Source organism: Haliaeetus leucocephalus, unplaced genomic scaffold (assembly GCF_000737465.1).
Source record: "Haliaeetus leucocephalus isolate CR32 unplaced genomic scaffold, Haliaeetus_leucocephalus-4.0 Scaffold173, whole genome shotgun sequence".
In the NCBI taxonomy this organism is placed as follows: domain Eukaryota; kingdom Metazoa; phylum Chordata; class Aves; order Accipitriformes; family Accipitridae; genus Haliaeetus; species Haliaeetus leucocephalus.
Window position 1 is genome coordinate 5,777,289 of NW_010972609.1, and position 72,089 is coordinate 5,849,377.

Below are 72,089 nucleotides of genomic sequence, written 5' to 3' on the forward strand. Positions count from 1 at the left end.
AAAAGGGAATAAATAAATGACTTCCTCCTACCACAGTATAATGATGCCAATACAAGTATATCAGAAGTGCCCTGACATGTTGAAAAAGGCGTGCATTTCACTGATACAAACAACACACTGTTTACATCTAGTTCCACAAAGCCCAAAATATTATTTACTATATTTTTTTATTTTATTCTGATGCGACAAACCGATCTGAGGAAAAACTGAAAATTTTACCAGAGACTAAAAAAAGCAAAACAAAATAAAAAAGAAAAATCTCACAGCCCTTCTTTAACAAAAGCATTTTCCTGATTTTACATAAGACCTTTTTTCCCTAAAGTGTGCACCAATTTATTATTTCAGAGACAGATTACAAGCTCAGTTGTGCCACGGTAAATCAGGATTGACACCATTAAAGTACGTGCAATTACTTTAGCTTTTACAGAGAGCAGAAGCGGGGCCTCTGCCTGCCTCAGCCTGGGCTGCAACCACTTCTTGCATCCAGGCACAGGCAGTGGAAGGGAAAAAAGAGCTGGGTTGTGTGAAAGGCCATGTGGGGAAACACCCCCACAGACTAACTGCAACTGCCGGTCTTCCTGAACAGGCTTCGTTCACTGGCAACGCATTCTGTTCTGAATTAGTTTTATTGTCTCAAAATATCACACATTCAATAAAAAATAAATTTTTTACGAAACACTTCCCTTCACTGAGCTTTGATTTGCTGAACTGACTTTGTAAACTGCTGTTTAAATACAAATATTGCTGCTGCTGAAACATTTCACACAGTATTAGTGTAAGTTCTCTGTCATTTCTGCAAGGGCACTGGGTTTTTTGTCTGCTTGGTTCCCTGCACTTCCCTCACAGCCCCGCAGAGGCCATGGACTTGCATAGCATCATTTCATTTCATATGAATGCACACCTGGAGAGAGGGGATTATAGCCGCAGTTTCACATTTCCTCACGCAGATAAGGCATAGGGCTGGTTGAAAGAAATGAATTTAAGCTTTTATTCAACATTTCAGTCGCTTCATAGTATCGGAAGAAGGCGAGCGTGTGGTAGGTCCTATAATTACTAAGGAGGCAGCAGATTATTTCCCCTCATGAGCAAGCACGGTAGAGGGAAAGACCTTTCTCCTGGGATCATGCCTGGAGGCAGGGCCTTCTGTCAGCTTGACCCACGGCTCATGGGGTCCTGCTCCTGCAATCACGTGGAGCCTCACGAAGCATCTCCTTTTGGCCAGTAAGCCCACATTAAGAACACAGAAGAAAGAAAATTGCACAGAAAAGCATAAAGGGAGAGACTCTACCATAAGCCTAATAGAGCTAAGGCTCAAATTCTGTGAGTCTTTGTAAATCCATACGGAGGCTTCCAGTTGCAGAGAGGAGGGCCACTACGACTTTAGTAGCAAAGGAACATCGAAGTGTCTGTAATTCATTCATTCGTGATTTTCAGTGTGAAATTACTGAAAAAGGCATTGCAGTTGGTGACAACCATCACAGTAGTTTCTGAAATTCAAGGCATTTGTCAACTAAGAGTTGAATGGAGCATGAACTTGGTTTACACACCTATCGAACAGCTGTCAGAGAATGACTACTTCAGTTGCTACCAGCTTCCAGCAGTTTCTAACCAGTGACACATTGCCTACCACCAACTAGTCAGGCCTTCCCCCTCCCAGTATTGATCAGTTGGTATTAGCAAATTTTTCCTGTGAACGCCTTCGGAAAAGGAAAATTTTACTTCTGACCAGTGTCTGTGAAGGAAATTACTGCTATTCCTAGTTTTCAAGAGTAATTTTTGAGCATAAAATGGCAAAAAACCAAGCATCAGATAATATTGTCTTTGGCTTTACAGTGCCATCTCCGACACTGCACTGTGGTAACAGACCCTCATCCACCTCACTTTAGATCCTTAGCCTTGTCAACGTAAACGTATCATATGCATATTCCTGGACCATTTTATAAAGGCCTTAGAGAATTCAAAAGGAACTTAAAAAATGTACTGATGGTTTATACAGAATTGAACAATATTACTGAGAGAACAAGTTGTCTTACAGAAGCTCATTTGCACTATCATTATCACATACTCTAGTATTCTCTATAAAGGCACATCAAAACCAGAAGATTGAGGTAGCTCCCTGTGCTATAGCTGTCAAAGCTGACTTCAGGATTCCATACATTTCTTGTGAAGTTGATACGATCCTAATTATGCAAATGCTTGGCTATTAGAAAATAAGCACAATGCCTTAAATTCATGTTTGTATTTTAAAACCTGCTCATTCATTGTTTGACTGTCCTCATATATAAATCTGTGTGTGAGAGAGAAAATATATTTCTGCATGTTTCTTTACACTTGCACATAATATACTTTAGCCTTGTGAAGGTTATTGAGCAGTAATTAGGAGAAATAGCATCAGGCGTTCTTACAGCAATATATTTGATTTTTGAGTCACAGGCAGGGCATGTGACTAGTTCTTATTTGTATAAAAGCAAATCTTAATCATCTAAGTAAACCCAATGTTTTGTTTATGATGCAAAAAGGGATAAAACTTGACAAAAGCAGAAACAGTGAATATCAAATTGACTACAAATAAATACTTCTTGAGCTTTTTTTGCAGTATTTGTTTATGTGTCATTAATACTAATAGTCTTTAAAACATAAAAACAGAAAGGTCAATAAAATACTAGATTCTACCAGCCACGAAGGGCTAGATTCTTTTAGACAATCCACAATCATCACATTACATACGTAAATTTCAAGGAGCCAATATCCAATTTTCTGTGGTTTCTTTCTTCCCACACATGTCACACTTCAAATTCGTTTTGACAACTAAACAATGTTTCCTTTATTTCATTATCATTCCCTTATCTAGAGTCAAAGCTTCATGACAATTTCATAGAAAGAAACATGAAAAGACTTTCTGGTAGATAGGTTCCTTATTTTAAAGATTTCTTACAAAGATATGTTGCTAAACAATCCAGCTGCATGTGTTTTTGCAGGCAATATCTAACTCCTACCCCACCTCACAAATCCCACTGTAGCTCCAATTCTCATGATTAATATTTGACCTCCTAAACCGCCCCCCCAGATTATTCTTCATACCTCATTTCTGTGTGGTTTTTTTTCTTGAGGCTGAAGCATCTGTACTAATACCTACCATCAGTATATACATTTTTAATTTACTAAATGCAATAAAAAACATCAGTTGTCATTTGTGTAAGATATATTCACTCATACTTTTTTCAGTTTATGTATAAACGTAATTTCATTCATTAAAGCATATATATTTCAGAACACGGATGCAGCCACTGCTTACTAATGCACAACACCACAATGAATTAATGCTTAGCCAGGTTCCTACCATGCAGAGACTGCAGAAAAACTGAAGGCTTACCAGAAGAAAACTGCGAAAAGAAATTGGCAACACAACAGCTTTTTGATTCTGGGACCAGTTTTCATGCCAGACTTCAGTCTGAGCGTGTCTCAGAAGGAGCCACAGAACTGGCTGGCTGTGGGTCCCAAACGGGATGTCCCACCTTGCACTGACCGGTGAAGTCAAGAGAGCTTTAGTCATTGCCCTCTGACTCCCACATCCAACCCTGCAGTGCCAGAGGTTTTTGGAGGGTTGTAGGATGCAACCCCACAACCTGAACAGAGTCAGGGAATTCTACCAGACCTACTCCTCAGCTGAGGAAGTCTGGCTTCTTCCTTGCCCTTCAGTGCTCTGTAAGGAAGGCTAGAATTGGCCAAATATTCTGACCTATATTGGCACAGCAAAATTGCAAGAGCCAGAAGGTAGGTATAAAAATGGCAAACTAGCGAGGTCAGAAGCAGTAAGAAAGAACTCAAGAAAACAGTCATAGGATCTTGAACAATCTCAACTGGTATATCCCCTCATTTTATGACACAGCTGAAAATGACACCGTTGGTGTTCCCTCAGTGCCATGCCATCACGTTCACCATGCACTCTGAGGCAGGTGGGAAGACCATTTAATGAATCCCAAACACAGGGCAGGAAGGAATGTCCTAAATCAAAATTAATTGCCTGCTATCACAAGCCACATCATCATACAATCTGGTTTATAAATTAATCATACTTCATCTTAACAGTACCTTGGCATCTCTCTCCCATTCCTACTGTCAGACAGCACTCGTGGCATCTCTCTACTCCAATCCTTAGAGATCTCCTCACTTCCAGCCCAAATGTATGCATCTAAGACCAGGTGATACACAATTTGTTCTTGTGCCAATATTTTCCCTTCTCTAAGCAGCTGTTTTGTCTGGTGTTCGCTTCTTTAACATACTTGTAAAGAGCAAGCAAGCTCTTTAATAGCTTCACTTTGCTAGGCTAAACAAACCAAACAATTTGAGTCTCCTCTCAGCAGAGAGGTTCTCCATCCCATCGATAATCTTTGCAGCCTTTTCCTACACCTCTTTCAATTGGAACTGTATTACTGAAACAGGGGCAAGAGCAGCATGCAATAATTTGAATGACATGTAGCACTATCACATATATGACCGTAGCAGTTTGCTGCCCCCTTTGTGAATACTTCTCCAAGGGCATCAAACTATTGCTTTTTTCAACAACCCACATCACAGTGGTAGCTCACCCTCATCCTGTAATCTGCTAATGTATTCAAGTTCTTCTTTTTGTTGTCATTTCCAATTGATTAGCTCAGATCTTGCAAAAGAAATCCTTATGACTAGTTTTTAAAAGCATAGCATCATCCTTTGTAGTATTAAATGCCTTCCCATTTCCATTATCCTCAGTCACCAAATTCTTCCTTTATGAAGTTTATTTCTTAATAACAATGGCTTCTTTATTTGGGGGGTTGCAATAATTTAATTATGCTGTACCTGCTTTTTATTCCAGTGTTGTTATATAACGATGATTCAAAGGTGGCCTTTAAAAAACCCCTCCATTCAATTTACTTCCAGTCAAAATTTTCTACTTTTAGAACAGACTTTTGTAGAATTCTTCAGCTACCTTATGGTTTTTCTCTTATTTCCCTCTACCCCATCCTTCATGGTTTTTCCCACGACCCACACAGAATGGTTTATGAAGTCAGGATTAAACAAAAAAATCCTTTACACAAAGAATTCAATTTATCAGAGAGATGTGGTATAATTTATCTTTCCTAAATTCACTGTGTGTTATCCCATTTTAAATCAATCTCCAGAACTTTTTGTTTGTTTATTCTTAGCATTTTCTTTTAGCTTCTTCTCTAAAGTTCTGAATACTATTAAAGCTAGAACATCAGACAGTTACCTAGGACCATCCTCACTACCATGTATAGTAGTTTTTTGACACCATGTACAATTTTACTGATCTTTTAAAAATAAAAAGGAACTACAGGAACCATAGTTTCACATACCATTTTTTTTAAGAGTTATTCAGTTTTGTTTTTTCTCTCCTACTTCCTCCCTGCCAAATTTGTATATTATGCTTTCCAAGTTTTCATTTTATTTTGGCTTTACTAAGATCATATTTTCATACTCTCTATTCTCATTAAGAATTGTGTTTCTTCCTTGACAACCCCCCCCTTCCCCAACTCCAACTGGTTTGGCCAAAACTAGATTATTCTCACTCTATATCTCATTTACATTAAATGCAAGTCCCACTTTCTCTCACCACCTTCTTTTCTTTAAAAATATAGATAAGGAACTATTTACCATTGATTTACATTCAATTTCTTTCCCAAGTCTCAGACATCTTGACCTTGGCACTTGTCATGTCATACTTACCAGACAGTTTTCCTACCCATGACAGATCTGTTCCTCTGTTCATTGGCTTCTTTCCTCATTTCTAATGGGATTTTTACTCTTAATAAACTTTTAGATGGTTACCCAGCTTAACATCACAAAACTGGACCTCAAAACCTTCCTTACAAGTTTATTCCCTCTTGGTTAAGATGCAAATTTCAAACATTTTTTAAACCAAAAGTAGAGAGCAATTCCAGGTCCTGAGTTCCACAGTCCAAGTGACTCTACTGAATAGCTCTTTACTTTGATTTCTTTAAGTCATTTCTTCAAAAACAGCTCGAGATATATTTCTATTTAATTTGAAATTAATCAAAGGATCAACCAAGCCACGGCTTTTCTCTGTGAACAGTTTCTTGTTATGTCCTCATTGCTTACCACAGCGTAGTATCACTTTTAATTTCTTCAGTAACATCTTGATAAAGAAACTCATCATTCTCACACTGAATCAAAATTGGGTCCTACCACCAATTTCTTAATTTTTCACCCATTTTTATGTGGAACATTAAACCTTTTCACCACAACACAATTCTCACAGTGCTCTGTCAAACCATGTAACAAGGTTCTTTGCTCACAACCAAAACTTAGCCTGGTAGTATATAGCTCACTGCTGATACTTTTCCATTAGGTCATTGTTCAATCAGCACTGAAGCATTTTAGTTCCAAACCCCTTGTTTTAGCCATTCTAGTGTTTTGTATTGCTTTACAGATTCATTAGCACAGAAAATCACCGATCACTTTAATTTCTATCTTTCCTAAATGAAGCAAACCCTTTGACAGTCATGTTTCAGACACCATCGCTTACCCACCTTGCTTTTAGACTCTCTATTGTGTCTTGTGTCCAGTCCGTGCTAAATATGTCTATTCATCTTACTGTTGAGGTCCTTGGCACTGCTTAGCCCATAAACATTTCAGGTGTTCCTCATGGCACCTGCCAGTTTTCTAATCAGATTAGACAGTTCTCTCAATTCCCTTGCCACATACCTGACTATTATCACCACTATTATGCCTCTCCTGATTAATGTTCATAACAAGTGCCACAAGGCTACAGTGAGCTAGGGGAATTGTCATAAATTTTTCTGGAGTTTCATTTTCTTTTAATGATAGATTAGTATACTTTTCATCTCCTTAGCTTCTATTTAAAGGGTAAAATTATTTTACACAATTATCAATAGTTCTTTATATCGATATTAATGCACTCGGGTAAGCTGCCATAGTTGTCATAGAGATTTTCTTTATATCATTTCCCTTTTTATAAAAGAACTTCTACAATTGTCACACTCATGCTTGAAAAGCAAGCAGGCAATATGGCTGATAATGACTAGGTCAGAGTCTGAGCATTGAGAGAAAAGCAGCCAATCCCCATTCATGGCAATGGGATCAAGATTTCATTCCTACCGGTGGTACAGTTAAGCATGACACCTACTGCAAGGCTTAATGATTGAGATCAAACACATTATTATTAGTTTAGTTGGCATCTGGTGGATCCTAATAATTGTACTGTAAGTCCACCTTTGCAAATTCTGTTGGTATTATGGGTATTACTTAAACAGAAGTCCCAAGCTGTATCTCATAAAATTGATTTGGGAAGAAGAGACTGGACCAAAGAATAGGGAACAGAAAAAAAAATTCAGTCATTTTTGTTATGGACCTTATAGTAATCATCTTTCCCAATGCAGACTTTAAAAAAGAACAGAATTGACGAGCAATTTTATATCTGTTCCTTATTCGACACTAGTTCATTAGTATATGATGGAAATATTTCATTTTGAAACACAGTGTTTCTTCCTGGGAAGTAAAAGAAGTATAGTTATAGCAAAGGTTAAGGTCTGGGATTTTTGATGAAGTCTCCTTTTTCTGTGATGTTTCATGACCCTTTTACCTTGAAGGACCCCGTCAAATGACTCAGGCTGTCGAAAGTATGTTAGAAAGTTTGATTCTTCCACAAAAAAATAAAAGTAAAGAAAAAAGTTAATTGCAAGCTGCATGCCTTTCAGGAAGCTGGATTAAAAAAAGTCTGCTACTTTGGGACTAGTGTTTCTGGAGATGAGCAAAGGTGTTAAAAGGAAGTCTCATTAGAAAGACATAGTCCTCTTATCATTGAATTTCTCAAACAAAATAATATATTTGAAACCATCCAGGTTTAAGAAAGAAAATTCTGCAATATTTACAGTTGTGGCATGTAACAGGTGTTCATGCTCGTGTACAAAACCTACACACAAGAAAAGGATGGGAAGAGACATAGCCAGCTTCCTGCTTTGTTCTGTTCTGACACCTCTGTATTTCTGCCTGACCCAAACCTATATCAAAAAGGCAATCTGACAAAAATTAAGGTAACATTTGACAAGTAATTAAAATAAGAGAATTAAATTAAGAGTAATTAAAAATTCTGCAGTATTTCAAAGGTTGATTTTAAATACTAACTTCTGTTTTTATAAAAAGCCTTCTGTCTCTATTGATTACTATATACACTTTCAAAAGCATACAAGTACCATTTCACCCATTGCTCATATTTACTGCAGCTTAGAAGAAGAATTGTTTTATAAAAAACTCTTTGAAACTGCAGAGAGAAATGAAAAAGAATTTACTTGCCCAAAAATGAAATTAAGTAATACAGAAAGAATATAGCTCTGGATTTAAAGCTCTGGTTAGCTTTAAGCCTTATTCATAAGGCAATACCCTGAGTGTAAAACCATTCCTTTTGCACTACAATATAAAATACACTCAATCCCGACCATCAATAGAGGCTGCCTGTTAGGTCATACAGGAACGCAGTACATGTAAATGCAATTAGGGAGCAGAAACCACCTGGCAATAGGGAAAAAAAAAAATCAACACACCAAAGGATCTGAAATGCTAGCCAAAGCCCTGGTAATAACTGACTTGGTGTGATTATACATGGAGACACTTTCCATCTGCAAGCAGTTGCAAGTCTTCCTACCTATTTTGCATTTAATGTCATGTCTCTCATTAGCTGTATAGCACCAAGATGCCATAGAGTGAAACTGCCACTGCAAGTCTGTAGTAAATACAATATGCTGAAGAAATAAGGTTGCTGCCTCCCCAAAATATTCTGTTAAAATGCTTTGCTGCCCCCTCCCTTCCCAGGCAGTGTAAGGGATTAGTTTTCCATCAGGAAGAGTCAGGTTCCAGAATGCATTCCTAAAATTTATTGTATTGTGCTAAATGGCCGGAAGATTGTTTACACTACCATGTTTAGCACATATTGCTGGGTTTGTTATATCTCAGAAAAGTTTTGCTTTAGTCTGATCGTCAGTGCCTACCACTGTCATTTTCAGGGTACTGACAGATTTTCTGACAATGTTATTCCAATGTAGCAGCATCGTACTGCGGATACCCAAGTTTGACTGGTAAAGCAGAGATGTCTTGCTTATAAGAGAAGGTCACAGATGTGAAGGAATTGGCTGTCTCAGACTTTCCTCTATGTGAATCCCCTTTGAGAATCCCAGACCTTTGAGAACAAACTGCATTCCAGAGAAATAACGTCACGTGTATCTTTCATTTCTATACTCTACGACCCTTTTACTTAAGGATATCAACCTTTTTTCCCTCTCAACAGAAAAACCACGAATTTCTGAGAAAATATTTAGTGTACGCATAAAATACACTAAAAACCACTGCTTGAAATAAAAGTGTTATCAAGTTATTTCAATAAAATAATACTAAAATATTTATTTCAAGTATAATATGCTCCCTCTCTAATGCCCGTATCTGCAGATATAAAAATTGAGCACAAAGAAATCCAAACTGACTGAGGACAGTCAACTTTTTTATTGAACATCCACTGATGTTGGCTTATTTTCTATTATTCTTCATCTGAGAATTGTCTGAAAGTTAAAGAAGCTTAACCCCAAGAGAGTTACTGCAATTTATACAAGGATAATATTGGTGTAGTTTTTCAGCAATAAATTTTTAAGGAAAATAGGAAGAAATTTTTATTTGTCTGTTGATAGTCATTTTCCAAAAGTTAACATCTTGTCAGAATGAGAGAGAAGCACTAAGAAGGTTTTTGCAACAATCTCCACTTCTACTTTTCATTTAGAAGAATACCTGTACTGGGCAAACAAATGCAATGCAAACATTCCACCCCTAGGGGCTGGTGGGCACCATCACAAAACCCGTGGGCAAAGAGGAAATTGTCTTCAAAACAGGCAAGAAAGCTCCCACAGTGTGTTCTCCAAATGAAATATTGCTTTAACTCTAGAATATTATATCAAGTGTCATTAGTTATGCTACTTCCTGCAAGTAACCAAAATATGAAAGAATTTGAGATGAAAATCTAAATCCAGATCATACTGAGGACTCAGGTTGTCACATATTCATACAGTCCAGAACAGCATTGCCATCCACCTGCACGTACTGATCTGAATAGGTGTAAACTGCTAACACAGCTTTGACCAAAAACTTTAGATAAGATGAAACGAGTATTTAATGAAAAGAATTCCACACAGTTTGTGTGATTTTAGGTGCTTTCTCTGGCAGTACAGTTTTGCTCTTGGTAAACTGCAGTTAAATATACACCATAAACAAAAGCATCAATTGGGAAGTTGCATTAGAATCCTGATTAGTACTGTTGCAGTGTTGTTGCAGCAAGTTGTTGAAACATGACATAAAATAAACCAAAGTTTCTTTTACATAGTTTTTTTCATACTCATGGTATTACAAAGCCATTAAATACTTGTAATAGCAGAAGTACCCATGTGGACGATAGCTCACACACAGCTTAGGCAATTAGAAGCTGTTTTATTTGGAAAGAATACATTAATATTGGCCAAGACAGCATAAGGATAAGTCATGGTGTTACTTGTGTGAGACTGACCGTGATAAGGAGATTATATGAGCTTGGCAACGTGATAAGCCTCTGTGGATTGAATAATTTCAGAAGCTTGGGAAGACTGAAAGCATTTATGCTGTACTGAGTAGCAAAGAATGCAAAGATCCCTGAGCCAGGGCTGAGCATGCTACCTGCAGAACTAGGAGCAGAATAGTCACATCTGTGTAATACTGTACCATGGTTAATTACCCATTTTTGCAGTTCACTGTAATCATTCGGGGGGGAGGGGGGAGTGGAATAACAAACATAATCAACCAGCAAGGCAAAATAAATAGTAGGAACCAAATGTGCTGAAAAAAACCCCAGAACACCCACCCTGATCATTCAGTAATAATTTATCTGAAAATTCCTCCTGCACACTTGTAACTTTACCTGATTTATTCAACTTTGTGAACAGAATAAAAGACTGGTAAGGCAGACACACCAGGATATTATTTTAGAAAGCCATGTACAAATGGCAGAATCAGCATCAGTGATTTGTGACTACTGCTGAAGAAATTAGAAATAATTGCAACCTTTCATTACAAAACCTGTCATTTGGTATCTGCAAGCAATTTGGTGTAAAACTAATCTTGACGACTGAGTCATTGCCAAACCTAATAATTTGCTGCATAAACTTTCAACCATATAATTGCTCAAGGTGAATGCAAAAATCTATAATGTTAACTGTTACTATATCAAGACCCAATCATACAGTTCTCGATTCAAAGAAATTGGGACTGCAGGATCAGGCTCTTAATTAGTTTTTCTCTTTGAACTTAATGTGGGTTAATATGAACCTAAATTTCATGGGGAAAAAAAAAGTGAAAGACATAACAACATTTCCATTTAGCAAGCTTATTTTGGATTACTCCCATGAACTGCTGAATTCACAAACTTTCTTGATGGGGTTTCAGGATTTTGCAAACTTACACATAAACTGCTTCAGTAAAAACAACAACAAACATAACTGCACAACGTGAAAAATTCATTATTATTTATCACAAATCAGATTAAATCAAACATTTTTTCAACGTGCAGACTGTGGATTAAGCATCCTCACCACACCACAGGCAATAGCTATGCCTGGATTCTACATCCTACTTCCATTTCTAAACAGTTGGTTAGCCCAACATTTCTCTTTGCTATACAAAACCCTACCTCTTATTTGATTATATTCTTCCCCTTGAAGAGTTCCTACTCAGTTTGCAATTTTAAAAAAAAACATTTTTTATCATTTTGTAAACATTATTTTATACCATTAAATATCATTGGTCTGCACGTGCACCATGTGAACCTTCACCAGTTTCTTGTAAACCTGATGTAAAGTCAGCATTCGCTATTAGTATCTGTCATGGAAATTATGTCAGAAAGCTCCATTTGCAGCCTATCTTGTTTTGCTACCTACCATTGTTATAAAATAATTACCACTACATGTATTTGTAGCATACCTATATGTACATGCTGTTTTTCTGTTAATTTTGTTTCAAGGATTTGGAGAGAAAGGTGGATTGGCAAGGGATTTCAGATGCTCCCACAACATGTGAAAATAAAGTTCAAGTCACAGCATGGTGCAAAGCATTATTGGAAGAGAAAAAGAAAGAACTCTGTCTTACAATGTGTTGAAAGCTTCCCAAATGGTGAGAGTTATTTCAGAAAGTTTATTTTAGGTAAAAGAAAGCTTTTTCAAGGAAGTGGTAACATAGGATTACACATTACAAAAGGTTGCTTTCCAAAGCAAAGTGGAATTACGTTACTTCTCTTTTCAACATATCCTACTTCTCTAGGAAACAGATCCTAGAAAATGTCACCTGGTTGACAGTACATATGTATGCATGTGTGTAGGTTTTATTTTTCAGCAAAACACAAAGCTAGAAACTTGTTCCTTTAAAAAATAAAATTATTAAATGAAAAAACCTCTCCTTCATGTTGAGTAAAAAATACACTAGGTTTGCATACAAGAAGTATAAAGATTCCTTAGAATACTATTTTTTCCACATTTCAAGGAGCCTTGAAAGATGAAATGTTAAAATCTCATTCTACCAATTCCACCCTAAATTAACTAGCTGCATCCTGAGGACCAAATATGTCCTGTGAACTTAAGCTTTAATCTTGCAAGATCTCAGAAGCTAATCAGAGTTCCTCCCCCTCCTCTGCTTGAGCAGAGCTCCAAATTACAAAACCAACATTCACCAGAGGCATGGCTGAAACCTGAGCATAGGCACGTATGTCTGTGGTGGAAAGAGAAGTTTTAGATGCAGCCTTCTCTTTGACATTTCTTAGCATGTGCCTTTTTAGCATCCCAAAGCTCAGTACAGTGTCTGCTATCAGTCCTGAATGAGACACCCAGCTCTCTGCCACAAGTTCAACAATGACCCAAGGTCTCCAGGCCATACAGTGCCATCTGCTTCCATGGCTGAGCCCCAGACCTTTGGCACTGCACTTTATAATGCACACATCTTTTTGCCTTTATGCAGTTCACTTCAAAAGAGACTGCCCTCTGAAAGGGTGCAAAGTAATCCATGCAAGTAAGGTGCATAATCAGTTCACTGTTTGCAGGGATGAAAGAAACCATTCCATAGTGAAAAGAAGTTAGAGTCGTTATGTCATTAAAGACATATGTGTATCATGAAGATTGTTTCCCCAGCATACCTAGCTTGCACACACTGCCACAGTGTTGTCTACATATACTTGAACCTACATCTGCTTGATAGGTAATCATCACTTCTGCTGCACCTTTCACTAGAGATGGGGAGAACAAGGGAAGAGAAGAAAGAGGAGACAGAAAGTAACCCTGTCTTTAACAGATGCCAATACAACTTGGAAGCTCACCAGCAGGTAAAGTCAGCTAACAAGGACAGTGAACTCCCCTGAGCGTAAGCATGAGATCTTTTACAATGAGCCTGCCCTATATTACTCTAGAAAATTTATACCTATGCAGCAATGAAGCCACCCATTAGTCCAAAGGATAAAATTTACAAAGTGTTTCTGAATGAATGAATTTGACTGTGATGTTGTGAAGTAAAACTTACAATACAAGTAGACTGATTTTTTGCAGTAAGCTTAAAAAAAAATTAAATCTAGAATTTTTTTTTTCATTATTACTCCTACAAACCTCACAGAGACTATAAATAACAGAGCTGTAGTAACTACAATTAAGAACTAAGTCCCTGGAGGGAAAAGGAGTAATTTTTTACACATTGAAGTTGTCCCTAGATTCAACCAAAGCAGGTAAAAGATTTGATTTCTCTCATGCATTTCCAGTGCAAGTGACCTCTGTATACAGCCGGGAACCTACATCAAGTGTAAAGTTAGCCCTGTTAATGCAAACAAGTTCTTTATTGATCTACTGTAGTGAAGACTTGAGCCTGCACAGTAAAATAACAAGGGGAAAAATCCATGTACAATTAAGAAAAAGGATTTTTTTGGTTTGTTTTAGTGTTTGTTAGAGCTCACTACCATCAAAAGCTACTTCAATAAATTTCACATAAAAGTGGAAATCTTCAACCATTTTTCCCTTTTTCATGATAGTCCAAGTATTCCAAGGTACAAATGACTGAAACAAGAAAGAAAACAGACCGAAGTTTTATCTCATTAAAGCTATTCAAAGAAATTATTTCCCCCCTTGAACACAGTGGTGTGAATGTAACAAACAGGCACAGTGTGGAAAGTCTGGGTCATGTGGGTAGTAATAAGCCATTGCTTCTCTATGAGACAATAAGAAAATACATACAAAGCTAAAAAGGGAATCTTTACGAGCAAAATGAGTAAATGTGAGATTGATTTTGCCAATTTATTCCCTTAATCTTGTCATGCTGTAATCAAGTCTCAAGTTTAGTTAGATTTTCCCTGCCCCTTCATCTAGAATTTAAGCAAACAGTGTGTTAAATCAGTGCAAATGGACACTGGCTTTCTAGACTCCAAGAGGCTGTTCACTAACGTATACGTAAAAATAGTTTCATTTTGGGCAAAGCTCCTCTCTGTGTTCCTGAAGATTAAATGGTGAATAGATTTTGGATGGTCATTCGCAGTGAGATGAATTTTACTTCAGTCAGCATTGGCAAGTGTACACACTGCAATTCAATGAAAGAAATCCAACTTTTCTTCCTTTCACTCTAAACAATTTAATTACCCCACTAATTCCTTTCATTGTATAAAGCATGAAAACCTGTAGGATACCACATCAAATATTTTCTTAACTGTTACTAAGTAAGAAGGACAAAAAACTTGAGAAGGCTTCTGCATAAATATGAAGAAACAGAAATACTTGCAAAGAGGAAGGTGGTCTTCTATACTCAAAGCAGCTGCTACGGTTCCTCCTGCAAAGGTTCTCTTTCACCGACGAACAATGCACTTCAGCTGCCAATGCCAGTATACACAGAAATAGGCTTCAAAGTTTGTATGGAACTTCAGAACCTAAAAAAAAAAAGAAGAGTAAACCCATGTTTTTGCAAGATTATATTTGCATAGATTAAGATTATGTGGATAAAGCATATAAAATGAAGAAGTCCAGTTAGTAAAAGGAGCCTCAAAACATGTTATACAAATATTAAAGTTATTCAACCTAAACTCCTGGAAGTCCACTATAATTGCTTCTTTTGTATCTGGCATTGCACTTCAGCTGCTAAATTCCTTAGCTTCTAAGAGCAGACTTATGGAGATGCTGTACTGTTTGATTTGGCACTATTCACAAGCCTTGGCAGATGATCAAATAGAGGGCACAGAAGAGCAGGAAAAGCCTTAAGAAACTGTCTGGGCTGCTGCCGTTACTGCCTCCATAGAGAGAAAACTTACGAGTAAGCACAAAGTAGCTGTATGTATTACTTTTGTTTAATTTTATACTGCTTTTTTTATATACCTTGACAAAAAAAACAACAGCATTTCTTCAATAAATACTAATTTGCGTCCAGCTTAACTTACATCTCTCCACTCTCCAACAGGTAGAAATTTAATTTTTTCCTCTTTGCAATATTTTGGAATATATGAGTCACTAATGTACACTAACTGAAAACTGTTACAAAAAGCAGCAGGAAGGAAACAGGACAATTTAAAAGGTACTTTAAAAAAATCATAAATTATAATATGATTAAAACTGGAATATTTAAAACTTTATGTCTATAAATATCCATGGGACATAAAACTGACTTTTTGCAATTTTTAGATTCAGAGCAGTGCTTTGAACTTCAAGAGGACCCGATAATAAGCTGGGGAGTCCTGAAAAGCTGCCAAGAAAATTCTGCTCGTGTAGAATACCAGGGGGAGTGCGGGGGGAGGATGTCCAAGTCACCAGAGGCAGTAGAAGCTAATCCCGAGATCCCTACACATGACTGGAAATTCACGGAAAAGCCTTCCACGTAAACAGGAATCACCCGGTATCAATACAATCACAAAAGCTTTTACACGCAGTGTTCAACTCCTCAAAGATCAGGCCTTGTCAAGCGACGGGGCCTAGGGAAGACAGCAGAGCTGCTCGCTGACATCCCAGTCCTCCTGTTCACTCCAGCAGGCAGCGGATACCGGAGACAAACCACACCGTGCAGCAACGTCCTCCCTGCCTGCGCTGACAGCACGAACCCTCCAAAACCCGCACGGGCGTAGGATACTTCCACTTCTACTGAGCGGTGCTCCAGTGGGAGCAGGGAGGAGAACGAGAAGGCTCGTGACTGTAAGGGGAATTAATGCTTGGAGCAGTTTAACTCCTATTCAGATTTTGACTTGGAGAGCTGCCAGGTTACCAGGGAAGCAAGTCATACAGAGCAGCTGTTGCCCAGTTATGATCTTCTCTCTCCCCAGACTTCCTCCACATACAGGCAGCAGATCCTTGTCAGCAAGCTGGGGCTTTTTAAGGCCCCCCCCAGCAGAGAAAAAGAGCCAGAGCTCTTCACTTGGCTATAGTTTTGGCTGTATTTCCTCCCCAACTCTGCGCTCTAAGTGGAGAAACGCGTATTATGCTCTGTGCTGTATGGCGATACAGGGTGATGCCCTTAAGGGAACGGGCTGTGAGGATGAAACCCAAAATAAAATCTTCTGGTTTGTGCAAGAAATACACAGCCTCTTCTAGCTCAGCAGTTATGAGAGTCAGATGACTTTCAACCTAATGTCCAGCCACCAGTGGACACAGAGACACCCTTTGTAAACACGGCATCGCGCTCAGCTACAAATCTCTACATGACTCACAGAGGATTACATAAAAGCCATCCCACAATCTTCCTCCTTTTCCAAGATTTTGAGATGACTTCCCCTTTCCTCCTCATCTGCCACCCCTTCATGCACCATGCCTGGGGACAGACATTGCACCTTAACTAGCATGAACGCAGAAAAAGCGTCTTCTCCTGAACGACACCTTCAGCTCTTTATTCCAAGACTTTAAAGTCTTTTATGGTCAACTATGCTCAGATTTGCCACACTGCAGAAACTGAAGCTTCCTAAAATTTTTTCATGTCCCTTTTGAAAGCAAGCCTGAAGGCTCTACTGCTAAATACTCTCCTTGCATATGTACCTGTACAAGTGCATTAAACTGAAGGTCTCAGTTTCTATAAAGTGGGCATTTTTTAAATGTTCGACTGCTTTACTATACTACTTTGACAGGTATTCTTGTGACAGTTCAAAAAAAGAATGCATTCCCTACAGACAAATGCTTTTTACTGATTTCCTTCAAACTTTCTTGTGGAGTGCACTGTATGATCACTGGGTTTATTATTCTGAAGCAGAACTATCCAACTGAGCAGCATCCAGGAGCGATGCATGTCTGTACAGTTGCTCTAGACAAAAAAATTCATCTAGTGGCCAAATTCCAGTTGCAGTTATGGTCCCTTAATGAAATTACATCTTAATGGAATTGACCTACTTATACATTAAGACTACTGTACCTAAAATATAACATAGATGGAAACATATTCTTTGTCATTTTAGCTGCAATTTGTGATATTGATTTTAACCCCGGATCAGACCTTGATCTAACTAAGTGCACTGTAAATCCAAAAATCCTGACCTCCAGACCAAACATTTGTTCTTTATTATAAGTGCAAGCAGACTGCCTCACATTTGGGTGATGGATGTGACCCCAATCTCTCAGTTAACACTCCGGTTCAAAGAGTAAACCTGCCACATGCAACTTTATTGTTATGAAAACTATACAGGAGTGCTCACCGACACAAAGTAATAATGACTCCTAGTTCTCAGTGACACCAAGAACCACCAGGGTATTTTCTTGTGAAACAGGAAAAAAAGCAACCCCAAAAGTTAGGGTGCTAGTTTGCAAACAGAAAAAGAAATCTTTGATTCCTTTATACCAGTGAAAGGGGGGAAAGAGTGATTTAATTTTCTTTTAAAACATATTGAAGCATTCAACCTCCCATTACAAGACCCTCCGGCTCAGATTGAGACATTCTTGAAAGATTTATTCACTGCAAGTAGAAGCATAGGAAACCTCCAGAGATTTGTAGTACCTATGTGCTGATCCTCCCTATAGTAAATGAAACCTAGATCTTCCACAGATATTTAGGTGCTCATTTCCTATCGGTTTAACTGGACTGGGCACCTAAATGCCTTTAAACCTATTTATGCTTCACCACTCCTCTTCCTCCCAGTAAATGAAGGTAATACTATCTCCCTTTTTCAAAGAATGAACGACTAACATCACTGAGTCATTTCAAATTATATTTAGTCGCCTAAATAACTTTGAGGACTTGGGCCTCTGGGACTCTAGAAACATAGGCATAGAGCAGCCCCATACAGTGTTATAGGCTTACTACCTGTAGTGAATGAGATTTTGAAAAGTAACTTAATCACAACGACAGGATTTTAAAAAAAGGAAATTGTGATTCTAATTCTCCTACAAGTACAGGAGACAGGTTCTCTAATTCTCCTCTGTGCCTTTCAAAGAATATCTCTAAGGAATTATTAGACTTTTTATGACTGAACTACCCCCTCTTTAAAAAGTTGACTCCACATCTAAACCATGGAGCAAATCAAATGTAGTGGACCCATTTAATCCAAGAGAGCTTCTCTACGTGACCAGAAAGACAGACTCTCTTTAAACGGATCTGTTTCATTTCATAGGCAGTTATAAATGTTCATCTCTCTTTCCTTCTTGCAGACATGAAGAAGGGAGCAGTTCTGTCTCAGGACTCATACACTGTATATCATTTTACATTAAATCATTAGAAAGAAATAGCACATAGGAAGAACAACAGGAAGCAGAGGCAAGTGTTCTGCAGTACTGTAATTACTACAATTTTCATTTTAAAAGAAGGAAATCCATAGGAAAAAAAACCCCAAACAACCCCACATGTAATCAAACTCACATTTACCAGTGGTTCAACTGATTTACTTGAATGGAAGCATGGAAGCACCATGGTCTGCAAGGAACTGGGATTAAGACTGTATTTGCTGAACTGCCAATAATTCCAAATGGTAAATGAAAACACAAAACATCACAACCGCAGAAAACTTAAGAGCATCATCCAAGTTGTTAACAACTGTAGAGGATACGTTTATGCTGGAGACATGAAATTAATTCATTGGATGACCCTAGACTCTACTGAACAGCAGTAAACTTAACAGAAACTTTCAAAATGCCAAACCTGAAAGACCACAACAATTTTTGACTTAGCATGTGATCTTTGATCAGTCATTTTCCCCTTGGCCCATCATTTCTGGGTTGTGTTTACTTACAAGTTACAGCGTTGCATGGACTTAACATGGGTTAAGCGAGTTCAGTGCTGGAAGTAGCTCAGCGCTCATTTTGGATGAGAATGCTTTGCTTTGGGTGTCTGATTTCAGGTGATGGTGCAAGAAAAGGAAAGCGCTTTATATTCACCACTACAAAAGACAGTAATAGTGCAAAGTCCTAACCACTTCAACTATTTTTGAATGCCTCAGTAAGTCTTAAGGATAAGATTCTGGAACAAAGACTTAACACTTTTATTTAGCAAGTGATTTCAAAATGCTAAAGAGAGACAAAGAGAATGCTACGAAAGAGAAAAGGGGGGGAAGCCAGACAAGATTACCATCTCATGGAAAAAAATATGTGCTCTTCACACAGTAATTCTCCCTAATCTGTAACAGTTTACTTTATGCCAACATAACGCCTTCATGTTTGAACAGGATGACACGCCAGTTCTTGGGAAGGTACCCCTTCATGACAATGATATAATTTTTTCAATGGTGCAGGTAAGATTAGAGAATTATGAACTTCAATAACACAAAACATAACTTTCTGACCAGATGACAATCAAGAAGATTGGAAAAGGTCTAAAACATCAACCATACGAGCAATCATAAATAACCCACAGAACATTTTTTCCAAAAAGCAGCCAGTAAAAGCAGGATTGTAACCCTACCATGCACAGAAACAAAAGAACTTTCTCTTCTGTTTTCATGGAAATATTTACAAATGAGAAAGCTCAAACAAGAAAGCCTGCATTTCGAGAGATGCCTCAGATGCCCAAAAACCCCATTATTTTTTGCACAGTAGCTATGTCACTGTGATTGTGCTTCATAAGGTCTCCCGTACATAGCTCCAGAACACATTCAGTTACCACCTTTCCCCAATAGCTTCTCTGGAAACCCCAAATCTACAGGAAAGACAACATTTAAAATATTCAAGGAAGTCTGTGACAGGAAGCAGAAAAAAAAATACATCACTGTACTTTAACTATTTCAGAAGCATATATTACATTTGCCCTTCAGATCAGCACAGTGGTAGCCTTCCATGCAACATGCAATTCTTGAGTGATATATTGAAGTCCTCCTTTTCTTCAAAACTTCCTTACGGAAGAAAAGAGTTGCTGTATGCAGCAAAGGAGAAGTTGTGTACCTCAATGTCATTTCATATTCTAAGCAAGTATTGCTTTAAATTATTTTTCTAGCAAGATAGATCATTTCTTTTTACATCTGTTTCTCTTCCCTTAGACCGAGGGTCCTGTAAAGCACAGACAGGAGCTTTTGGGAAAGCATCCAACTGCCCCCATCAAAATAATGACTTTTGCTTAATGAGAATTAATTCAATTATAATAAAGCACAGCAACAACAGAGGTGCTGTGGCTTGATTTTACTGAGATGAGTTGCAGTGAAACTCTGAAATAAATGATAATGCCAAAGGAAAAATTCTTCAGTGTTGTCAAACTGTTCGGAAAGTGTTAACGTGGTTCATTCATTTTCAGCTGCAATACCATGTTGAAAACATACTTTTGCTGGTCTGCAGTTGATTGATGTACATTACTCATATCAGGCTAATGGCACTTTATTTTCCAACAGTAGCAAGTAATGAGTGACCTTGAGTGCATATTGTTTTGCTGAAAGGTTTTGTTGCTTCGTGTACTCTACGAGCACCCCCAAGGAAATGAGGGCCCTGTATTGGTGTTTTTCAGCAAACCTCATTTCTTTCATGGCTTTCTGTAAAAGAATTTGATACAGGGATAGAAGCTAACCTCAGTGAGTAAATGAAATATTGATCCACACTACTCTGGCCTTGCCTTCACCTTGTCCCAGGGCTGTGAGTTACTGACTTTTCCGTTTTGGCTGTAATAGGAATTATTACAACAGGTCTGTGCGAGTAATTACTTGGCATGGCAAAAAGGAGGGTCCATCATATATTTCTGTAGAGACGTTAGTTTCCATCAGCCCAGCAGTCTGCTTTTTTGGCCCTGTCTTTCCTACTCTTGATTCAATTCTTTTAACCATCATTAATCAAGTTCCTTGTCAGTAGAAGTTTATCAAAAGTATTAAGTGAGCAAGGTTGCATGGCCCCCTTAAAAAAAAAAAAAAAAAAAACACCCAAGAAAAAGAAGCACCAACGTAAGGCAGTAAATTTCAAAATATGGAAGGCTGGTTCCATGATATATATGAGTGTCTCTTCAGCTGGAATGAGCAGTTTGTTTTAGTGATAGATATTGTAGTTTGAGCCGTGATAGAATCCTTCTCAAGTTTATATGTCATAGACCATCGTTTATGAGAGACCATGTGTTTCTAAACGGTGAAGGTCATGGCTGATGGCAAAAGTAAAAGCAGTAGTGATTCATTAAAAATAGTTAATAAGGCCTGCTATTGACAGGGATAAATACCAACACACTGCTTTTTCAACCCACAAGCAACTAGTTTAGGCCATGTTTCTTCTGTGTTTTCCACCACTCCTGATTGCCAGACAGCTGTGAACATACATAGAGACATAAGCAAGATTGCTTCCACCCTGTTAATAATAGATGCAGGATGGCTTTCCAGTGTGAATGACTTTGCTAGATACAGATTTTCCAACCAGCGGCTTTGGCAGACTGACTAAACATTCAGCTCGCGGTGATTTGTTAGCTAATAATCAAGTTTACACTGTATACTGAATTCTTAGGGACCAAATACATTTGCTAGCTATACTGTTCGCATCCCATCCCTCAGTTTTAACACCAGCTAATGTCCCAGTAGAGCCCACGTAACATCAGTGGAAGCTTTGCTTGCATAAAGGACACTAAGATGGGACCTCATGGCATTGGAATGGCTAAAATACTAATGATGTTTATTGTATCCTTAATCAGAAAAATGTAATTTCCTTAAGCTATTTCTGTGCTATTCAGAAAATGAACTCTTAAAATCCAGTTAGAAATAAAAGATTTCAACTGGTTGTTGTGCTGCTTTTCCTTTTTTTGTTTTTACTTTATTTTTTAAATGCAAACAACCAACAATCATCATTAAAACTGAGGTTTAGTCCACTTAGAAAAGCTTACAAATATATTTTGCCAAACAGATTTGGGGCTGCATTTGAAAAAAAGAGTTCGGTGAATGTTCTCTCATGGACACAACTCTACAGTACACACAAATGCTGGTCCATGGATTACCTATGGTTTTGTTTGTTTGGTTTGTTTTTAAATAGAGAAAGCTATGCTACTAATATATAGTCATTATTGATTAAAAAAAAAGCAGCAGAGCAACAATTTATAGCTCCAGAGATAACATCAACTCCACCTAATTCCACCTAATTTTATCACACCTGAGTGTTCTGGGTCAGTGGAAAAACTGGACAGAACTCGAGACTCTGTTTTACCAGACACAGGATCCAGATTATCTTTAGTGTAAACTGGTGCAACTGAAGCCAATGAATATAAACTGTTTGTTAAAATGAAAGGACAATTTCCCGGCCCTTTAGCTTCATAAAACATACAAGCTTTAGCCCTCACAGGTTCTCATCCTGAACAGAGCAGAGGCAGACCAAATATTTCTTATCAACTTCATCGCAACAATTATATATTTTAACAACGTTTGTTGTATTCATTTTTAGTGACTGATCAGACAGACTGGGAAGCTGGAGAAAGAGGTGGTTCACATTTCAGTTCTGATCCTTCTTTGCTAACTGAACGGTTTGTTCTGTCTCTCCTGGCATTTCCCTACCTTTCTACCTAGCTAACACACTAGCTAAGATGAGCACAGGGGAGGATTCTCATTTATTTTAGGAAAAAAATGACACTTATCATTCTGCTCAAGTGGTTTCCTTCATAATCTTTGTCTCAACTATTTAGAGAGTTCCATTTCTTAGTTGATCTTGAAGCACTATCAAAATGAATATGATTAATGACTTTGTACTCTGCTTGAGTGGACACTGGAACGTAACAGCAGCAAATAAAAAAAGGAAAGGAAAGAAAAATAAAAGGAAATCTACTGGTTAATTAAAAACAGTAACAAAGAGAGCAAATGAAAGAGTGAATCCATTAGGGCTTGGTTAATTTTGCCATTTCCAGTCCTTTGTTCTTCATATGATACATATGCTTTGCAGCTGCCCAGATCAGAGCTGAAATCCTGTAATTACAGATGCTCCCTCACTTTCCTTCCTCTTGCTTCACCGTGGAAAAAGAAGTTTGATTTTTTCCTTACTTGCTAGCCTAATACAAATGCTTTTTTAGGCAAGCTGGGAGATAGGTCCATGTTGTCTAGCTGATAACCCTTCTTAAATGTAGTTTTGTCTCAAACATTTTTACTTTTTTTAGGCGCTGATTAAATGTTACTTCCCTTGGCCAATCATCTGCAGAAACACCACCAGCCTCTAAATTAGAGAGGCAGGCAGTGAAAAATATTTGATTACTAAGTAGAAAGGTAAATGAGACATATGTTGTGATTATTTTAATGCTTATATTTTGATATTTCTATAAAAGGATCAGTTACCCTAATATAGTCATCTTGAGAAAGACAGTCTGCAGTGGTTACAAATTGACTTTTTATGGAGAAAATAAGACTGTTCCTAACCTATTGCACCGATATTATATTTTGTTAATATTTTATGAAATAAAAGTCCTCCCATTAAGGGTGGCAAATTGCTTTATAATTATAGTATTTCGCACACTAGAATGACTACTTCATTTTATGGAAAAAGCTCAAAATACAATTTCATTATCATCCAGTGTCTCTTCATCCTTCTAAAGGTTTCAGCAGAAAGCACTATTATATGCATCTCGAATCTCTCCTTTTCCAAATATTAGTTCGATTTAAAGAAAAGAAAACTATGACTCCGGTTCCATGCTGCTAACTGCTAATGAAATAGTTGTGTACAGTGAACATTTGCACATAGATCTAGCCGAATCAAATGAACAAAGTGAACAACTATAAGATATGGACCTTTTAACTTCTACATCTAAAGGCTGATTTATATACAGTATGAGCACTGACTTAACTCAAGTGGTTTAGAAACAGATTTAGTTAAATCTGTGCAACTCCCTAGTGCAGTCTCTTTTAAATCAGTTTAAGAGAACCTTAAATCGATTTAGCTTGATGTGGTTTATAGACCTGAATTGGTTTCTAAACCAATTTAGTTAAAATTGGTATCCAAGTTGTAATCAGACAGCCTCCAAGTCAATCACACTGATCTTAGTCCAAATCAGTACACTTTTGCAGTTCTCAGATGAGAGCAAACTGCAGCACCGAAGATTTTTTTTCATCTTTCCTCTTTGAACATTTTGATAGAACCATTAAATTCCTCTGCTGGAAAGCATCAACAGTCTGGCTTATGTACAACCATCTCCTCTCCTGCCTGAACACACTGGTGACAGTTTTGGTGCCTAGGACCGCAAACTCAAAGGTTATTTGATTTCCAGTGGAGCGCTTGCTTTGTCTGCTAGAAGATCATCACTGCAACACTATCAATATTACACTACCCATATTGCAAATGAAAACTCAGTTGATTCATATTACTGGAAAATGTTGTCACTAAAATATTCTGATTCTAAGCCATTAATTTGAAAATACCCTAATTTAATCAGACAAGATGCAGAAACAGCTATCAATCATAACAACAAAAAAAAACCCAAACAAGCCCCCCTCCCTCAACTGCAAGAACTTTGTGGAATGATCTCTAGAGAAAATACTGATTCCACACTCACAAAGAAAGCAACAGTAAAACAGAAAATCACCAAAACCTCAACCCCTAACAGAGGTGCATTTAACTGGTATCCCGAATGGCAAGTAACTCTGAAATGTAGCCTTTGGATGCTGGGGATTTGAGCCAATTTGAATGTCAAAGTTGGAATGAACTGATCGTCCTTACACAAACCCAAGACTTAAGGACAGGGAAAGGATCAAGAAATGCTGAATCTTCAGTATTGTGAACTCTTTCCAAACACTACATAATATAAAAACCCTTCTTAAAATATAAACCCTTTTATACCTTTAGCTCACCCCCCCGCCCCGCCCCGTAACCATAGAGAAGAAACCTTTTATTTTTTATTCTTTTTTTTTTCTTTTTTTCCCCCTTTTGATGACTGCCATGGCACCTTGTCCTACAGTTTCTTGTTTTCAGGTTTAATTGCTAACCAGTGAAGTTCGGTGCCCAGGGAAGGTGCAGGATGCATCTTCTGCACCTGCAGGATAAATGCCATTTCCTCCATATGTGGAGCATTTGCCCCTGGACCATTTATATTTAATAAAATCTAGTATTTATTTGCCAAGATAAAGCAAAAATAAGTTGCCTTTAACTCTTCCAGTACAATTATGTGTTATGAATTGCAGCCCTTCAGAGCTAGTTCATTGCACAGAAATACTTGATTTGTTTAAAAAGGTAAAATCTCCCTGTGGCACAACTTGTAAGGTCAGAGACTGAACAAAACACGTCATTATTTCTGCTATGAAAATTGTTCTACCTAATGGATTTTCATTTAAATATATTTCTGAGTTAAAAAAATATTAGAAACCAACAGAACTCAGGACACTGCACTAAGGACATTAAAAACTAGGCACACCTTTCTATTCCCTCTGTCCCTCTCTAGATAAAATGTAGTTAGGACTTTCTTTTAAAGTAAGCAACCAATATATTAGTCAGGATTTTATGAGGTTATTCTTCTGTAATTATAATTTTATTATTATATATCCACCCAAAGGCACAAGTAAAAAATATTCTGGGGTGAAATTATTCATGTCCTCATTTTTGCCTAATGTAGTTTGGCATGATGCTGTCAGTCTCCATTTTAAGTAACCTTACAGCAGAACTGTGAGTGGTGTTGAAAGGGCAACCAAGACACTGAGTTGGCAGATGAAGCTGAGACAGCTTACAGACATCTGTAGGAAACTTGCCTTTGTGGGTGCTTGAAGTGAGTTATGCAAGTCTCATTTATTTTAAATGGTTTGTTACTGTCAGGGACAGATTCCAGTGGTTTTTTGATACTAGAACTTTAGGATCTCTGCCTACTCAGCGTGGAAGGGAAATTACTGAAGGAAGATGTCCTTACCCATTCAGATTATTAGTATCCAAGCCAAAGATCAATTACTATTTTGATCCAAATGCCCTGCTACACAAGATGCTTCCACATCTCATTCTTTGTTGCATTTAAAGACTGGAACAAGAATGGCTTCAGATTTCAATTACAGTGTGGAAGAGAAGCATTTGAGCCATCAGGGCAACAGTTGAAAAGAGAAAGAGGGGGGAGGGATTTTTTTCTGTCTTGTTCTAGCTTGCAGCCCCCCTTCTCACATAGTATCGTAGCTCTGGGATGACATCACTGCAGTGTGAACCCAGACCTTTCTCTCATTCCCAAATTCTATTACATATTACAATTTTTACACATAAGGACCCTTCAATTATTTCTGCACTGGCTCTGTACCAATATAAGCACTGGCAAAAATTCAAAACGTTTTTCAAGGGAATGATTAATTGTATAAGTGTTCTGAGATATACAAAAAATATTCACTCATGTGAATTACTCTCTCGGGCTCTTACTGGCTGAGATGACATTGCAAAAGTTTATAGAACGTCTTGACTGATTTCAAACAAAAATTTCAGGCGTATACACACTAGCCAACAGCCAGAAGCAGGTTTAAGCAGATATTTTTCTCTTTGCCTTCCCTTATATGACTTTGAACATCTATTTTTCTGTAATTAAAAAGACTTTTGCAGGCAGTTGTAAGGCCTCATTGACTTTAACATAACACAGTGCAGCAAGTTTTGCAGCCTGTATGCTTTCTGCTTCTGCCCCAATCTGGTACCAGCACTGCTGGGCGGCACAGGAGGCACTGCCCCAGCCAGACCCAAGGGTGCCTGCCTGCTGCTGCGCCGGCCAGTCTGTTTGTTTCCACTTATGTGGCCTTTTATGAGTAACTTATGCAGACCCAAGCTTTAACCTGACACTAAAAATTTTGTGATTCATACATTAGTATATACTTACCACAAAAGGTAAGAATTGAGTCTTTATTCTCAGCGTTTTTGGGAAGGTGATCATTCTGCCATGTATACCCTGTATGCTTTCACAGTGCTCATGTCTTAGAGTAAAACACACCTCATACAAATGGCTGATGCACGAGAGGGAAAGCATGGACTTATGCAAACACAAGGGGTTTTTTTTATTTAGTCTTATTACTTATCTAGCTTGTATTCCCCACCACTTTAAATCTGAATTGCTTTGGTACTAGTCAAATAAACCAAAGTATGGATAACTGAAATTACTGATAGATATTGCTGTAGTTTTATAAGTGGATCCACCTGGGAGAGATCAGCTGATGTTGTCTGTTTCTTACTGGGTTTTTTTAACTTTTTATTTTCTTTCTAATGACATAGCTTCTGCTGCTATAAACAAGAAGGTGATACAAATGCATATTGAAATTCAGCACATTACATTTCCCAGTTCCTCTCAATGGCACAGTATTTTAAGAAACTTTCAGAATGGTTAAAAACAGCTACTAGTGAGAGTCTCCTGCTTCCAGCAGTACAAAGAACAGGAGCAGCTCATGTCACTTAACTCAAAGTCTTGCTTTACCCATATGTTCTGTGTTACTTATATCTCATTGCAAAAAACTTAGGCACCTCTTTAAAGATTATTTTGTGGAAAGAATATATACACACACACACATACCACCACACTCCAAAGTAAATATTTGTACTTTTTGGCAGCTAACAGTGCATCAGAGCCTACAGGGTTTTTCTCCCCCTTCTGTTTCCTGTTCTCATTAAAATATTTTTTAATGACAATGTCATTGGCATGTCACAGCATTTCACCTACGGTCAACTCTCAGATGCTCATTATGCTTACTCTTGAGACAAACGTTGGACTAAGAACAAAAGATGTTTTTCCCCTTAGGAGAAGTAGGATAGTATCAAAAAATAAAATATAAACCAACTCATCAGCAATCCCCATTCATTTCAGGACATTGTTTCAAGTGTCCTAGTATTAATCAAATACCCTAAAATTGCATCATTCACTTAATTCTAAGTGTTATCTTAATTTTCTTCAGTATACATTTGTATTTGGAAAGGAACCTTTATTTAATAAACAGAACAAGACCACAGAATTCTAAAAGCAAAGGGTTAGAAATGAGAGAAAATTTGATTAAAGATTAATTAGAGTTAGATGCAGAAAAATGTAGATTCACAGAACAAAAGTACATGTAAGAAATCAAAGGCCTGGAAATCTAGTGCTGCTAGCCAATGCTCTCAACCCGACTGGTTAATTAATATTTTTCAACTCATCATTATTCCTAAATGAATCTCCACAGAAATTATTAATCCCTAGATAAAATTATTAGCACACATACGTATGTATTCTTTCTAATCAAAAGAGTCAAGCAATCGAGAATTGAAAGCATGAAAGGACAAATACCAGAAGCAGGTTGAATTCTCGAAACGTTAAGGCTTTTTATCCAAACTTCATCAGCCAGAGAAAACCCAACTAAGCCTTGAAATAAAAATGTAACTTGCTTCTACCACCCGCAAGTAAGGACGTTTTACTGTAAAACCTATTTATAAAATGTTTGAGGTGTTTTAGGACGGCCCCACTGGATGAGAAGATTCAATCCTAGCAATGAGTTGTAGGCTTTGTGGGTGATCTGAATCATTTTTTTCAGACAGTGAAAAGACTGCTAGTACTATCAGCGGACAAATTTATTAGAGCAAGACACTTGCACAATTTGAGACAAAAGTTTCATTATCTTAGTTTTAAATTATCCACATATAAAGACCTTTATCCCTTATGAAGACCTTTGACTTGAAAAAGAAGAGTAAATACAGATTTTTCTTTGAGTTCACTCTTCAGGATCACAAACCTGGGTCCTGTCCTAACATGCACATGTCTCCCCCTCTTTTGGGGAGACAGACTTTTTAAAATTTTTGTCAGGAGCTCATTTCTGACATGTTGGGAAATAAGGGGCAAGGGAAGAATCTCTTTTCTGCCAGTAATATTCACAGCAAGAAAAATACTCAAATGCTACCTTAAAATTGGCAGGTTATTTAAATTATTGCCTCATGTAAGTTTATCAATGGGAAAACAGAAAGTCAGATACAGCTTTTGAAGTGTGTACATTGAAACCTTTATTTTCAGAGGGTTTTGGGTCATGGCATGGCCCAAACCAAAATAAAGGTGTAGGTAATTATGAAACAGAAACTTCAATTCAGATTCCATCTTTCTGATGCACCAAATCAATTTTTTCCCTAGTGCTTTCCTTTAAGCCAAGTAATTAGCGCTTTATGAGATATCCTAATAGTAAAACTGAAGCTCCATCTGTGATTGTTTATACAAATTACGTATCTCATCATGTATTACTAGTGGTGCAAAAGAGAAAGATGTACTGTATGTATTGCATATTCCTATATGGTATGATGCTTTTATGAGCTGTATTTTGTTTACAAAAGAAGGAAGTATTGCCAAACTAGTGATTCCAGAAGTAGTTGTAAACTACCACCAAAATTAAAGTAACCTTCCAAGACCATTTTGTTCCAATATATATTTGAATGCCAACTTCTCAGGCTCTCCCTTACAACCTTCTTAAGACAGGTAAATAATATTTTTACACTATGAAAGAGGTAGAGTGCCTACAGAAACAAATACATAAAGAAAGGAAACCTTCCTTTTCCCTCCCTAACAGGTTTCCGAAGCTTCATTTTGAAACATTGGAGAAAGACAAAAAGAAACTATTAGGTGAAATACTGCTGTACTGTAACAAATAAAACATTTTTATAAGCCTTGAATTCAATGGCAAACATGCAAGCCAGGGCAGAAGCTGAGGAGGAGGATGAAGTTTCCCAAGCCTGAGGCTGTGCTGGCAAGGCTGGCACAAGCAGTCTTCCCCTTCCCCACCCCAAAGCGCAAGGTCTTTGTCTTCTCAGCCGCCTGCGAGGCTGTGTTTAACCAGTGCAAGTGTTCCCTCGAAGAAGAGCACCCCAGAAAGCTGTGCGAGCAGAGGGAACGCGAATGATCAGCCCATCCTGGAAGCCACCCGAGCCAGCCCAACTACCGATAGCAATGAACTGTAAAACTGTGTCCCCAAGATTTTCAGATTTTAGTTACAGAAAGTATAATAAAAAGCTTGAATGGTGCTATTGCACTTTTCGGATTATGTAAGTAAGCTAAATTTTAAAAGTTGAGATATACTTATATCCAAACAGACAAGTTTCATACACCTTGATGATAATACATAAATACAGCTAGAGCTTCTTACAACAGAGAGTTTAGCTGATTATTTAAAGTTTGGATGTAAAGCCAAAGTGCTGTTAATTCACACTATTCTACCCTTAACTATACTTTAATTAAACATCTTCAGAGCCCAAGAACTTGCTTTGTATCCACATGGCTCCGTCTACTGGCATCTTACCACCAAGTCTTGTAGCTTCAGAAGCAAACCAGTCGCCCTCCCACAAACACGCTGAACGCCACTGATGCTTTTCATTAGCTATACTTCCTCCTACGTAGGGGGGTATTTTTACTTGGTACCTAAACAAGCAGCACAGTTTCATTTTAAATCGGGAGCGTATTTGTCACAGCTACGTAAATAATGTATAGTTTCTAAAATAATGTACATCTAGCCATATTCTCTAGAGGGTTTTAAATGAGTAAACAGAACTTCAGTTTTAACATGCAAACAGATGCTGTAAGTACCTCCTCACGACTGCCATCTCCATTTTGCTCCCCACAAGGTCTTCACCCTTCCCAGAACATTCCCTGCCCAGAAGCAGGCTAATGACTTTGTCACACAGCAATACAGAAATTACACCATTTTTGACAGAGATCATACTTGAAGATCAAATAATTTTTAACAAAAGGCAGCAAGAAAAAGCACAGTGTTCCCAAAGCACTGCCTCTTCCCTCCCCAGCTGTGCTAAGCCAGCGAGGGGTGACGGGGACGTGGGGGCTGCCTGGCGCCCTGCCGGTGGGATGGGACTGGTGCCATGGCCCTGGAATAAGGTGAGTTCCCTCGATTTCCACAGAGCTTTAGAAAGTTACGATGCCACCCATACGTGCAAAAATGTACGCTGACCGAAAGGCAGAGACGGGGGCAGAGTCAGCCTCCCCGTGCACCGCGACAGGGAGGTGGAAGATGCAGCCATGTTCTCTGCCAGCCTTCTTCCTCGTCCCTCCACAGGCACTGGGGACCTGCACCTCTTCCCCACAGGAGTCATTAGAAAGCATAAGCTCTGGTTCAGTTACAGATCTTGCTCAGTCACAGGTGATTTACTGTTATCATTTGGGGTTTGGTTATTGCAGCATCCCCGTCGTTCCTGGGACGTTTCACCTCTTCTGTGACAGGATCCCATTTCCACCCTCGTAACTGTGTCCCCCAGGGGAGCAGATTCAGGCCTGTGCACAGCCAGCAGCTCAGGACCGGACTGGGGCTACGGGGCATCTGCCTCGTTTCGACAGACCTGGCACACCGCAGTTCGTACAACACCCTTCCCTGCCGCGGTTCGGGCATCTCTTCGAAAGGGAGACGTCTCGATGGTGTCTACAAGGCAGCTGCTGCGCGGGGACGTCCCTCTGCCCCAGGGAAGCTCCCCGGGTACAGACGGCAGCTTCGGGGCTGTAAGAAACCCTGCCATGTTGCGATACGCTCCAACGTTGCCGCCTTTTTGACGTGCCTAACCTTAAATATTGAATGGATCACATGAATGGTTATTTTTCAGCATTATATTCCAGACCCCTAGATCTCAAAAGGCTGCTCATACATCATGCAGTATAAAAGCTAATACAATTTCAGAGGGTGTAGTACATGGCCAAGGTCAGGAACATTTTCTCTCTACTGGCACTTTCTAAGCACTTAACAAAAGCTTGTCTTAAACAATAGGTTTGTTATGATAAAGACAAAAGAGACTACGCTCCTGACAAGCAATGATATTGTAAGTATTGTTTTAACTGTTGCAATGATATTTAAGAATTGAGAAATCCAAGGTAATGCAAAATTAAGGGTCTAATTTGCATGGCTATTTATCACTATTTCTCACACACAGCAAGTGCTGCTTAGGAGTGACCTGCTAAATACCCATTTAGAAATACAGAGACAGGATTTGTACGTGGCAGATACTGTGCCTAGTTTGACTGCACAACTACAATCCCAAAACATTAGGAAATAATGAATGTGTGGAAACCAGAATGCAAATATTTAAATAATTCAGAACTACAGTATTCAGACCCAAAGTTCTGCTTTATTTATTCTGAAAAAAATACACCCAAGACAAAGGTCTTCTATTAAAATGAAGCTCTAGCAAGAAAAACCTTGTAATTACAAATCTTCTATTCCCAAATAATACTATTTTTTCTAAGCAAATATTCACAAATCAAGGAAAATGTTACTTTAATACCGGTAATGACTATTAGCAATACATTTACAAATGCTACTTGAGAAACAGTGGAATATAATTAAATGCAATGTTACCAAATAAAACTAACACATTTTGGGGGCATCTGATTGTTAGCCTTCCTCATGAAATAAATTTTAAAAAAATATAAATAAAACATACAGTACTTTGCCCACACTGTAATTTGTCAACTGTTGAGGAAATTGGCATGTCTTTTCTGCTGATTTATTGGTTAATCCCAACAATTCATTGCAGAAAAGGCCAACAATGAATTACAATGTGAGAAAAAATTAAGTAGTGCATTTAAAAAGTGTTTAACTATACAGCCCTTAAAGCAAATTTCAAAGTTCTCATAGACCTAGCTAAAATATTTTGGGTGCTATTGTAGATAATAATTTAATAGTTTCAAATGTTCTCTCTCTTCTAAGTGTTATATCCTGTATAGTAGCTTTGCTAATATTGTTTCGTAGATTTGATTTCAACTATGTTTGAAAAATATATAACCCCTGGGTTCCCAAAATATAAAACATGAAGGGGGTACAGGATATATTATTCTGATTTCTTAAGCACTGGGACTCTGGATATTTCTATGCATCAGCTAAGCAAATTACTCAGTTTAAGTCAATGCCAAATCCTGCTTATTGTAATGGGACTACTTCTTGCTTACTATTAGAGAGGTTTTGAAATTAAAAAAAAAATACATATATGACCTCACACTTCTAGGCTTACATTATTTTCTTATAAAATAACCGGCTTACCTTTAAAATACTGTTCATTTAAAGTAAGTTTTCAGATAAGTGTTACAAAAGTCAGAGGTATAGAGTTTCTTGAATGCTGAAGAGGAAGCAAGGAAGGCACCAGGGAAGGCAGGACCTCAGGTCCCCCTTTCTTTCTCTGTTCACTCCCACACTCATATACAGCCTTCCCTAGGACTGAACTGTCAGAGACAAATTGTGTTTCTATGCCTGTTTTCTTCCTCTCTTTTTAAAAATATCAACTGCAGGTGATACACATAAGATAGTGGTAATCAGACTTTTCTTTCTCTTAGGCTTTACTGTGCAAGAAATGGAAAATAAGGAGTACCTTCAGCTGAGATACTAGGAGCTATGCAAATTAAACCCCACTTGCTGCTTTGGGACATAATTCAAAGCCTATTTATAGTCAATGGGAGTCTTGAAACAGTACAGCAGGTTTGTGACAAACACATGTTGAGGGTAAACCTACACTGCACAATACAATATTGTGCAAAAAACAACCAGAGGCAGCTTACAGTTCATATATGGTTTACAGCCCCAGCTTACACCCTCCTTTTAGGTAACACATTTGAACAGTACATTGGGCTCCACTGTAACTCCCATTTAGATGTTCTGTCTCCTGATGCTTCTTTTGGAGAGTTGTGCCAGAATCTCAATAGCTAGTTTCCAACCTGAATTTATTCAAAGCAAATTTATGCACATTTGTTCTCCCACCAGATCTGCATTAGCTTAATTATCGTTTTGGGGTACGCAATGAACATGATTGTTTATGGGTTGCATCCCTTAATTTTGGCCCTAAATTATCTCTGTAGTAACGGCACCCGATGCTCTGTAATTAGGTCCTTGGTTGCAGATTTCACAAAGCACCTTGGAATTTCTTTAAATTGAAGTTCCAAAGCACTTTTCAATTCCCTAAATTCTTCAGTTCATTTAATTGATCCTTAATTGATATGTTTCTCAAATTCTTCCCTTCTGAAATTACTTAGATGTTTATGTACATCCTTCCATGTAATTTAAACCAAATCACTTGTGATCACTTCTTTCAAAGTTATCACCTCCACATTCCTCATAACTTACTAAAATTAAATCTAAAGTATCATCGTCATATGGTCGGCTCCATACAGTACATGCAAAACTGAATTTTGCCACCTTAAGAATAAGCATAAAAGCTTTCCAAGACAGAATTCACTGCTTCTGTCTCTTCTCAGGCACAAAGCATCACCTTTACCCTCTTACCAAAAGTAAGCAAGCAAATCTTGTCTTTGCCATGGCCACCTACTCTTCAAGGCAGTGAACTCACCAGGAATTTAGTCAAGAGCAAGTAGCTTGCTTAGCCATAAATGTAAGCTCCAGGTGACCTTGCTCAGCAATGCTGTCTTGTCATCCCATTTTGCACTCCCACGCTTTGCTCAGCAGTAGTAAGAAGAACAAATAGCAATGTGGAGGCATGCATAGGCTGAGTTCATAGATTACAGCAGTCCTATGCTACCGCCTAGAGAAAAGCCATCCCTGCCTGCTTATCTGGGCACTGCGTACAAAACTGAACAATGCATGGCAGAGAGTAATACTACATGAAACAGGTTTGGGCATTCAGGAGAATGGCAGTTCCACTGACTGGCTAGCACTTTATCTATATTTAACTTTTCGCCAGATGATTCTTTTAATTGGGTAATAGTTCTATACTATGTATTCGTTTCAGAGAACAGACAGGCTTATTTAAAAAAAAAAAATATAAATCAACAAAACTCAAACCACATCCAGACAATAAATTATTTGTCATTATTCTAGTTATTATTTCAGTACATTTCAAAGTATTTGCTTTGCAGCCAGCCACAAGGCTATAACTGAACCAGAGAACCTGGCAAAGAACAAATTTCAAAAATAACAAGACATTATTTAGAATAAATATTCTAAAAATAACAAATAGCTGTTAAGTTAGCTCTAAAAATTAACCCCACTTTTAATCCTCACAAGACAGGCTAATGTGCTAAATCTAGAAATATCTGAGCAATGAGAATACAAGATATAAACCCATAAAACAGCTCCTTTAAAAAATAAGGAAATCTGGGGTTTGGGTTGGTTGGGGTTTTTTTTCATTTTTTTTTTTTCCCTTCACAAACTCAGGTGCCAGTTTTGGGTCCCACCTAGCCCAGAGTACTTGACACAAACCAGTAGTACCCACCACCTTTCAAGAAGGGAGAAACAGACACATGTCCATCGTCCCACGCGGGCAGACTCTACTTGGTGTACTAGCAAAGCCTGACAGGAAAAGCTGATAAAAAGCTTTCAATATTGCTACTCACAAACTGCCTATTCCACCAGGATACATAATATCCACTGACCCATCCTCCACCACTGGATCACATCTACCACTTCCATGACATTAGATTTGTAAAAACAAGACGCACTTTGCCACAAACCACTTCAGTCAAAGGACTTCTACTATTTTTGTGACGGGAGTGCAGACCTAAAGGCACTGAACTTCCTGCATCAAAGCAGATCTTGAACATCTCAAGTCATCAGAAACCACGAGATCACTAACGAAGTCTCGGAACTTTACCCAAACTGAGCCACTGAGTCTTCTTGTCAGGGTACTGGTACTGGTTACTGGTGAAAGACCCATGACACGTAGCTACCTGGAGGGGTTGGTTGGTGTTGCCTATGCTATCCAGAGGTGTATGTGTATTGGGGACAGGGTGAACGCAGAAAGCAAATATGTGGAGCAGCTCTGGTGAAAATACTGCCCATCTAGAAGACTGCAACCTGCCTCATTTACGCAAAACTCTTCCTGCCTCCTAGAAGGAGTCTTTCCTCTGCAAAGAAAGGAAGAACAGGCTCAATTGTAGCAATATCTGACTATTGGCAAGTTCTTAAGTGGACAAAAACTGATTCCAAGTAGAATTCTACCACTCCAACATTTTTAGTCTTACCCGAGATCAATAGGTATGCAAAGGGCTTTGCTGTATTACCAATTCTAGCTAAAGCAAGCAGATCTCTTGTTTGATTTGCTATAGATACAGTTAGGCTGCAAAAATAAAAACTCACAGTTTGGTAAGCCTGCATGCAAAACCATGCAACAGTCATACACTAGAGTGGCTTTTCTATGAAGTCTTAGAAGCTTTTTAGGTGCCTTAGCAGTTTAGTCATGAGACCAGTACATTTTGATCAGCCCAGCAAAACACACTATGGAAAAATTAGCAGATAGGCTTCTTACTGTAATGCACAAAGCACATTCACCAGTACCAGTGACTGTTGCAATTTTGAAAGTAAACACCTCCTGTACAATTAAAATTTTTTATCTGTTGAGTCTTTAATATACTTACAAACTGCAAAATTTGGCAAAACATCACTTTAACCACATATTTTTGCCTGCAGCTAAAGAGCACTGTCATGTAGACAATGCCCTTTAAAAAGGACAACATAACAACAAAACCCAAGCAAGTACACACATGCAAAATTTAAATTATTATCCAAGTTATTTACCTGAAGGTTTAATTTGGGCCACTCAAGACTACATGGGCCAAAACTAATAGGAAATTTGTGAGAAACCCATCAAAACCGGCTTGGAGAGTGAAAAAACATTTTTGAAGATCAATTTTCTAACTTGTCAGTGGAGTTGTCAGCAGCATTGTCTAGTAACAGCAACGCAAGGCCAGATTCAGTATATTTCTCTGCTTAGGAAAATCTGAACCTTCATTTCTCACTCCACAAGCCAAAACCATACACAGCCTCTGTCTATGTGCTCTCAGCTTCTGCTGCTCATACTCCTTCGGTTAGTACAAAATATGTAAATATTTACTGAGACCAAACCATACCAAACAAAACCCCCAGCATCTGAAAGAAAGCAACTCTATTGCCTGGCCTTACAGTCAATTTTCTGAGACACGCAAGTTCAAGTTCTTGTGGGAAAAGCAGTGAAGCAGCAGTTGTCTTTTTGTGCTCATTTAAGTTTGAATGATATGCTTTGTTCAATTTTCCCCTCTTTCATGGAGATGAGAAAATAAATAGTTAAGATTTGCTCCAAATCAAAGTAAGTTGTCTGCCAGATTTTTTTCCCCTCAGCAGCTGACCTAAAGACTCTCTAAAAAAAAAAAAATCAATTATTTCCAGATACTTAATTGTGATTGTGATCTGGAACCAACAGGATTACCAAGAACAAGAGGTACGAGTATGAGGACCATCTGTTGGCTGATATTGTCTAGAAACTAGATGGGAACTATTATACCCCCACCAACAAATTACATGCCAAGAAATCACACCAGAGCACAGAGCATCTGACAGGTTATTATTGGGAAACCTATTGACAGCTTATCAGCCGGCAATAACCAATACCGCCTCAGGGGAACTACGCTGTACTAATTCAGTAAACCCAGAGAGATCACTCTGAAACAAACAGATGACACAGCAGATGAGAAATACTGAGCACAGCAAGAGCTGGTAGCATGATAACCTACCTCACCAGGGTATGAGTCTCACCAAAAGATAAACTGCAGAGATGCACCTGAGAACTATATGAAGAGACAAAGCAGCACTCTCAAAGGGGTATTTGGCCGCACCAGCACCACCTCACAGCAAAACTATCACTCAGCAATTTAAAAAATAAATTTTGTGACAGAAATATGACACCAGAGTGTATGCTGCAAAGCTTTTGTGTATGTGACAATGATCTAATTCCACTTGCCAAGCTGTATTTGCAAAGTCCAGTGCCTCTGCCTTGTACATATGCAGTCAGCTTTTAAACAAAGTAGTCATTTATGTTACACTTACATGCTTTATGTAATACTGTCGTTTCACAGAAATGCCGTATTTGTGTGACATTATTAATTCAGATAACTACAAACGTATTTATTCAGTACGAACAAAAGCCATCTTACCGCCTTTCCACATTACTTGAACTCCCTAGCTGCTTTTTATTTCTTACATTCAGAATTTATCATCTTTCCAAACTTGAGCTTAATGATCACTGTTCATTGCAATGGGTCATTTCCTCGGTCCTTGTTCTGCTGTTCCAAGGGAGTTTATGGGACCTAAAGCTCTACTATAGCAGCAGCTGGGAGATCCCCAACCACAGGGACAGTGCTTCACGGGTCAAGTCAGCCAACTCTGTGCTACACTTCAAACTTCTGCAAAAATACTGGTGCTCAACAGCATGAGAAAGGCACTGGAAGTGCGGAGGGGGAGAATGGTAAGGCCAGTACAAACCATGACATGCAGCTCCCAGCTGGGAAACAGTCCCTTGGCAATAGTTAGGAACTGGCTGACAGTCCAGCAACATTGTTCAAATATTGAGAGCCTCCCCAGAGAGGCCACAGGATCAAGGATGGCAGAAAAGGTGTTTTGTAGCCTCATACAGGGCACAGTTGAAGAATAATCCCACAAAATGTATGAGGTGCCCAAATTCATTCCGATTTTAATGCTTATTGATTTTATTATACTGCTCTTATATGTTGTCTGGTAGCACTTTATAAATGTTTTATGTAAAATAAATAATTCAAGAAAGACACTGCTTTCTTCAGTAAAGTTTATGACATCATGAGAGCTATTTTTTGTTACTATGCTGAGTGCAATGATGAAAGAAAAAGGAAAACTGGGATCTAGACATTTCAAACGTGACCATTTTCTAAATCACAGCTGCTTTTTGTGTTGCAGCAACACTATGTTCAGGACTGTATTAGATATACCATATAACATAGTTCTGTCCCTTTCTGGTGCTGTTTTTAACATTTTTCCTCCCCTCTGACCCTTAATTACAAAGCCACATCCTTAAATAAAACAGATTGCAGTATGTCGGATTTTAATGTTATTTTGTCTATTTCCCCATTATTTATTCTCCTTTTGTTAAACTGTCTTCAGCAGCACTTGCCTTATATCAAAGGGAGAAACTGAAAACTGAAAAAGCCACTTTCAACTATACTGAATAAATTGGCATCTACTTTTTTAACACATTTTTGGTCTACTGGCATGACAACAGCCAACCAAGCATAATGGTTAAAATCTGGTTGGCAAACTGTTTCTAATAAGACCATACCCTTCCTTACATACGCTCTCCCTGAAACACCTTCTAGTCAATTCTTGTGGACCACACCATAAAATCAAGAATTTACCTATATGGTATCTTTAACAGTGTGTCTCAGTGTCAATGGATTTTATGTCAGCACATTAACATTTACACTCATCACTGAAAGGGAATTAATAGATTATAAAACATGGTTACATATCTGTATTTCTTCCACCTGTAAACCTAGCTCTTAATCCTTCCGTTTAGAATGATTCCTGACTTTACAGAATCGTTGCAGCATATTGTAAATTACATGAAAAGAATAAACGCTGCCTGGGGCACACACACACAGATAGTGTCATGCAAATCTTGCTGCAAGTCATCATAAAGTCAGAATACTGCTCACCTCCCAGGAGTCTGTTCTGGAAGGCAGACGGAGCAAAACAGGGAAAGGGACCAGGAGTCAGAGGCATTCTACTTTGTTAATTCTGTCCAGAAGGATTTTCTTATGCATATTTCCAGTGGTCTCAAAATCTATTCAAGACAGAGTAGAAATCCAAGGATAACTCCTCCTTCTTGAAATTTAATAAGCATATGGTCAAATCTCCCTCTTACCTTCACTCCAAGAAAGTATTACACCGCTTTATAACAGAAGCTTGCTGGACTACAGATAAGCTCAAATCTCACAAACAGCAAGTAAATAAAATGAGAGCTTCTATTCACTTTTCAGTGAAAATATTGAGCCAGTGAAGTGTCAAATGGCATTCACCACCTTTCACTACCCTACTCACTAGATCCTACTACTTCAGCATGTTTCTTAGCTCTGACTCAGACAACACTGTTTTAGAAACGTTAAAAGTGCTAAAAACACCAGGTGAATGAAAAAAAGTGAGCCAAAAAAAAGAGCATTATTTCACATAATAATGAAAGTCATTAGCATCTTTTTCACCATTATTGTTTAACAACCCAACAATTTTGGCCTTACACATCCATATATTATATCCTTGTCATATTCTTAAGAAGTGACACAGTCTGAGGGCAGCTAAAAAACAAACCCTGAATAAGACTGAAGCAGGATTAACAGTTAGGTGGAAAGCATGATGGATATTTACTACAGCTGATAGACTCACACACATCAGTGCTGAAACAGAGATATTTCCAAACCACAGTGCAGTTGGATAAGAATCATCTCATCTCAGGTACAACCAAAGAGATTACAGCTGGCAGCAGTAGGAAAGAGATCCTCCTGTCAGAGGTTTCTTTCTGAAGGAACAGGAACCCTGTGCTAATGTCTGCAGAGATTACGGGACCAGAAACAATAGTTAAGATCATTGTTTAATCTTCTGAACATACATAAGCCTTTCTCTCTTGTAACTTACTCTTTATCTATTCAGAACTTGAACACAATTATCTAATGTGCAGTAGTAGATGATGGGCAAATGGTACCAACTGATACTGGTGAAGTGGCACAAATACAGTTCCATTCAGCACCAAACCTACAAAATATATCTCTAGTATTATATCAAAGCTGCTATTATTTCTTCCGGTAAAATTCAAATGAAAATTAAAAAAAAAACCACACCACATTATTTTTCAGCTTTAATTCATAGCCTCCTGATGCTTTACTGAAGGTTCACATCTGGGCTTTCTGATCTGCCTCTAGACAAGATGTGTACTTTTTTTTTCCAGACTGCAAATATCATTCCGAGCTGTTGTTAACACTTAGAAATCAAGTAACTGAAGACTAGAAATGTATATAAACACTAGGAAATCGCTGGTGTGAAATGCTTCATCTTTACTGACTCCAAATGTGCACGGCCCATGAGAAAGAGAAATAAAAATATTGGCACACAACTGAACAAGAGCCTTGTAGAGCACAGCTTCTTCCTGACTCATCTGAGAGGAAGTAAATGCCCACAGGTAGCCCAGTTCATCAGACCATGCTGCCTTCTCATGTCAATGAGCAGTGGTCCCACACTGGGCTGTGGCCTTCTGCAGATGGCCATCTACAAACAGCCAGGTAACTGCTGAGCGCACTGTGTAGCAAGCTAACCCTGTTCTCCTACCTTTGACACTCAGTCTTGGTCAGTGATCAAGGTCTTCAACAAACGAAACACCGATACCATCACTATGACACCACGACACATATGGCTGCTTCTTATTTCCATGGCTCAGCACACTGTCTGTAGCAACTGCAAAGCACTCTATGTAGCTTGTAAACAAAAATAAGTGTTTAAATCTAAAACAAATTTGCAAAAGTTTTTTTAATTTTTATTTTCCCAAGTCTAAGACGACCAACTAACTTAAAAATGAACCTTGATACTATTTGCTTCCTCAGAATTGGTTCTAAAGTTCTCAAGTACCACCAAGACAGTGCAGGTAGCCACATGAATGGACAAAAACAGGGGCTTTGCTTTTTTTGTTGAAAGAGAGCTTCCAGCATTAATGTTTTATGTAGGAATCAATAAAACTTGTCTTACAGTTACATGGTTTCTTGCTCAAACCCCACTGAAAATATTTAATATTTTTAAATGCAAAAATAATAGATATGCATTTTTACTTATCTCAACAGCGGAGTTAAGTCCTACTGAAAGAAGGTGTTTGCTATTAGCAGTAATACATAGCACACTAAAGGCCTCTACTGAGAGAAAGACACTTTGTGCCAGTCTTTGTGCAGCCAGAGAGATGAACCTATGAAGGGTTTCTAATCTAAACACATAAGGTACAGAAAGAGTTAAAAAGGTCTGTTGATTAGTAATGCAAAGTTTTGAATACACATGGCACTGTATGAACAAGCAGTCTCCACACTTTTTACAACCATTTTTATATATATAAATCAGATAGGTAATATACATTTAGAATAGCAATGCTTTAAGACAGTTCTGTATTGGTATAAAAAACTACCAGGAGAAACAGTGCAGAATCAGGTCCTCTGTATTGTGACATAATTATACGTTAGGATTGACAGAGTTTCACCTTGCGTGTTTGCTTTTTCATTTGTCTTCTGTCTTAAACGGCAACATTTCTACAGAACTTGCATTCAGACACAATTTGGCATGTTCAATGAACTCGCAGATCCCATCTTCTTTCTCTGGATACTGAGGCAGTTTTCATGTGCCCTTATGCTAGCAAAGGGTTAAAAACTTTTCTTATGTTCCTACTGGGTTGTAAAAGAAACTGCTGAAGCTGATCAATGACCACTGTTAAGACCTGGAAACCAATTATAAACCTGAAATTTGTGATGAACAAAGCTCTGAAACACTAGGATGAAAACTACTGAATTAGTCCAGTTCATTAAAATCATTAATAGTCATGAAATGAAAACCACCAGAGTCCAAAAAGGCTTAATGCCCTATCCATATTAATTAGATGGGAGCAAATCTGAAGTGAAAAGCAGCACATGCTTTGTAGAATTAGCAATTGCTCTCTACAGACTACACAGATCTCTATTAAAATTCAGTTTAATTAAAATTGATCACGTTAAGAAACTGATGTGGTTAATTAACTGAATTCCTGGACTTCTTTTCATACATTTCACAAATGCATTGTACACTGCTTTCCAGGGTGACAGCTTATGTTGCAGTGAAAATCTTGATTTCACAGGTTAATGCTGCATGTTCCGTCCGTGAGGCCTAAAGTTCCCGTGTCTCCCCCAGGAAACCCTGGCAGCGCGAGGAAAACAACAGGCCTTAGAAACTACCAAAATCTACCACGGGAAAGCCTGGCTGGAGTCTAACAGTTTTTCTTGTAGATCAGTGTGAAACTCTGGGCATATACAAGGAAACATCAGAAGAGCTGTGGTCTCATAAGGTCTATCATTAGAACTAAACAAAATACACAGGAAAGATATGAATTGGTGCATATGCTGTATCAGCACAGACTGACATAAACAGCCAAAGGATCTGGTCCATGCAATTAAAGAATATGAACATGGAGACTGCAACCACCTCAGTTTTTGAAACACAGTGTCCCCGCACGTCTCACCAGGATGCATGAAATAACAGGGCTTGGCTACAGGCTCAGTCCTAGAGCTGCCCAGGATCACAGAGTTGGCACAAGCTTCAGCGGTCTATATGGTGATTCCCAAAGGGCCAGCAACCCGGTACCTCCAAGAGTTTGCAGTATCATTCTCCAAACAATGAGGTAACCATTTCCAGAATTTCAAAGTGGACTTAGCAGTGTTAGGTTAACAGCTGGACTCAATGATCTTAAGGGTCTTTTCCAACCTAAATGATTCTATGATAAACCACTAGTGCCCTACCAGCTTCAGGAGAAAGGCTGAATTGCATCTAATGAAGGTTCATTTTTATTGTTTCGTTGTTTGAAATAAGGCATTGTGAATTGTGCCATTCTATTTTTGGTAGGAAGATTTCAGGATTTTCTTTTCCATTCATTGGTGTGGTTTAGTCTACGGAAGCAACTTGGTTATGAAGTACTGCTGCAAACAATTCTCATCTTTTAGAACATCACTTCTTACAAAGTATCAGCAACTGGTCCTGTGCTTGCCCATTACATCATGCTGTACAAGAGGACATCAATGCAGCTACTGTTTGAAAGAAAGTGATGGACGAATATCAGTACTGATACAGCACAGAGGATCATGCTACAACATGTAGATTATCATCTGAACTGCCATCCCAGTGACTTCCCAACCTTTCAGGGAGCAGAGTGACATGTGGAATCTCAAAGACTCAGAAGCAATGATACTTCTGGATACAGCTCAGTGGAGACTTCAAAGGTAAAACCCAAAATTTTTAGAGGAAGCCAGACTGTGGCCAGACAATTCCTGAAGGAGAGTGGATCTAAGGTCTGAAAATGGTATGAGGCTAAATTAATTACCAAGGAGTTATAATACAATAAATATATAACAAAGAACACAGTTTTACATATGAATTTTATATACCTTTGATTTATATTCAAATCTATATGAATAATGGCACTGAACTTGGTGTAACCACATCTTGTTCTTCATTCCTTCTTACCACTATATAAATGCTAAAATGGTATTTTCTTGTCCAAACATGTTTTGCTAGTTGAGGAACACTATTAGCATTCAGTGATAATGCTGTAGTTTACATACAGATGTTGCACACAGGCCACCTGTGCATGTGGATGGACACATATGCTTTTATCTAGATATGTTTATATAAAACCAACTGCATTCCACTCCAGCACTATTTTTTCTTTTAAAGAAAAGAAAAGCAACATCTGACTAGGATGCAAGATACACGACTGACTCTTAATTCCCTCATGGCCAAACCCTTGTTAATGTCTTGGCCTGTTTCAGTAAAATGCTCATGGTTCAAGTAATGTAAAACACACGCATTCAATCATCTTCCTTTTCCCTAAAGGCAAACACTTTCTTATCATGGTGAAACAGTTGTGTGCTGATGCACTGGAGAGCCAAAGTTCTTTTAAGCCTCATCAGAAAATTGAATACTTACTGCAACCTATCATTTGGAACCGCAGAGTAAAACAAAAGCATAATGCAAACAAACACAGGAGGTTCAGTCAGCATTATCTAGTATTGCATAAGCCTAAACAGCTGGCTTACAAAATGAGAATACACAAGCAAAGACCCAAAATCAAATAGAAGAACTTAACTCCAGGGGAAAAAAAAAGCAACTTACATCTATTCATATTTAAATCAGGATTACAAAGTCAATAGTTAAAATACAATCAATTGAAAGGAGATGCTCTTGATATGCTTGCCTCGGAAGAGGGGTTATTTTAGGACAGCATTCTCCCAAGTAACCACAAAGAGGGCAAGGCCTTAACACAGCAGGTGTGCACTCTTTACTTGAGCAGCATCTTTTTATAATCCTCTTTTTATAATAAAAAGGGAATATTCATATTTTGAAAAATTGAATGACAGTACCAGTACAACTGGATAAAATTAACAGAGTAAAAGACACCACATGGTAATTAAAGCACGTTCTGCACTGGTAAAAAAACCTCTTGGAAAATGATATCCTAAGTCATCTTACTCATGTTTCTTACGGACTCCTATAGCAGATCTTCTGTTTCTCCGAGGGGCTTCACAATTTCTGGGGCTACCAGGTCAAACCACACCCCTTCGCTGCAAAACAGAAGAATGAACAGGAGTTGTCCCTTTCAGAGTAAAAGTCAGGGGAGCTGACAGGAGTCACGAGAGGTGACAGAAAGGGAATGAGAAACATATGAGGATCAAATCCATCCTTTATAGAACGGCCCAGATGCCAAACCCTGAGTGACTTCCCAGGCACTCACTGCCTGAGGTTCAGTGTTTTCTGGAGCCACTCCGGCCCCAATCTCTCTCATACCCTGCTCCCTGGAGCAGCAACTCCAACAGCTCCCAGCACACCATGGCTCCCCAGGCACATATAAGTAACGTACGCCGATTTCTGAAAGGACAACAGGAAGCCCTTCCCCATCCATCTATGCACCCATCCTTTCCCTATTGTGTCTTTTCTAAGGAAGGTAAACTCCAAAAAAGAAGATCCAGTTATATAAAGGGTCATCCCTCCACTGCTCTCCTACCGACACACTTTTCTTGTTGCTAACATGGTTTAAATACAAGTGTTGGATCCATTTCAGCAGTGGTTGTGGACACAACCTCCTGTCAGTGGTTTAGAATGAAAGATTACATTAAACAATGACCGGGAGCAATCTTCCCTAGTAATTAAAAAAAGGTTCAAATTCAGATTACACTTTCCAGTACCTTCAGCCCCATAAATGAAGAATTACAGTTTATTCAGCCCTTTTTAGCACAACCTTAGCCTACAAGTACTTTTCTGGTAGAGCAATCATTTGCACAGTACATGTTTTATATAAGTTTCAGGAGAAAGAGGAACAGGGCTCATGAAACAATTCCATACCATGAACAGGCACACCACTTCCAGCAAGAGTGACACTTAACACAGAAGACAAATCTTCATCTATTTCATAACCACCCAAAGCTACTATAACTCTGTTAAGTTAGTGGCTTACTCCTGACTTACACACGAAACCAGCAAAAGGAAACAGAAACCCCTTGATCTACCATTGTAAAGAGAGCATATGTAGCAGCCCGGTTTAAACAGATTAGGAGGACAAAAAACAAACGAAAAAACACACTGATTTCTTTGACAGTTAAGAGCCAGAAACGTCAGAATCAAAGACATGCTTACCAAAAGGCTAGTTTAAAATCAAGAATTGAAAAGTATTATACTCCCTTATGTTGTCAACATCAGTCAGACTATTTTATATGACTTACATATGCCTTATACACAAAGTATGTAAATTCAATAACCCCTCATCCAGGCTTCTAAATACATGTTGGGCCCATTACCTGCAGCAGCAGGTACTGAATGCAGACTTTGGCTGGGGACAGGGTAGAAGATGATGTAAATCATTTAAATGAACATGTGGAAAATGGAGCCACTGCCAGAAAAAGTTACTGCTGGACATCATTTCCAAAGTCTGCCCAAGTGCATTAAAAGGCAACTGTGCACTACAGAAATTCTCACAGCTGACTTTGGAAAAAAACAAGCAGTATTAATTCTCCATAAAGCAGTACTAAAGCTACACAAGGGCACAGTTTAGCCCAATATCTTGTGAACATCAAATCAATGAATATATAAAAACTGTGTGTCTCATGCCTTCCTATGCACAGATTTAAAGATTGCATGGAATATTGAGGATTGTTTCATTATTTCTTGATGAATTCCTAAGAAGATAAAGTAAAGTAACAGCTGCAGTCAAGATGCAGAGCAGATACACACTTCTCCCTAGTTTCTATTTCACAACTTCATTTTATTTCCATAACGATTATATAATTTCCATAACGATTCGTTGTATTCTTGGGTACCTAAAAGAAGTGCTGTGTTCATACACTGAACATTAACTACTTTGTGAAAGTTCAGGCTCATCAGGATATATCAAGGCAATGTTTATCTTGGCTGTCGTCTTCTAACTTCAGGAAATTCTCAGCAGTGTCTGACAGACTTGTTAGAGTCCTGTGTTTCCTCATTTTCCTTAGTGTGACCCTTCATCCTACAAAAACTGTCAAAATTTAAAATGCTTGAAGTGGAAATGGCCAAACTAAAATTTCAGGAAAAGGAATTAGTAATTGGATTTTATATGTGAAAGTCTCCCACATGATATAATTACATTTGAATGAAAAACCCCTATTCTTCTTGCAGTTTGGGAAGGTAATGCTTACTTTGGATTTACAAAGTACATAGATGCTTCATGTGAATTACGTACCTTGTCATGCTATTCTGAAAGCAGAATTATTATATTTAGCTAAGCACACAAAGATTTTTTATTGGTAAAATATAAGAATTATTCCTACAGTCATATTAAAAAGTACATCTTGCTGCTGAATGGAAAAAAAATGTTTAAAAAATTACAAGTTAAATCACCTAGAATGACATGGAGAATGCTGGACAGGAAAGAGGATACATACAAAGTACCCATCCTCAGTAAGTTCAGTTACAGTTCATCATATCATACCAGAGCCCCTGTTTCAATAATCTATTCTTGTGCTATGCATGGAACAAGGAGCTTTGAAGCAACCTCTTGCGTTAATTTTGCATGAAAACACCATCTGGCCCTAAACAACTATCTAGGCTATGGATCTGTTATAGCCTAGATATGGTCAACATGATATTGAAAGGTCAAAGAAAGGTCTAATTATATGCCTTCGTACTTAGAGGCCATGGTCACTGGAGCATGAACATAATCACTCAGGCCAAACAAGACTCATTTATAATTTTAATTATCAGTGAATCAGACATCTCTCAAAGAGTTGTTCCATGTAAAAGAATTATATGACTGTTGCTCAAAATAACTGTCTTGTCTTGTTTGTCTCTAAAATAACCCCTTGAAATACCCTCAGTTAGTTCCTTGTTGATATATTTAGAATCCATCAATCTTCTCAAACACTGCATATTAACATATTTGGAGTATTGTATAATTGCACACAAAAAACCCCTTGTGCTACGACAGTATGATCTGTTACAACAGAGTTTTCAAAAATCCAGAATTCCAAACCTGAGAAATACCAAACTAGGGCTGATCATACAATTCCATTCAATCCCTTCTGTGTAATGATACAACATGTACAAAACAGACTGTAATGATATTTTAACAAGTCTCTTGCCTCATTCATTGCACATGGTAGAGGTTTTTGGGGGAGGGAACTGAGCTGTAACTAAAAGAACACCCACTTTGGTTGTTGGGGGGGGGGGAGTTATGTTTTGAAAAAGACCAGGATGATACAAAATGAAAGATATGTCAGTTGATAAGCTGACCTGGAAAGTGTATAGAACTTCTTCACCTGCCACGGATGCTATAGGATGCTACATAAATCACTCTAATCACTTTTTTGCCCTCAGATGGTCACTAATTCCTCAATTTTCTTTTTGTCAGCCCTGACTTCAGGCATGGGGTTTGATTTACAGAAGTGTGAATACAGTTCTGCAAACAGAGCACATTCAAAAGCGACCTCAATGCAAGCTGAGCTTTCAATATATGAAGTGCTTGTTGCCACTAAGTTTTCTAAAGTGCATGTCCTAGGCATCTTACATTCAGTATCCAAAACTCAGTGCAGTGATTCCCAGCTCTTCTGGAACAACCCTTGTAAGTACTGTCTTCCCATCCTACTCATTGCCAACTTTCATGAGTTTTACTTTCCCACTGGGCATTCTCTGTGCTCCCACCTCACCTCTACCATCAACACTTGACCAGCTGGAAAGACCACAGCTCACTGAGGCTTGGGAGCATAAATGGCGCTAATCCTGGAGCCAAAGAGGACCACTGGAGCCATAGTCACTGATAGAGGCATGGCTGTGTTGGATAATGTAGCTGTAATCAGCAACTAAAAGCTTACAAGAAAGTTGTTAATTCAGGGTCAGATAGAAGCAGTAGGCACCAAGATAAACACTTCACACTAGAAGGTAGAGAACTACGTACAAATACATTTATAGAAGCTATAAGGGACATGAGGTTTTAGTGTTAAAAGTGGTGTACCGTGATTCCTAAACAGCAACAAAAATCCACTACTCCTACTCCAAAAAAAAAAATACCCTCAGTTTCTTTCTCTTTTGAATACAGCCATCACTCAGATCACTGATAAAAGACTTGAGTCTGTTTTGGTCTTCAGCTAACATTAATGTCACTATACCTGTCAATTTGTTTCGTGTAATTAAGAGTGCAGGAAGTGCTTATCTGCACTTTCTTTACATGATATTTTATGTACTACTGCCTTATTTACACAAAGAACATTAAAGTAGTCACCCACTTGTCTGCTGGACATTTGAAGATCTGTGAAGAGACATCTCTCACAGTCTCTGTCACAGGGATGGCTGGACTCTCACCCCTCCAAATAATCTCAGCTGGGTCACGATGGGGAATGAAGCCTTGCCAGGTCAGCTTCCTGGGGAGCATCCAGCTGTACTGTTAGCCCAGCTTCCCCCTCTAAGCCCAACTGCCCTCATCACCTGCCCTCTGCCAGGTTTCTGATGTAGCCCGGTTGCACTTCAGACAGCGTGTCGTTCACAGGGTGCACCTTCTGCTGCTTGATGCCTTGGTCACTGACTGCTTAGAGGGCTTACTTTTCCCAAAGGGTCCCCTTACAGCCTTAACCAGAAAAAGAAAATAAGTCTACAGCTCAGCAAGTTACATACACTCATATTTAACTGACATGAACATCAAGGGGACCATTCACACACTTAAAAGTTAAAATACCTAGTATTTTACTGAACCTGGGCACTAACAGTAAGAACACCCTCTACTACACAGCTAAAAAGCCTTCATTTTCCACTACCTTATACCCACTTTATACCACCACTGAACCCAGCAGTTACACCACCACCACCAAACTGGAGTAACCTACACTGTGTATACATTGGGGATTAGAGTATGCTCAGACATGCAGAAGACTCCCCAGTCCTGGTCACCCCATCACCAGATTTGTTGACCTACTGTATTTCAGCTCCCTTCTTGTTCAAACACTCCATCTCCTTCCAGAGGAAAGCAAGAGCAATGGGAGATGATGGGTGCTCAGATCAGGTCTCACTGTCAGCAGAAGTCTCAGTATCCATAATCTGCATGCACAGCCAACACCAGTGTCACAAGGCGCCACTGAAAATACTCGCCCCGCAGTGTAGACATAATCATAGTGACTGATATTCTAAGCACTATGCATATATAGTCTGTTTGCAAAATAGGCTTTCAATACTAATATACGCTTAGCATTACAATTTAAGTCTCAGGGAAAAAAATCTCACACAGTTTCAGTATTGTATTGAATTTGCAAATCAAAAAAGGAACGCTTAACACATCTGACCAAGTTTAATACTACATCATATACTGTCTTTGTTACCACCCATTTTACACATGCATAGGTCAACGCAGATTTCTCCCATGCTTATAAATGGCTAGATAGAAAAAGAACAGATAGTTGTATAGTCAAAGCAGCTGGAGTAAAATGCAGAACTAGAATCAAAGACAAAGATACTTATTAAACAGAAAAAGGTAATAAATTGGATCATTTGCTTCCATATTTATGCTTTCAATCGTTAATCAAATCCATTTCCATTTCTAATTTTACAATTTTTCTTTTCTTTTGACCTTTAATAAAATGTTTCAATTGATCAGGGTAATAAAAATGTGAATTATATGAGCTGGCACAGACAAAGAAAGACCGTTGAGTAACCTGTGTTCCAGATATAACAAGGTAAATGCCTGTGATTAAGTATGGGCTAACAGATATCTTAAAAAAATCCAAGTATTGTACTTTTCACTTAAGAATTCAACAAAGAAAAAACTTCAAAAAAACCCCAAACAACAAAACATGAACAACTAAAATAAAGGATTTGTGGGACAGCAGCTGTCATTCAGTTGACATAACAGACTCTATTTGCTCATTAATACAAAAATTTTTTTACATCAAATAAGAACATATTCTCATCTGTTCTTGAGGTTTATTTCAACTATATCCCAAACAATAAATTGCTTAAATTATTTCATAGCATAGGCACTTAAAATCGGTTTTGGGGGTTTCTAACCACCAGTGCAGTACTATGTCAGCAAGAACGTAATCAAAGCAAACAGCCTGCTGAGCCTGCCAACCAGTGATATTATTTGTTTCAAAAGCTTTCCTTTGAATAGCAAGTATTGATTTTCTACATCAGAAGTCTCATACAAAGAGCATTAAAAGAGAAATTATACTTCCTATTTTTTCTCCATCTTATTAAGGACCATTGCTGAAGACTAACTACATGATCACCAGGGATTTAAAAGTTTGAGCTGAAGAGATCGACATTTAGAAATACTAGGAAATTTTTCTTCTTTTTTAAGAGTTCTTACTATGGGGCAATGCCACTTCTGCCAGAAAGGATGGTTTTTTTTCCTTGGATAGAGGCAATTAGCTAAAACGCATTATTCCGTTACTATCTGGCCTCAGTTACCTGTGCTCCTCGAAGTATTCCTCACATAAAGTTCAGGTAAGCAAAGGCATCATGAAGGAAGGAAAGAATAAAAGCATAGAGCAAAGGGTAGCAAGGGACTGATGGAAAGAAGAGACTGAACTCTGGGAAAAGAGATCAAGGTCAGCGGTGTGTTTCAGAGGCAAAGGAAGGAGCATGGTATGTATAGGAACACTGGGGAAGCAACAGAAAGGCTGCACGAGAGGTGACAAAGGGAACTATGGCTACCAGGAAACAAAATTTAAATAGATTCAGCACTTCAGAAGACTTCACAGCTCAGAAAAATATCTACATGCAAGGAGAAATTCAAAATGACAGGTGGTTCAACAGGTTTTCTTACTCCTTCAGCAACATCCACAGCCTGCCATACTTACCAGCAGTCGTAACAGTCTATGAGGGCCTCAGTTAGCAATGCTCTTTAGCATCTCTCATTCAAGTAATAGCAGCAATTTTTTTACTTCCAAACTTTGTAATCTTTTCTTAAAAAATGTCAAGGAGCTAGACAGCTAGTGTTAAGTCAAATTTAGTGGGATTAGTCACGTACATTGGAGAACAAAGACTGGGCTCAGTTTTAAATTTTTACCTAGAAAGTACCAACATTTATTAACATGCTCGTTATCATCAGCTGAAGATCAATTTTCAGTGGTTGCATTTCCATCATACTACAATAATTTTGGTGCACTGTTACTTTTACATTATTGTGGTGGGTTGACCCTGGCTGGACACCAGGTGCCCACCAAAGACACTCTATCACTCCCCCTCCTCAGCTGGACAGGGGAGAGAAAATATAATGAAAGGCTCATGAGTCGAGATAAGGACAGCGAGAGATCACTCACCAATTACTGTCATGGGCAAAACAAACTCAACTTTGGGAAATTAGCTTGGTTTATTACCAGTCAAATCAGAGTAGGATAATGAGAAAGAAAAACTAAATCTTAAAACACCTTCCCCCCGCCCCTCCCTTCTTCCTGGGCTCAACTTCACTCCCAGTTTTCTCTACCTCCTCCCCCTCCAGCAGCACAGGGAAACAGGGAATGGGGGTTGGGGTCAGTTCATCACATGTTGTCTCTGCTGCTCCTTCCTCCTCAGGGGCAGGACTCCTCACACTCTTCCCCTGCTCCAGCGTGGGGTCCCTCCCATGGGCTGCTGTTCTTTATGAATTGCTCCAACGTGAGTCCATTCCACGGGCTGCAGTCCTTCAGGCACAGCCTGCTCCAGCGTGGGTCCCCTGCGGGGTCACAAGTCCTGCCAGCGAACCTGCTCCAGCCTGGGCTCTTCTCTCCACGGGGCCGCAGGTCCTGCCAGGAGCCTGCTCCAGCACAGGCTTCCCACGGGGTCACAGCCTCCTTCGGGCATCCCCCTGCTCCGGCGTGGGGTCCTCCCCGGGCTGCAGGTGGAGATCTGCTCCCCCATGGCCCTCCCTGGGCTGCAGGGGGACAGCCTGCCTCACCATGGTCTTCCCCATGGGCTGCAGGGGAATCTCTGCTCCGGCACCTGGAGGACCTCCTGCCCTCCTTCTGCACTGACCTGGGCGTCTGCAGGGTTGTTTCTCTCAGATATTCTCACTGCAGTTTCTGTTGCACAGGGTTTTCCCCTCCTTCTTAAATCTGTTCTCCCAGTGGCACTGCCACCGTCGCTGATGGGCTCGGCCTTGGCCAGCGGCGGGTCCGTCTTGGAGCCGGCTGGCATTGGCTCTGTCGGACATGGGGGAAGCTTCTAGCAGCTTCTCACAGAAGCCACCCCTGTAGCTCCCCTGCTACCAAACCCTTGCCATGCAGACCCAATACAATCAGCGTATTTTACTTAAGAGTTAACAGAGCTACAAAGCAAAGATTTGGCCCCAATATAGTTACAGTATTGTTGCCAACATGTAGTTGAACAAGGGTGACCCTGGAGTACCCCTAGTGACAATTAGTGCAACAGGATCACTAAAGAGACATGAGGTAACATATTGGCTTTGTACTCTGCCTACACACTTGGGATTAGATATGTCCAATAAAAGACAGAGTGCTCCATAAAGAACACACAATGGCATTTAACTTCTAGGCTTCTGGTCCCAAGGAGGGAATTCAGATTTTGGAGTCTGATGTCTGCAATGCATGGAGGAACTTGGCATTTCAGATTGGGACTCAAAACAACCAGTGCACTGAAGTCCAGAGAAAAATCTGAGCACACAGAACATCTTAAATGCCAGAGTGAACACATTTATTCAGAGATGGAGACAATAGGCATTTGCATCTATTCTTTATGGGATCTGATCGGGTTTCCTCTTTTATTTGGGGGGTTTTCTAAATGTGACTGATAACAAGGTGGTGACTGCACTGTTCACCTTCATATGCTATCACAACACTCATACCTTTGCTTAGGGTCTAAGAGGTCAGGCTCAATGCCTTCCTTACCTAACGAGGTTCAAGTCTATGTTTTCCAGCTCCACGGAAAGTGCCTTTACCCCAAGGTGCATATCAAGCTACAAAGTGATTCCTGTGATTCCTCCTGCTTAGCCTGTGCTATTATGCAGAAAGAAATACCAACCCAAGGGGAAAAAAAATAACCCAAAAAAACCCAGGAGAAAGAATGAGCATAGCTGGTTTTATAGATAGGGTACTTTGCCTCTAGGTTCCCAGATTATGATCTCAGTTCCTAAGCCTATTTTGGGATAGCTTCTACCTTATTAGCAGTTTTCTGTAAACACATAAGTTGTCCTGAGACGAGAGAACTGAGGCTTTTTTCTAACACTGTCCAGCACATTCACCACTCCACCACCTCAATCATTCAGCTGTTCCACCAGCTGCACTGTAACATCACTCACACCCTGCAAATTTCTGGCTTTCCTTTATAATTACTCTCATGTATTTTTCTATATTATAATCCAGTCTTTTAAGCACTAACATATTTTAAGTTATCATTAGCTAGTAGGGTACTGTCTCCCCACAGAAAACCTCCCACCTTTGTGCTTGAGGAGCAAACAAGTGACTAAAAAACACCACCTAACAATACGATATTGGGACTAGAAGTCTCAGAAAAAGTGAAATGAGGTTGGGGAATCCAATTAAAGGAGAACAACTAAGATGAAAACTTCACCCCCAGCTTAAGCAAAATCTAAGATGAAGTTTAATTACTACAGTGTGTTGGAATATCAGCACCAGTTCTGGACTAATAAAAAAATATTCAAACAAAAAGCATATTAACTCAAAGTGCACATTTTTATTTAATTAAAGGTAAAACAGAAAGAACAGTAATAGGTCAATAATAATGACTTATTACTTCCTTTATGTGGCACATTTACAATAAATGGTAATTTACCATTAGAGAGACATATTAAATTTTTTTCTGCTAAAGAAATTAACATTAGTCATGTGGAGAAAGAGAAGGCTCTCCATTTCCAGCTTGAGGATTTGCATTCAACAAGGCAGTCTGAGGATATTACAGACCTCGTTCCCCCTTTAGCAATGCAGGAAGAATTAAAGCATAACCATGTATGACATCATTCCAGCTGTACGCTGATGGGCTACAGATCGTTTCATCCATGCTATTTGAAAAACATTCCACTTTCCAGTCATTATACTTGCTAAATGGATTCACCTGCCATACCCTTGGAATCATTAAAAAAAAGAAAAAAAAAATCTTTGGCACACAAGAGCCTTGCTTTAGTTTTATTCTTATAGCTGATATACTATTATTTTTACTTCTTAAAAATAAACTGAAAAATATTTCTTACTCACTCCATTTGAAAAAAAAATCTACATCTATGTGACCTGCTTTTATTCTTCTTTAGGCTTTTTTCAAAGTTTCTGATTAAGTCAAAACTTGTCATTACCAGGGCTGTACTGTGCCTTGGTATTTTTAAGTAACTGCCTGTTAGCCTGTTCCAAAGAAAAGAGGATCAGTTTACTGATCTGAAGTCTACTTCTGGTAACTTCCTTAATTATTCGACGTGAAGATAGAAAGCTGCTATTTAACACTCCCTCCAATCACAGGAAAATATCACACCGTTTGTACACTCATTATGGCTGCACTCTTAACTTCAGACTCATTTAAAAGCTTCAACTCTACAGGTGGGATTTTCAAAGCTGCCTCTAGGTCATTAATTTCTAATTGGACACCCCAACCCTCTAGGCAAGCTTTGAAAATCTCATCCTAAATAATCAATATTCTACTTCCTAATAACCTGGTCTGCAAAAGAGCCGACGGGACAAAACATTTAGCAACTGGAGGGAGACTGCTGTGAACGTGGCAGGAAAAAAAATAGATCGTATATCCTTGTCTTAATAGTAAGATTATTCCCTACTGCCCACAAGGAGTGAAAGGGACCAGACTGACAAAGTAAGGAGGAAGAGAGGGAATCTTCTCAAAACAAACAAAAAAACAGAAATCAAAGCTTCATACATCTTGTGAAAAGAGAACAGATTCAACAGCACTGTGCATGGCTTGGGTGTATGCTCAGAGTAAGTTTAAAATAATATGGTCCAGATGGCAAAAACCCTCCCACAGTTTAAGAGGACATTAAAATACTGTATAATGCCATAAAGCAACATATTTGATAAAAATCAAAACAGATAATCAAGGTATCATTACAAATTTAACACTACATTTTTGAAATGCAGAAGATATCAGATCCTATTGGTTAAGTATGTTACAACTACTAGTTAAATATAAAATAAGAAGATTTCATTCAGGATATACATCAGCCTGAGTGACCTAATGAAAAGGAAAGAACTAATTACATTAAATCTAAGGCAATAGCAGGAAAAAAAAAAATCAGTGAAACATTTGGGAATATCTCACCAGTTCAAGACTGTAAATAATTTGAAACATACCTCTCCAAATACACCAGAAAGGGGGAGGAGAGAAGGTAATCTAATATAGACCATCCCTACTCTAATTAGCAGGCATTCGAACAATTTAATTTTCTAGGAGGGAAAAGAAAAATAACCTAGCCCCAAAACCACACTCATTTAAGATTTTAATTATTAGGTTCTCCGAGTTTCCTGCATTCTGTAGCAGTTATAAAACTGGGTAATAATTACTTTGTGGAGTCCTTCCAAAGTAAAATATCCTTAACCACCTTGAGGCAGAAAAAGGATTCCATCTGTTTTAACATACTGTATTTAAAAAAAAAAACCCAAATCTTTAAGTTTTGAAATCCAGGTAATTCAGTGTAATCAGAAGGATACAGCTCTTTCCCGTATGGTTCAGCCTATTTGTTCTACCTGCCACTCTGAGACCTGACACAGCTTAGGGCACTGCAGTTCTTATCACAAAAGACTTGATCCTTAAAACAGTAATTACACATTGGCATTTACAGGCTAGAGAGCACACTACGTTTGATGTTACACTGGGCAACAGAGCATGATGAACAGCAATACGAACAAAGTAAAATCTGGCAACGAGCATGGCTACAAAACTCATTTGAGAATGCAAACCGAACAGCTGCATATGGCAAATATGTGTGTGTGTATATATATGTGCACAATTACTTAAGGTTTACAGCTGAAGGATACTCAGTGCAGTAGTCACAATTCTTATATTTTCATACATATAACCTGCAGATTATTTTAAGTGACAAAACAAAATGCTTCCCCACAATATCTCATAATAAGCATCAGTGCAGGTTATACAAAAGTTTAACCAAGAGTTGTACTTCACCAATGGTTCCCAGGTTCAAATTTTCTAATATCTCCTTTGCCTCTGATGATATGGATTATGCATGCAAAACCACAATAATAATTATACATCTTCAACTAGAATTTTTTTTCTTAATTGGCCTTTTTTGGTAATAGGTATATCAAACACGATCAAGATTTTAGTACAGTATCTGTCAAGCACATTCAAGCTTCCCTGCTTTCATAACTTCAGAGCTGACTCTTGTTATGTTATTGTAAATTACATATTTCACATTTAGTCTGATTGGAATTGGGAAGCTGAAATATTAAAAAATATTCTGCTACTAATACTGGTCAGTAGCTGACCTGCAAGTCAGCAGATGATGTCTGGAAAGATGTAGTGTTATAAAGTTCAAATATTTCAAAATACTTTAAATAGATTTTTGTATTTTGAGCATAACTAGGAGATGCATTTCTCACTGTTTTATTTTATAAACTCACTCTGTATGCATTAAAGAAATTTTACATAACAAAGGAGTTCATGTTATACAGTGAAGAGGCAGTGTGGACTGAGCAGGTGGAGTTCCTGAGTAAGGTCAGCATCAGGATTTAACGTGCACAATTCTTTTTGTGACTTTGTCCAAAGACTTAGTTCAGACCCAATTAATTCTACATTCTCCCCGTTTCAAGCTGTGGCAATGCAGTAACATTGAGATTGATCAAATTGGGACATTCTTTGAAGTTCTCCCACTCATAAATACATTAATGAAGTTTTTCTTTCTAGTGTATCAATAGCTGGTGACTTTCTTGCCTTTCTTTAAAGAGGTGTTGCTGCTGTAATGCATATAAAAACTCTAGAGCTGCATCCAAGACCAACTAATTGTTTTTTAATAATCCCTGGTGTTGATTTCACTGGAAATCAATTTTGCAGACTAGTTACACACATTGTTGCATTCCCAAATTTCATTCAAAGAGATGGAGCAAGCATTTGTGCTAGATGAACACGAGGGCTTTCAAAAGGTGAGCAACACTGGATACCATCTGACCAGTTATTTGTCTTTCCTATTTTGATACTACAGTTTTGAGCTGTGAACGAAAGGGACGTGGTCTCTGCAGTGATCCTGACCCGAAGACCACTGTACATCAAAGAATTAGTGATCCACCTAACAGTTAATCTGAGCAGTCCCGGGCTTGTGCTGTGCTGCCTGTACAGCCTGGCCTTCAGGCCTGTGATATGCCACGCGTATCCCTTGGCCGCAGGATAAACTTAGCGCTAATTGTAATGGAGGAGCCTGTGGGTAGCTCCCACTTGATACCGGTGATTATGCCACCCGCCTGGCCTTGCCTTTATCTAACAAGTTCTCCTGTGAACATCCTTTCTGTCTGACAGTAGGAATGATGAATAGAGTTGTTTTCTTGTTAGGAAGTGCTATAATAGCTTGAATGACCAAAATGGGGTAACGCTTTCCACGGACAGGTCCGCATGGTGTGCTGTAAGTGGATCGGAGGCCCATTTTGATGCTGCACAGCTCAGGGTTCCCAGCATCTAGAGGGATGTAGGATTTTATTATTCTCTTTCTCCTTTTAGTGTTAGCTTTAATCAGTACCATTTTAAATGACACTTTTCAGAGTCTGAGTGCCTTTCCTACTGGGATCATAATGGATCAGCATCTCCTGGTACAAAACAGTCTCAAAATACATATTTCTTCTAGCAAATACAGGCCTATACCACACTCCTCATGGCCACTGAATTGTACTTGACCTTTGTATGACCAAATAAATATTCTTTACATGTATGGTGTACAGGTATCAAGAGAATACTTTAAACGCATCCAAATCATCAGGAAACTCCCAGTATCTGCCATTCTCCACTTTTCACTAACACAGTTTTGCATACAGCTGTATAGATTCAAGTTTCTCGTCACTGTTTCTAACACTTATACTTAGCATCCAGTTCTTAATGTTAGGTTAGCCTTTCAAAGTTTTAGTGAAAATTTGGAGAAATAGAGTGAAAATTAAGCAACCAGTTAAAACCCGAAAACTAGAGTGAGAAACTACTTTATTATTACTTGCCTGGAATGACCAAATACGCTCACATAATATGGAATTAATTTATTATTTTTTTAATTAAAAGTAGATACACTGCTGCAGCCAGACAGACCTCAGAACACTTTAAAGTGAGGCAGGCACTTTACGGGAGAACAGAACGGGATTTTAAGTTAATTCACCACAACATGAAATATTATACTATCCGGGAAGTAGCCATACTTAACTCATCCATAAACTGAGCAGCCAAACGGACTAGATTACAACTATAAGATGAAGTGGACCATGGTCTATTGCAAATTATGCATACATACATTACTTTTACCAGTGCCAATCCACATGCAAGACGCTCCACATCTCAGGCATTCCCAAGTTGCACAGGAAATTGCTTTACCCAGTCATTCATAAAACACACTATGTTAGAGCTAACTTTAACCCAACACTTGATTCCTTCTATGAAAGCAGGTGTAGCCACTGGAAAAATAATGGCACTTTGCCTACCTAGGACAGTAGAAATGCTTCACAACTACACATATAGTGTTTTGGATGAAGAAATCCTTCATGTCTTACACATCATCCTTAGTGGCTAGGTGGTGAGAGGAAGGAATGAGGAGACACCATGTTGTGCATCAGTGATAACACAGGCAAAGCCTTGACACCTCTTCTGCTGCCACTGATATTCACGCACTAAGGTACAAGGGGCTACTGAAGAGCATGTATCTGCTTCTTTGTCCCAACTCATTTCCCCCACATTGTTCTGAACCACCCCAAGCAGTTCCTCTGTGAATACATACAATTTTCCAGAGATAAATAGGCAATTGAAATCTAAAAGCCCATGACCATACACTTTTTATACACAAAATGCTGTAATCCTGTAATCAATATGCTATTTAACACAAAGCCAGTGCAGCCCCTGGGGGAAGGGGGCTGTGCTGTGAATATTTAGTTCAGGTGATAAGGTTTGCTGCTGTTTTTCTGCTTCGTGGGAATAAACAGGACCTTAACATTACTGCTCAACAATACTATCTGATGGTCACAGCATCTTGGATTAATCAAAAACAACTACAAAAACAGCAGGTGAGGCAGCCCTTGAAAACATAGCATAAGCATACCTGTTGGTTCAGGTGTCCACATCATAGGGCTCGGACGGAATTCACTGCCACACTTACCACAACACTGACAAGGATTTTTGAAAACTCATAGCCAGCTGGGAGAGACTGAGAAACTAGAAAAAAGAAAACACAGCACTGTTTGGCAGAACTAGAAAGACAGGCGTGCTCCTAATAATTTCTGTTATGAAAGTGTCATTATGTAGGAACAACATTTATGGACTTGCAAGCTTTAAAAGAACTCAGAGAAGATGCAGGATAGCATCTACTGAATACCATTGGTTCACAGACACTATTTCAAATCTAATTAAACTACTAATCCATTCTTTTCATCTGATAATGTTCTATTAGGTGAATGAACTTTTTTTTTTTAAGTGAAGCATATAATATTAGCATCTTTTTTGCATTTAATTAGACAATAAGGAATTAAAAGCCAGCTAGATAAAACTAGAAACAGTAAAAATAACTTGAAATCATTACACGATTTCTAGATATGTATTTAAGGAAGCTGCTGCCTTGTCCTTTCTACTGATGACCACTGGTGGAGAGAGAACAGTGAATTACACAGGTAATAGCTTTAGCACTCTATAACAACTGACTTGAAGCAGGGTATTAAATATAGAAGTTGTCTCATGTGGAATAGGAGGGTTGTTATTTTGGTTTTAGTTATTAGCATTTTCATTTGTATTTAGGAAAACAGTGTGAAAAAACGTACTGTGATATTTACAGCTGGTAGCAATTTGAGATAAATGGTAAAAATGCACAAGGTTACAAAATCTGAAGAAACTAGGTAAATTAGAAACACATGCAAACTTAATAAATGGCAAATATAATCCGAAGCACAGAGGGAAGAAGTGAACAAGCAACACGGAAAGCAAACTATCAAAGAAGAACATTTCTTTGTGAGCTCTTCCAAGTCCTGTTAAGCAAAGTTCAAGTACTTTTTTGGTGTTGGCCACCTTACCTTCTGCTGAAAGCTGAAGAGGCAAAAACAGGTGATGTGTCCATTCTTCAGTTTCCAGTTGAGAGCCAGGCACATTATCATGTAAACCACTATTGATTTCAGTTCACTTTAATACCCTGGACTGTGAACTGTGGTGGTGGAGGGCTCCAATTCATAATCCCTGTCAGATTTAGCTGCCACAGCTAAATCCACAGAGGTTGTGAATAAGAGACCTTAGAAATCATTTCAAAGTGAAATATGATCCAAATAGGCAAGTACAATTTGAGGATATATACACTGAATCACAAGGTAAATTATCAACTAGCTCTTCTTCTAAGATGGACAGAGACAGTTTAATTGAATGGATACCATGACGAACCAGGAGCTCAGACACAATGTGTTATGAAACCACTACCTGAGTGGCAGGGACAAAACGAAGCTGTGGTAGTGGGCAGCAATACAAGCACCTTCTGTGTTTTGGACACTTGTCCTCACCTCTGCATTGCAACACAGCAGCCCTTCAGGGAACTAATTCTGCCCATGTCTCTTCCCTCACCCCCAAAAAATAACTCCCCCAGAAGTGAGCCCAACCACTTCACTAAACCAATCCACAATACAGCCCCTGACAGATGTGCTGCGCACCCTGGGTGGGCAAGATTACCAACAGTAGTACTGCTAAAAAGTCTGTGACATGCAAACATTGCACAAACTAGTTGTGGATCCCTTGACATTTTGCCTTTTTGTGCTTTTGCTTCCCAAGCCTACATATCTTCAGACCATAATCTTCTATATACACCTACCCTCCACGCTACGATGGTTCAGTTCCTTGGCTGAGGCCAAGGATTTATATGTCTACACTGTACAAGCCTTGTTATGGATTAAATGAATAATGGCACAGATTTATTCTGTCTTTCCACAGACAGAAGGCCACAGCCGAGATATCTAGCAGAGTGGTGGCTATTTATCTAACTACTGATACCTTCAATACAAGATTAACTTTACCTCAAGTCACTGGAAGAATACTAGGAGTGAAGGAAAAAAAAAATAAGAACATCAGCTTAACTCTAAAAAAAGTTCCTTCTATACATGAAATAAAGGTGCCACATCTTCGACTTTTTTTTTTTTTTTTAGGTATTAGGCTGAAGCCTCTAACAGATGGCCCATAAGTCAAGTTCTGCTAGACAGGAAAAGTTGATGATTTAGCAGATCTTTTCCATCAGCAAGTCTTACTGTCATTAACAGCAGTCAGTCTCTGCTGCCTTTTGGCATCCAGAAGTACTTCTCCAACATTACATGACTAACCAGAAACAGACTAAAATTCACGCCCATGCCTAGACTACTTCTGTGATTTAAGATACTGAATCAAGACTAAAACAATGTGATTCAATCAAAAGGAGATAACAGGTAGTCACAACCCCATTTTGTTTGCATTTACTTTTGCAACTTTTTACAGTCTAAACTTTGGCCGGCAAGCACTGCTGTCACATACACAGAAATACTTCTAAGAAATAAGTATGTCCAAGCACTTTCTGCATGCCATTATAAGGCGTATAAGTTTTGAAAATGCAAGCCGCAGCTCACATATACATAGAGGAACCCCAGGGACCCGCCCAATTCATAGCCCTGGGGAACTTGACAGTTCACAGGAGCAATATCAGAAGATGAGATATTTACAGTGACAAACTGGCACCACTGAGGCAAATACTAATGAAGCAATGTCAGAACAGTGCCCACAGGGCTCAGGATCTTCTACAGGTATTTTAAGAGAAACCTATGATCTCTGGTATCAAAAGCCACAGGAAGATCAGTAAGAATTAAAATTGACAATGTGCCAGAATCCACCTACTATAAAACAGAAGGTCACTACAAATCCTCATTAAAGCTGTCTCACTGCTTTGGCCTGATTGAAATTTTTCAAACAGTTTATTATTACCATGAAGGTACAGGCTGCAGTTGCCCTGCCACAACCTTTTTCCAGGACCTTTGCTAGAAAGGTAGATTTGAAACAAGATGGAAATCTGAGAAATTGCCTGTGGACAGCAAAAGGCTGCTTAATCAACTGCTTCAATCTCCAGCAAAGAAGAAACTCTTACAGATGCCAAAGAGGTGTTAATGATAGATATTATAAAAGGGAACTGCTACAGTATATCTTCCAAGGACTGCTACAAAAGCCTTGCTGGCAAAAGATCAAGAAAACAGCTTGCAAGTGCAGGACCATATCTATAATAAAAGTACAATGTGACAGCTTTAAAATCCATAAACTATGCTGAAGTACATAGTTCAGAGTCCCAATGACCCAGCTGGAACTGAAGTTGTTGAAGGCCTTGGTATTTAACCACCACAGGAAAAGAAAAGACCCCAAAGCCTTCTCTCATGTGCTCTCCACTAGACCTTATGCCAAGAACTGCAGCAGCCCAGATTGCTTCTCCGTTATCAGTTGGTTTCCACCACCACACTTGGAAAACTTCAGCAGATGTTAACTGTGAAGAATATTCAACCATAACAGAATGGCAATATCAAACAACACAAAACCACCAAGCCCACCACAGATGCTTGAAACAATGGGACATGCTAAGCAGCTAGGTGTGTGAAGATGGCAATGACAATCTCACACGAGCCTCCCTGGACTTTGAGGCAATGTTTTAGAAGGCAATGAGGCTGTCCATTCACAGAAGTACAGTGAGATCCTCCCAACTTGGTTCCTCTTGTCTCTTCATTTACTGTGCTTCAGCTCCTTTTGCTCATGACATTTGTTGTGGTTCTCCCTGTCCCATGCACAGCTAGAAAGACTTTACATTTAACCTTGTAATAGTTCTGATTTAAGGGAAAAACTTCACAGAAGTTAAACTCTTATTAGCATAGAGTTCACATCTCCCTTGTAATACTCTATATCAACCAGACATTCACACAAAGACATTTAAAGGCAAGCAGTTAGAAAAAGGAGAATACATTGTCTCCAGAGCTTTGTTTTGCTTCATTTTTAAACTTAAAACCTGCCCTAATTTAGCTAGGGCTGAATGAGAACACAGTTTAAAACAGAGCAGTAGAGATAAAATAAAGAAAACCCAGAATTAAGCCTCATCCTTAAGCCTGAGGAAAACTAGTATCTCAACAAAGTAGCCACACTTCTAGGTCAGAAACAAGAAAGAAAAAATGGAAACACTATCAGACGGTTGCTCCTTCAGTTCCAGCAGAGTGTCACTGTACCCCCAAACCCCAGCCAAACAAACAAACAAACCAAAGCAAAACAAAAAAATCTCCCAACAATCCAACCCCCCCCCCCCCGCCCCCCCACATAGCCCCCAAGGGTGACACAGGATCAGCATTTCAGTACTACCCTTTGGGTTTAGTCTGAGAAGGATTAGCATTTGTTCACATCTTTGGCAATCTCACTTCTTTGGAATGTTATTGTTACGAGTATTTCATGCTCCACAAGTTAATACAGTGAGTTATTATTTTCTTTTAACCTAGAAGAAACTTTAACTATATTTGGCTCAGATGAAAACTCTTTGTCAGGCTCATGTGAGCTTGTTGAGAAACTGGATGACACACAAACCTTTCTGTTCTGTGTACTGTACAATTCTTTTTTCTAAAATGTTGTGGTTTAGGGTGGATGACAGTTATCCCACTTCAGATTTGCTTTTCCCATTATCTGATTTTGGTTTTTTTCTAACAACAGTTTTGCTGATTCCAGGCTGGAGCGAGCAATCTGCTTCCCAGTGGCATTTCAACTGAGCCAAGGTTAGACCAAATTTGATCCTACTAAACATTTTCTTTCAGAAATGGTGAACATACCATTACCAAATATTTGTAGTAACAGAAAGTGGCTGTAAACACAATCCTGTAGGGAAGCTATTGGGAAAGGAGCATGTGCTCACACTCAAGTCCTGAGGAATGGACTGGTGAGAGTATTCTGAACTCTTGAAAGGAGAAATAGCGGTGGCTGGAAGAGGTGGTATAACAATGAATGTCATTAGAAGAACAAGCAGATGCCAGAAGAGGTGGAGTAAAGGGAATGAGATGCACTAGTACTTCATATATAGACAAAGTTCAGCAATCATGGAATTCACTAACAAATATGGCTAAGTTCCTCATAAAGCCTCTTGTGAGATTATTAACGAAAGGACAATAAGGGAATCAACAGTGGAACAGGTCATCAGTGACACATGAAGAGGAAATGTGGAAAAGCAAATAACAGCTGAAAACAATAGCCCACATTTCTTGGGCTATCTCCAATATTGTTCTTGGCTATCTCCAATATTAACCAAAAAGAAATAGATAAATTCTGGGTCAAATCTCTGACCTAACATACCATCCTCTCTACAACAGCAACTGGCGCCAAAGCTCCAGACAGCATCTAAAAAAATCCCATAATAGAAAGCTGTGATTTCTGGAGACACCTTCTCTCTGTCTTCAGCTTATGCCCTCCTGTAAGTTTGTATGCACATACACCATCACTCACATAACTCTAGATAATGATATTACTTATACAAAACAACCACTTCTTTCTCTCCTTCCTGAAACCTTCACCAAGCTCTCTGATTTACCTTTATAGCAATGAGAGGAAGCAGCTGTTTGAATGCTACATTAAAAAGTATTTTTCTGTCTAGGGAAGGTGGAAAATTTAAAACATCCAGCATCCACCTTACTTGTATCAATACCATAGCCATTTCACCTAAAGAAAGAGAGGATAAAAAGTATAAGGTTATGTCACTGTAAATAAGTAGTGAAGTCAGATCTGCGTATTTTACACCAATTCGGTCTTTGCTTTATAAGGATGTAAAGAAATAAGGGCTTTGTTATTTCGTCCAGAACAAAACAAAGGTCAGTGGCGTTTCTTACCATATCATAGGATCATAAAATGATTTGGGTTGGAAGGGACCTTAAAGATCATCTAGTTACATCACCTGTTTCTCTTCAATAGCTGCTTATTTATTTCATATTTACTATAAACAATGATCAGGGTTCTCCACTTGAGCTCCTTCATCCCTTTTTGTGAAACCAGTCCCGTACTATTTTGACATCACAAAACCATTTTTGTGCTTGGGCTTCCTGCAGGGCTAGTAGGAACAGTTAGGTGATATTCCAATACTACACTATAATAAACGCATTAACAAAAACTTCAAACACTTTCTTATAACCTGGCTTCCCTCAGACTTGAGCCAAGCAAAATACAGAAGTGCATTGCATGTGTGCTGAACACAGTGACGGTAGGTGTGATTGGTATACAAATCACACAGTAGGCATGCTGTGAGCTCATTTTTCTGAAACGGAGATGTAGGTCCCTGGTCTGGCATCTAGAGATGTGAAACTGCAACAGAGTTATAAAATCCATCACAGCTCTCACACAGGGCTAGGTCCATATTTCAGTTCTACTGGTCTGGACATGAGGAATATATGGATACTACAAATCTAGCTAAGGAAAAAAAAACCCACCAAACCCCAAACCCAAACAGATGGGTATCTTCAAATTCTTGCCATGAGAAGAATAGAAAGTATGTAAAATGCAGTTTCTCTGCCTGTGTTTTCAGTTCAACTACTCTATGCTTGACTACAGGTTATCATGATAAATGATACTTTGTTTTGAATTCATTCATTCATTAGGAGTTTTTGGCAAAAGGAGTAGTCTGAAGTCTGTTTATGATGTTGCTCGAAGTTCCTTAAAGTTTTGTCTACTCGCAGAAGCTCAGCACTTATATCATGAGAAACACAGAAGGACACAGAATTACCTAATTCCAGAGCTCTGTCCCAAGGAATAAATCTGCTGGAACCCTGCAGTTTTCCAATACATGGTCCTCTTACAGCATGATCTATTGCTTAGATGTCCACATACAAATCAACTGATATTGCCTGATATTGTTTCACCTAAGAATTATGTCTGAAACTTTTCTAGGAATATGGTTCACATAATTACCCTTTTGCATGTGTGCAGGAATTCTCACAAAAATCAGCCAATTAGCAATACCTGTGGGAACAAAACATATTTCACATCTTGACATTTTCAAACAGTGAGAAAAGCTCAGGGTTTCCACCTGTTTTCATAGCAGCAGGAACCTGGGCCCTGGTCATCTGAAACATCACGTGGGGCTCCAGATGCAAACCATCATTTGCTTACTTGACAGACAGGCATTCCACCACCCCCAGTTTAACTTCCCTGCCATGACACACAGATAACTGGGCATGATGTCAGTATTTCTGTTAATGAATGGAGTAGGAACATGACTGCCAAAAGGAGTGGGTGGGATACATGGGTGGAGATCAACCCTCCAGTGCCTGGCTGTGCCTTTGTGGTGAGGTTTAAACTGATTAGCAATTTGGGGACAGAATTTTCTCCAGGTCAGCTTGCAATGACAGACTAAAATAAAAACCCAGCATGGGGGAATTTCAGCTTCCTGTAATCATCTGTGAATTTCATTTCTCACAAACCCAGGTATTCCAGAGGCCAGGACCCCAATACTAGTCAAGAAACCAAAGATGCTATGTTATGTAGTAAAATGCTATACGTTGCACATACACCTTGAGCCTGTTACAGAGCACTAGAAACAGTAGTGTAGCCAGACTGCAGATGTTCTGCAGACCTTTCAGGATTTAACATTTGTCATGTTAGTTTCCTGACGCTCAGAGACACTGTACTTGGGCCAATAGCACCATGCTCCCAACTTTGTACCACAAGCTTCTCTTTGTTGCACAGATCAAACAAGAAATTGAAACAACTACAAAAGAGCAGGAGCTAAGAATCACCCCAAACCTCCTCACTTGTGACCCAAATAGAAAGCAAACTATAACCTTGTCCTTGCCAACAACATGTATTTACAAGCTGGTCCACAGAAGAAAACATTTCACCTTCCCCTTCACAAAACATATACTCCTTATTTGGGAGATAAGGAGCAGACAAGATATTAACATTATGCAAACAGAAGGCATTCCGATGCCAGGATTAGGAGACAATACAAGAAAGCATTTTCATAAAACAAGATCAGTAACAATGAAGAAAAATCCATTCTGGTAGAAGTTCAGTCATTCTTGCATGAATATATGTATGTTTTGATAAGCATGATAAAGAAGATCTAGTTACATTGTTCATAGGCAGAATATATTTTCATTTGTCCATAAACTGCAAGCCAAACTAGAGCAAAGACTTTGCTTGCCTGGAAGCTTACCAAATACATTTTTCCTGAAGCAGCAAAGTACATCAATAATATTCCTCCAAGTCTTTTATTTCTCACTTGGTAGTAATTACTTTACTTACTCCGCATCACCATTTCACCTTTGTAAAGACACATGCAGACCCAAAATAAGCTCCTACTTTAGCACAGTGTTTAAGCCCATGTTGAACTTAAGTACCAGTAAGTTCAGCTGGGCTGTTCATATGCTCAAATCACCTTCTGATTTCCAAATTCAGACATAAACAACAGTATCACTGGGAACAAGATACCACTGAGCGCACACCTCACCTGTTCATCGCAATTGAGAGCAACGGTTCAGTCAGATCCTGTCACCTCCTGACTGCTTGTGCAAGTAGCTAAGCACCCTCATTTGTGCAGAAGCTCACTGAGGAGGGAAAAGACACTCCTCCTCCAACAGAAACTACTACAGCACTGATGCTATACAACAAATGGCAGGAACATTTTGCTATTACATTAAAAAATGCTGATAGAAGTGCCAAGGGCTGTGTGAAATAAATGCTTAAGCATAAATGCTTAAAATGAATAAAGGAACAAAGGAACTGCCATAATGGACAAGACCAGTTCCATACTTTCCCTCCAACAACATACAGTATTAGATACCACAAATGAATATGTAAAACACCCTGGCCTGGGCAATTAAATGGCAGCCTAACTATACTGAAAATCTCACTCTAACCACAACATTTGAAGGCTGGCTTCTATTTAAAGCACAAGAGTTTCTCTCTCTTTTGCTTTTAAAACTCTGAGATGTGCCCAGTCAGGTTCTTCTGGGTTCCACAAACAATGAAGGAGGCCCATATTAGTTCAAAAAGGCTGAGAGAAAACTAGTACATATATTAGAATAAAAAAGCTGATAAAGAATATTCTGCCTCAAAGTTCATGCCAAGCAGCAGCAAGAACCACACGACATTGATAACAGGTATTTTCAACCTCAGGTCAAGGATACTTGCTATATGCTCTGTCAATACACTGTTAACCATGATTGATTTGGTCCAGTGACAGATAATCTATTATGCACTCATACTTCAACCCCACTAAATCAAAGATAGTTTGCCTAGCAGAACAAAATGACACAAAATAGGAGAAAGCCCAAAGACAAAGTAGTAGCTTTCTTTTCACCCAGCTTATCCTTCTATGAGAGAAGGAAACCAACATATAACAAAAGGTTTAGCAAAATGCAAATTCATATCTTTCTGGAGGATTCAGGGGAAGAAAAGGAGAATACTGTAAATAAAAAATATATACTGATGAAAGAGAAGTAATAGAAGTCCTAGCAAAATGTCAGAGAGAGTTGCAAATATGCTAAGTATAAAGAACAGAGGGAGGGAAGTAAACTTGCCCTCAGAGTCAAGCTGTGTGGATATATTTATATAAATCCTTGGGGTGGGGGAATAGAGCCAGGGTCACCGTCTGTCATCACCTAGAGTACAAGGGGGGGAAAATACATTAGATTCTCTCAGAGTATCAATTAGCATAGCTTACATACTTTTCTATTATTGCCTGGGATAGACTTGCAGCTTCCACCCTGCTCTCCCTCTTACTCTTTCCTCATTTGACGTGGATATCTGCCTGTAGACATCTGGAGACAACATCTTCTTGCTACGTGTATTCCAACACTGATATCCTAAAGCTAAAGACTGCCGAGTGCCTAATGCCAGCACAATACACCAGTCTATATGAAAACGGAGTGCATTCATCCTCTTTCATTATTCACTCTTAATATCCTGATGTTTGCAGTATCAGTAGCCTGTATTAGTAACAGGCAACACATTTCTGTGAAGCAAATTATCTCCATTACTCTGTCATCCAGACACCCCTTGTTGGTCACAGTGACTGAATAGAAATGGACCAACCAAATATAAAGAAATAGCAGAGGACGTAAGTAAACTAAGAAGTAGAAGACAGGTACCCTGTGTACATATAGAGCATGAAGTTGAACACAAAACACTCTGCTGAACAGTATCCCTACTCTACAATCATCCATTTTTATACGGATTATGAAAGAGCACCTGAGATGGATAAAAGTGCAACAGCCAAAAAACCAAAGGACTGTAAAGACACCTGCAGCGTGTGATTATAGCACAGCTCCAGACCAGAAGTGTTGTATAGACTCCCCATCCAGTTCTACCAGTCCAGGACTAGAGGCATGCGCCACAGCCTACCTCCGAGCTGGATTGTCCTTTGCATGCCAACCAATACCTTTCACAGCTGCACAAATCCATTTCTGGCTGCACTGAAAGACTGGATTGCTATGCAGGGGTGTAAAGGGTTATTAAATAAAATCTCCCCCTCAGGCCTTTTCTTTTAAAGGTCTACATGGCATGGGCCGAAACTAATTTTCTCATCCAACCACATCTAGTGAGAATAGTTCAGCCACATACAGAAGCTGTGGAATATTTGACATGGACAAAAATCCTTGGAGAATAGTGAAATATTCACCTGGAGATAGTGTTCACCCCTCTCGCCATTTAATATGGGACAGAAATAAGTGGGTCACCCAGCATCACAGAGTAAATAAAAGCTATTTTACATTCTATTGTGCAAGTACAGTATATATGAATTCAACGCAAAGTCATTTTACCAAAGCCAAGTAGCCTGCAGATACTTTGGTGTTTCCTCAGCTTTATTATTCCCTCCCTTTAGAGTATATACACGTAGATTTCTTTTTTTTTTTTTTTTTTTTAATAAAGTACACTGGAGCTGCATATAATTTTTCTCCTCAAGCTTTGCAAAGTGTCATCCAAGGAGGAAAAAAGCCCACCAGAGCAGTAGTGATGGTGACCTATTTCACTTATGTGCAACCAGCAGAATCAAATCTACTTCAGCTTTAAACGCATTGCCAATTAAAAAAATTTAACACAAGCTTTTTTCCTTCTATTAATAAAGACCATTAATAAGTAACATTTACAGATTCCTTCCAGCCTTCACAGCATCTCCAATATGCAAACCCCGATATTCTTGTATAGTCTGAACTACAGAAGACCTCTTGAGAAATACATATGGATCAGACCTTCAGCTTGTAGGAACCTACATACCTTCAGGGGTTTAAGGAAACCATTTCAACTTAACCTGGCTGAGGAAATGGCCCACAGCTTTATAAGGTACTTATTTTCATACTCTGACCGACAGTCTGCATACCAACTTTAATCTAAGTATTTATCCCATTTTATGCATCACTGAATTAAACTTAATAATACCCATGTGAGAGGGGAAAGAATTGTTTTCAATTTATAGACAAAATGTAAGGGAATTATGTGCTTGCTCCAGGTTACACAAGAAGGCAGGACCAGGGCAGAAGTAAAAGCTTGTATTTCCTGACAATGAAACCTGCAACTGACCAAGAATCCATCCTGTCCTCTACTTAAAAATAAATCACATGTAGGTTTTGACCGTACAGGG